Source organism: Phoenix dactylifera, unplaced genomic scaffold (assembly GCF_009389715.1).
Source record: "Phoenix dactylifera cultivar Barhee BC4 unplaced genomic scaffold, palm_55x_up_171113_PBpolish2nd_filt_p 000385F, whole genome shotgun sequence".
In the NCBI taxonomy this organism is placed as follows: domain Eukaryota; kingdom Viridiplantae; phylum Streptophyta; class Magnoliopsida; order Arecales; family Arecaceae; genus Phoenix; species Phoenix dactylifera.
In genome coordinates this window covers 76669-148757 of record NW_024067832.1, presented here as the reverse complement: position 1 = coordinate 148757, position 72089 = coordinate 76669, and the positions used below count along the sequence as shown (strand labels likewise).

The following is a 72089-nucleotide window of genomic DNA, read 5'->3' as shown; positions in this document are numbered from 1 at the left end:
TTTAGCGGGTGTTGTTTCGTTGTCGCCGTCAAGTATCCCGGAGGGCCGCGAAGGCACTATCCCCGATCTTCCGAGGTCGAGAGAGCTGGGCTTGCTGTCGAACTGGGGGTACTTTCCGAGGTTGAGGGAGTTTGGGACTCTACGGTCGACACACGGGGCATCCCGACCTTAGTCGAGGTATCGAGCACGAGGTCGAGGGAGCTTGAGCTCGCTGTCGACCTGGTGATGCTTCCCGAGGTTGAGGGAGTTTGGGACTCTACGGTCGACACACGGGGCATCCCGACCTTAGTCGAGGTATCGAGCACGAGGTCGAGGGAGCTTGGGCTTGTTGTCGACCTGGTGACGCTTCCTGAGGTCGAGGGAGTTTGGGACTCTACGGTCGACAAACGGGGCATTCCGACCTTAGTCGAGATATCGAGCACGAGGTCGAGAGAGCTTGGGCTCGCTGTTGATCTGGTGACGCTTCCCGAGGTCGAAAAAGTTTGGGACTCTACGGTCGACACACGGGGCATCCCGACCTTAGTCGAGGTTTCGAGCATGAGATCGAGGGAGCTTGGGCTCGCTGTCGACCTGGTGACGCTTTCCGAGGTCGAGGAAGTTTGGGACTCTACAGTCGACACACGGAGCATCCCGACCTTAGTCGAGGTATCGAGCACGAGGTCGAGGGAGCTTGGGCTCGCTGTCGACCTGGTGACGCTTCCCGAGGTCGAGGAAGTTTGGGACTCTACGGTCGACACATGGAGCATCCCGACCTTAGTCGAGGTTTTTGAGGGAGATCGAGGCCGAGCTCGTTGTTGATGTAGCATGGCGTTAATCCTTTAACTGGGGGATCCAAGCTTGGTCGGGCATCCGAGCTTGGCCGGGCATCCGAGCTTGGTCGGGCATCCGATCTTGGCCGGGCATCCGAGCTTGGTCGGGCATCCGAACTTAGTCGGGTTTTCTGAAGTTCACAAATGTTTTACCGTTAGGAAAGGCGTAGAATAATCAAAGGAGAACTATGAATAGATTAGCACAGAGAGGAGGAGGGCGAGAGTCGCGTTTCCAGGTGTCGAAGACCCCTAGGAGTTCTATTGGTAATACATCCGAAGGTTCTCGGAGTTCCAGCTCCGTGGAATGAGGGTCCCTTCAAGAGACTCCAACTTGTATGCTCCGGGCCGCTGGACTCGTGCGATCCGGTAAGGTCCCTCCCAGTTCGGGGCTAGCTTCCCCCGCTCGGTTGGCTGAGAGGCTTCAGCTCTTCTGAGGACGAGGTCCCCCACTTTGAAAAGCTTGGGCTTGACTTTGGAATTGTAGTATCGGGCCGTTTTCTGCTGGTATCTTGCCATGCGGACTCGGGCGACCTCTCTTGTTTCTTCAATGAGGTCCAGATTGTTCCTGAGCTGAGAAGAATTGGAGTCGGCGTCGTAATGCTCCACCCTCGGGGAGGGGAGGCCAATTTTCAAGAGGATAACAGCTTCCGTCCCATATGCCAGGTTGAAAGGGGTCTCGCCTGTGGGTAGTCGGAACGTAGTCTAGTAGGCCCAGAGAACATTGTACAAGTCCTCGACCCACTGTCCTTTGGACCGATCGAGCCTGGCCTTGAGCCCCTGCAAAATGGTGCGATTTGTTACCTCGGTTTCTCCATTTGTTTGGCCTTGAGCCTCCCTTCCTCTAGCGCCAACTGTTGCTGGAATATGGACCCGGGGGCGACCACTGGGCTAAGAAGGTGGGGCTCCGGCGAGAATCGGCGGGCTGCGGGTGGCGGCGGTCCGTCGGCGGGCGGCGTCCTCCGGAGGACCTGCAAGAAACCGGTGGCCGAGGTTTCCGGCGCCGGCCCTCCGATGCTTAAGTCAGAGGGGAGGAAATATAAGTAGAAGCAATCATCTGTCCAGAGTTTTCGCCTCCCCCCCTTTATGGTAGAGGGGTTCCCCTTTTATAGTGGGCTGCTAGGTTACCTGTGATATGACGGGACCAGGCTGCCGTATGGCTGGGCACGTCGCATGAATTAGCACACGATCATGTGAATTAATGCCTTGCCATAGAGGATGAGGCCGGGGTCAGGGAGTTGTCGCGGCTGACTAAACGCGGCCGAGCTGACTTACCGTGGAGGATTGGAGATCCGCAGACAGCGGAAGCCATGCGCATTAATTGTTGAGTAAGCCGGAGGTCTGCAGAGACCATGCGCATTAATTGTTGAGTAAGCTAGAGGTCTGCAGAGACCATGCGCATTAATTGTTGCGTAAGCCGCTCAAGGCGTGGTTCCGAACTGGGCCGTAGGAGGATGTGACAGTAGCGGGCAGTTAGTGAGGTCTGACTTCTAGGGATCGGATGCCTTCCGAGATCGGGCGCTTTCTAGGTCGGGCGTTCCGAGGTTGAGGGTCCAGGGTTGGGCGCCTGGTAGGGCGTCAGGTGGTCCGAGGTCGGGCGCTAGGTCGGTCGTCCGAGGTCGGGCGCTAGGCCGGTCGTCCGAGGTCGGATGTCCGAGCTCGGGCGACCAGGTTGGATGTCCAAGCTCGGGCGACCAGGTCGGTCGCCCGAGGTCATTCGTTCGGATTAGGGCGCTTCCGATCACGTGCTAGCGACGCGCCCACGTACTTTAGGGGACTTGTATTTTCCCCAACACTTCTCATTTTCATCAGAGAGCAATGTAATTGTTATTATTTATTTATTTCAGTAGCAGAGCAATGATGTGGATCCTACAATATGCCAATGATGCAAAAATGCCTTAAGCCTTCATCTTTATTGTTTTCCTGCTGTCATTTTAGGTATGCCAAAGAAATTTGGTGGCCTAGCATTTCCTCAAGTGTGCTAGAGAATTTATTTTCTAGCTGGGAAAAGTTTCAAGACAAGTATCTAATAGCTAGCAAGAGATAAACAGAAATGTTTTGACTTTCAAGAACTTTCGCCACCATTAGACTATCATTCAATGAAGATAGACTTGAAGATGATAATGTTCAAATCACCACTTTTCCTAAAAGCTTAAGCTTATAGAATGAGGTAGATTTATTTATATATTTTATATTTTCTTACACTCTCCCTCACATGTGGGTCGGACTTTCCTTTAATGGGCAAGCCCAACATGTGAAATTTTTAATAATGGGGTTAAAGAGTGCGGAGACAGGGTTCGAACTCAAGACCTCTGCTCTGATACCATGTTAGAGATGTTGGGAATTGTATCCTAAGAGTCAATCGTCAGTGCGCTGATGATTAAATTTTGTAAATAAATTAACAAATTAATAAAATATTATTTGGCATTGTTCATCATTTCATTGTACATCTTCAAATGAACTCTTATATGATGAAGTCCATAAGACTTGTTTTATGATAAAGGAGGATTTATCTTCAAGTCCTTAAAACTGTTCGCGATCAAATGATATGCTGTTACTAGGACGACAGCATTATTGAGATTAGGTCGTTGTGTGACATATACGTTGGTTGTCCTCTTAACCAAGAAGTGTGGAGACACTGATACACAGGTGAAGTGTAGGAGTACATTTCACTGAACGTGACCAATTTCGGAACGCTCTACTGTCAAGAGATGTTTCGAGTGGATATGGGTATAAGTTTGGCCCTCTGATCTGAGACCGCAACATGTGACTAGCAAGCAACTCACTGTACTACCTGAATTTTTAATTCAGTGATGGAAGGTCACTGGGTATAGTTAAGTACTTGCGTAGTCAATTGTGAGTCAAGATGGAATTGACCCCTTCCGGAAACAGGAGATAATGCCTTGTGTTCAATTTAGCAAAACCTTGGCCAGGGTAATCCTTGTGAGAAGTCACAGGATTTCTAAAGTTGAATCACATCATGGATGCACTTATTACAGAGTTGACAGAACTCTGAAGTCATCCTGGCATTTAGGAGTCATAGGGATAAATTATACGGTAACCATAGTCCAAGGGTTCTTGAATGTTGCTTTGCGATCATTCGTCCTATCCGGACGTCGGGTACCATTGTTAGATGGTCATTTCGATTAGTACAAAAAGTTGTTCTTGTGCTACCGGCTTAGGTTCGAACCTATGGGGTCACACGTATAGAAGTTTCTAGGTTGATCAAATGGCTAATTAATGATTAAAAATCATTCAGGGATAATTTGGTCAATTCGATTGACAAAATTATCCTAAGCAAAAGTTGCATTAAAATAATTCTTGAATTATTGGAGGGTTAATTAGTAATTGGATTACTAATAAATTCAATTTGATTGAATTATTGGACTTTAATTAAGCCAAATTGAATTAGATTCAATTTGGGCTAAATTAGGGTTTGACTTTAGTCAATTAAGAGTCATTATTATGAAGAATTAAGTGAAATTAATTGCAATTGGATTGCAATTGGGCTGAATTAATGAGCCAAATCAAATTGGATTCGACCTAAATTAATTTAGGTTCATGATTGGGTCAATTTGATTAAACCAAGGTTTGTACGGATTTTAAAGACCACATGTCGTCGTAGGATGAATATGACTTAAGTCATGTTCACACTATGCAGACTTTAAAGTCCACACGGCGTCATAGGATGCATGCTCCCAAATTAATTAATTCTTCTAATAAGATTAGGAATCCTAATGTGATTAAAAAATTAATCAATTGATTAAGTAGACACATGTCATGCATCTATGAGCACAAGGATTGGACACTTGGCATTAATCCAAGGGTGGGTTATAGTCCCATACTCCTAATAAGATTAGGAGAAGCCCTAAACCCAATCTATAAAAGGGTAGCAAGAGAGACATTATGAATCAATTCTTTCCTCTTCCTCTCCACGCCAAGGGTTTATGATTATGATTTTTTTTAAGAACTTAGAGTTCTGAAAAATTCAGAAAAGGGTCACTTCATTACTTCTCCTTTTCTCCTTCTTCATCTCATAAGATGAATCAAAGGTTGATTGATTTTAGGAAGAACAAAATCAGCCACAGCAGGGTTCCACGCAAGCTAGCACTTCCGTGGGATCAGATCAACCCGGAGCTTCGCGTGGATCATCCGTAGAGGCCAGACACGTGTGTGGCTACGAGGCTCGACTTTCAGATCTTCAAATCCAACCTCTTCATCATAAGGTATGAGATTTATTTTATCTTAGTTAGGTTTAGAACTTAACAAGGGTTGCTTATTTTCTAATTCTATGACTAATCATGCTTATAGTTATTTTTACATAAATAGTTTAAACATTTCTTTAATTTATTTTTGAGATATGATCTCCCTTGCATGCTTGGAATTAAAGAGTTTAATTCTATCTTTTCGCTGCATTTTTCTGAAAATTTTTTAAAATCACATGCATGCAAAAACCGGCTTTTTCTTTCAAGAGAAACTATGACATAGACAGAAAATTGAGGAGAAATGTTTTCTCTATATTTTATAAACAGAAGCGTACAACATATATATACACAACTCTAGGGAATAAGGATCGCTTGAATGGTGGCTGAGATATGGAATATACAGTAATGATAAATTTATATGGAGAGAGAATCAGGAGAGGTCAACGATTTGATGAGTTGTGAGATTTGTATAGCTGTAATATATTCCTTAAATGGTGGTTGAGATATGGGATATATAGTAATGGTAGATTTATCCATGGTGGCTAAGATATACCGAGCCGTAATGGGATATATTCCATAAATGGTGGATTTGTATAGCTGTAATACTCCCCCTCAAGTTGGAGCATGGAGGTCCGTAATGCCCAACTTGCATAGAATGTGGTGGAAAGAGTCACAACCCAAGGCCTTTGTAAAGATATCTGCGAGCCGTGAATCAGCAGACACATGGGCAGTGGAGATCAGCTTGGCACAAAGTTTTTCACGAACAAGGTGGCAATCAATTTCAATGTGTTTCGTTCGTTCGTGAAAAACAGGATTGGCAGCAATATGGAGGGCAGCTTGGTTGTCACAGTAAAGCCGCATGGGTTGTGGATGAGGAATGGCAAGATCATGGAACAATTGATTTAACCAAACAAGTTCACAAGTTGTGGTGGCCATGGCACGATATTCAGCTTCGGCAGAGGCGAGAGACAGTAACTTGTTTCTTCGTGCGCCATGAAATGGGACTAGAACCGAGTAGAATAAAATAGCCAGTAGTGGAGCGGCGAGTAATACGACAGCTGGCCCAATCAGAGTCGGTGTAGCCATAAATCTGAAGATCGAATCATGAAGGAAAAAATAAGCCTTTGCCTGGCGAAGACTTGATGTATCTGAGAATGCGAAGAGTGGCTTCATAATGAGGTTGGCGAGGTTGATGCATAAACTGACTCAAAAGGTTGATAGAGAAGACAATATCTGGTCTGGTAATAGTGAGGTAGATGAGACAGCCGATGAGACGGCGGTAAGAGCTTGGATCAACGAGAGGGTCACCATCATGATCAGTAAGCTTCAGATTCTGCCCCATAGGGAAGGTGGCTGGGCGAGCACCAAGGTGGCCACTATCGGCAAGAATATCCAAGGCATATTTTCGCTGGTTGAGGAAAATGCCGGTGGGAGAGCGAGCAATTTCAAGGCCAAGAAAATATTTGAGAATGCCAAGATCTTTGATTTTGAAATGTGTGGTAAGAAAGTCCTTAGTCTTGGTGATAGCCTGAAGGTCATTACCTGCTACAAGAATATCATCCACGTAGACAAGAATGACAGTAATAGAATGATGATCAGAAAGAGTAAAAAGAGAGTGATCAGCTTGCGATTGGTGGAAACCAGCAATAAGAAGGGCAGAAGAAAGCTTGGAGAACCAATTACGGGAAGCTTGCTTGAGACCATATAGAGATTTATGGAGTCGACAGACTCGAATCTCCCCCATACGACAATAACTCGGTGGCGGAGTCATGTAAATTTCCTCATCAAAATCTCCATGGAGGAATGTATTATGAACATCAAGTTGATGTAAGAACCAATTTTTGGCAGCGGCAACAGCAAGGACACAACGAACAGTGACCAACTTAGCAACGGGAGCAAAAGTATCATGATAGTCCAACCCTTCAACTTGAGTGTAACCCTTGGCAACAAGGCGAGCTTTATGGCGTTCAATAGAATCGTCCGCTTTACCCATTTGCAGCCAATGGGTTTCTTTCCATGAGGAAGAGATTGGAGGGACCAAGTGTGGTTGTTGTCTAATGCTTGAATCTCGGATGCCATGGCGTCATGCCAATGGGAGTAGCGAGCAGCTTCAGAATATGACCGGGGTTCATCCTGTGCAGACAAGGAGGAGAGAAAAACAAGGTGTTTGGCGGTAAAGCGAGAGTAAGAGAGAAAACAATGAAGAGAATGGGGATTACCTGCCGAGGACTGATTGGATGAGGAAGGCGTAATGGATCTATGGGGCAAGGTGGGGCATACATAATCACGAAGATAAGAAGGATGAGTGATGGAGCGTTTTGGGCGAGGAGGTGGTAGAGACAGGTTAAGAGGAGGATCAGAAAAAAGGGATGGGGAAGAGTTAGAAAGAGGGGACATTGGAGATAGGTGGTCAATAGGAGACATAGGGTTGGGAATGACTGTGGTGAAGGGATTGGGTTGAGTAGATTGAAATGGAAATTGGTTTTCAATGAATGTAACATCACGGGAAATGAAAACTTTCTTGGACTCTAGATCATAAACTTTATAAGCTTTGTGAGCATGAGGGTAACTAAGGAAAATACATCGTAAGGCTCTAGGTGAAAATTTTTCACGAGAAGAATGAAGTGTGTGTGCATAGCAAAGACATCCAAAAACACGCAAGTGATCATATTGAGGGGGGATATTAAAAAGCAACTCATGAGGGGATTTGTTCTCAAGATTGGGAGATGGAATGCGATTTATAAGATGAGCGGCAGTTAACATGCATTCACCCCAAAAAATGAGAGGGAGGTTGGCTTGAAAACGTAAAGCTCGAGCAACATTAAGAAGGTGTCGATGTTTACGTTCTGCAACGCCATTTTGTTGGGGGGTCTCAACACAAGTGCGTTCATGAAGAATGCCATGGTCATGGAATAAATTTTGCATAGAATGAGATAAAAACTCTTGACCATTGTCGGTGCGGATATGGTGAATGGTGGACTGAAATTGATTTTTTATAAGAGAAAAAAAATGTTTGAGACATGTGAATGCTTCAGATTTGAAACGCATAAGGTAGACCCATGTATGGCATGAAAAATCATCAACAATTGTTAGAAAATAATGAGCGCCGGTAAAAGATGGAGTGGGATATCCTCCCCAAATATCACAATATATTCTATTAAAAATGGTTGTGCTTTTATTGCGATTCAAAGAAAAGGGTATTCGAGTATGTTTAGCCCGAATACAAACATCACAATGTGAAGATATATTAGCAAAAGAAAGATTTTTACATAAACTAGAAGCAGGATGTCCAAGACACTGGTGCCATAAAGATGGAGCAATGGTGCGGAAAATGGTAGATGCTAAGTGTGAAGAAAAATTGCCAGAGGATTTTAGATAATAGATGCCATCACGAGCTTCACCCATTCCAATCAGCTTCCTCGTGCGCAGGTCCTGAAAAACACAAAAGGTAGGAAATAAAAGGGCTACACAATTAAGAGCTTTGGTGATTTTATTTATGGACAAAAGATTGAATTTAAAAGTAGGAACATAGAGGACATTAGATAAAGAGAGAGTGGAGGATAATCAAATGGTACCAAAGCTAGCAATGGGAACAGTCTCACCTGTGGGAAAAACAATAGGATTTTCATGTGTAATAGGATGACAAGTTTCAAATAAGGACTTATTAGGAGACATGTGGTCAAATGCACCACTGTCTAAGACCTAGTCTGATTTATGTGAAGAAGAAACCATATGACAACTAGACAAAGAAGCAATACCAGAAAAATTTGCTGTTGGGTTACAAGAAGGTGAGAGAAGGTCCATCAATTGCCTACATTGCTCTGCCGTGAGGCCTGGTATTGCACTTTCAGTTGTTGTGGATGGATTTTGTCCGCTGGTTGCATGATGGGCAGCATGTTGTGCGTTCTGTTTGCTACCATTAGAGCGTAAATTCTCTCTTGAGTGGTCCTAATTTGCAGGATACCCTATGATTTTGTAACATGAATCCTTCCAATGACCAGCTTTTCCACAATGATCACATTGTGGTCGTCCTCTTCCTCTACCTTTAGAATTAGATGGGCGTGAATTAAAATTCTGGCGACCTACAGACATAGCAACAGAATCTGTAGAGATTGAAGGTAAGTGTAATAGCCGCTATTACTCTTCCTGATGAAGGATGTGTTGGGAACCCGCCCATGCCGCAGAAAATTAAAAAAATTTCAGATGGCAGCGGAATTGGCATGCGCGGGATTAACGTTTATCTCATGAACGTTATTGAAAACCGTTCGTAGATAGATTAGGATTAAAAACTTTTAATAACATTAGGAAGATCAAATCTTCACCTTGTGTGGGTAGATGATCACTGCAAACTGAAGTTCGTAGTTTAGGATGAAGGCTTGCTTGAAGCCGCACACGTGTCCGGCCTCTACGGGTATCCACATGAAGCAGAGGACCAATCCAAATGCTCCAATCTCCCCGGGGTGCTAGCTCCCTTGTAGAGATATATTTTGATGGCTGATGTCCTCCCTTTGAATCAACCCTTGATTGTGCTTGGGAGGAGGAAGAAGAAGGATGAAGAGAGGAAGAGGAACAAAGCCCTTGTAGCCTTCTTTCTTTTCCCTGCTTTGGAAGAAGGAAGGGAGGAGGAGGAGGCCACCAAGGCCTTCTTCTTTTCTTCTCCTTGCTTGCGGCTGAACCAAGAGGAGGAAGAGAGGGGCCGTATGGCTGAGGAGGAGAGGGCTTCAATACCCTAGCTGCTGCCCCCTTCTTCTTCTTAAAAAGGATGTGGAGCTCCTAACATTTAGGAGCTCCATATTAGATTCCTTAAGAGGGGCGCCGGCCCCTCTTGGGTTGCCGACCAAGAAGCAAAAGGAGGAGGGGCGTGAGCCCCTCCCTCTTATGTTGCCCTAGTCCTCTTCTAAGGAGGATTAGGAGGCCCCTATTTGGTTTAGTCATAATCTCATTAGGCTTTAACCAAATCATGAACCATTTGGGTTCAATCTAGGTAAGTCCTAATCCAATTAGAACTCAAATCAATTATGACTCAATTGAACTCTTCAATCCTAATCCAATTAGGAGTCTTGTTAATTCATTAGATTAATAATTAATTAGAACTTAAAAAATTCTAATCCAATTAGGATTTATTCAATTTTAGTCCTAATCCAATTAGGACTCTAATTTGAATCCGAAGTCCTAATCCAATTAGGATTTCTAGGAATCCTATTCTAAGTACGAATCCAAATTGAATTCAAAATTCTAATTCAATTAGGATTGTAGGAATCCTACTCCAAGTAGGACTCCCAGTCCTACTCCAAGTAGGACTTCCAGTCCTAATCCAATTAGGACTCCAGGAATCCTACTCCAAGTAGGATTTGTGTTTAAGTCCAATTAATTAATTTCCATTCTTCCTTCTTCTATTGATTATCAATCGAATTGATTACTCGTGATTCATAATCACTTTTCAACCATCGGATCGGTCATTACCTCTAGTGTGTGTGACCGCATAGGTTCTATTCTGACTGGTAGTGAGATATATTGCGATCTCTATCACAATATCATTGAAAACTCTTTTCAATGGGTTGGAACGATTCTAACTCAACTCATCAGGGTTTATCGATCATCAAGATATTTTCTGTGAGTCTCACCATCCACCAGTGACACCTAGCAGCATGTAGTGGCTACCCAGCAGAATGGAATGATGAACCTCTAAGTGCAGTTATCGTATCATTCAGTCTTAGTATCGTGGATCCCTACAGTACGGAGGTCATGGACAACTCGTCAAACCCATCGTCTGTCATATGTCAAGATTTATTCGACTTAAGTTCGAGAGTAGAAAACTCTTTCTCCACTTTGCATACTACCCCGGCCAAGGTCTTACGAACTCAATCTTATAAATCACATAGGATCTCTCCTTATCTATCAAGATCGATAGATTCCATATAGGTGCATACCCTACTCCTACAGTGAACCTACTGTAGCCAATCTACTCTGCATGGACCCATATGTCTAGAGACCATGTATATGTGCAGTCAAACTACAATAACCTCACTATGAGTAGCCGAAGCACCGCAGGTCAACGGATCAGTCACACTACTGCAACATCAAGCAAGTTACTGACGAGTGGATAGACATCCAAGTGACTTCTTGTCTTGGTCACGCTCAGTACTCTTGTTCTTCAACAAGCACCTGCACTATTACTTCAGTGTCGCCACACTGTGGACTCAAGTCTCGTCCATCCATAAGAAAAGTAATATGTGCACTGATCTTATCGGATCGATCACCGTCCTCGTGATGATCCATCGATCAGGAGCATTTAGAAATTAATCACCAATGATATATGGCTCAAATTCTCAACTCTTGAGAATATGCATCATCATCTTATTAATTTCTTGAACGATTCATAGACACAATAACAATATGAATGAAAAAGATGCCTTTTATTTATTCAATAATAAATAGTCAAGTACAAAATTATGTCCTAGAATCAACAATGTGTCGGCCAGATTGGCTTCTAGGGCATACATCTAACAGGATGGAGTACACCTTGCCAACAGTGGGTAAGGGTTCCATGGCAAGAATATGGATGCGGATAGAAGTGTAAGACTCGTTGAGCCCCATCAAAAACTAGAACACCTTCTCGGTTTCTTGGATCGAATGGAGATCTTTCAGGCCACCACAAGAACAGATCGAATTCGTTTGAAGTGCTGCCAGTTCATCCCAGTATCCTTTAATGGTATTATAATAAGCCATAAGTGAGAGGTTACCTTGATTGAGAGTACAGATGTCACGTTTAAGCTTGAAAACCCGTGGGTTATTACTGTGAGAGAATCGTTCTTCCAAATCAAGCCAGACTCCTCTTGGATTGTTGCAGTAGATGATAGTGTTGATGAGAGATTTATCAATCGAGTTTAACAACCATGAAAGCACCATATCCTTGCAACGCTCCCAGACTTGAATTTCTGCAGTATTAGAAGTTGGTTTGGAAAGAGATCCATCGATAAAACCAAGTTTATTCTTGGCATTGAGGGCCATCCACATGGCGCGCTTCCACGTCGAATAATTGTCACCTGTGAGCGGCGTGGAAACAAGGATTGTGCATGGATGGTCAGATGAGTGTAAGAAGAAAGGTGAAGCAATATCACCGAAAGAATTGGGAAGAGAGGTTTCATATGATTGGAAGGAGGCTTCATGGTTGGATGTCGACATGAAGAGATGAAGGGCAAAAAATTGGATCGTTTAATGCTCTGATACCATGTTCAAATCAACACTTTTCCTAAAAGCTTAAGCTTATAGAATGAGGTAGATTTATTTATATATTTTATATTTTCTTACAGATAAGGTGCAATCTAAGTTACGATAAGAAAGATCTACATTAACACTACTCCTAAAATCGAGTCTTACTAGTCAAAACAAAGTACATGATAAAGTAAAACTAATACAAGGATAAGGAAATTAATTAATATGTTGAAAGTCAAAAAGTTCTTTCTCAACATTATAATTCGATATTTATAAGTGGCTCCTCGTAACATGTAAGATGGGTGCTACTACGTATCTTTGATACTTGTTCTTACTATTATATACTACATACCCCACTATTATCATAATAAGTATCACTACCCCACCTCTCACATTATGAATAGTAGAAAAAAGAGTGCCACTTTTAGTTTTGACAAATATCCTTGTCGTTGTATGCCTATAGCCTCCTATTGTCAAGCATGGTAGATAGAGTTGCTGCCTTTTTTTGTTTCGTTTCAAGCAAGCCAGAGAGCTCGGGATCCTTAGGAAGCTTGGTTGGTCGAGATAGAGAGCGACCCGCCAAGCATGACTAGACGAGGCCTAAATGCATATGCGGACATGCCATCGACATCGGGCTAGCTGAAAAGGTATAAGTCAACTGGAGCATAAAGAGCAACATAGGTCTAAATACCTTGTTATTCAATGATTTTCATCACTACTGCACCACCATTTGAAGAAAATTGAGTAATGTTAGACTATGGTGGAAAAAATGTAGCACTAGGCTCCAATAGGGTATAGCGCTGGGCTACGATAAAGATGCAGCATGATGGACTACAGTACAGATGTAGACTATGATAAAAAAACTAAGTTATAGCTATTTTTAGAATAAAGAACTAAGGTAAAGATAAAGATAAACTGATTAGGTTGACCGCTGAAAGATCCTCATTATAGAATAAAATTCTAATTTTATATTAGAATACATAAGTAACTACCTACTCTTAACAATTGTAATAATGTTTGCCTCCATATCTTTGTTATTCTAATAACTATTGTCAATGATCCTTCCACTAAGTAAGTATATGAGCACAATTATTCTACAATTGCTAGACCAATACTCATAGCTTATTGACCTTTAATTTATACTAATGTTGCTTGTGTTGGATGTCCCCTTTCATTCAGCCTAGAATGTAATCATTTGTTCTTGGAAATTTGAGACCGATATGATCACCATGGTCTTCTACTAGCCTATGGCCGTGACTTAATCTTTCGACCTACTAATCCACATCATGGCCAAATTCTATTTATTCAGTTTGGGTGTCCACCTTTAGCATGATTTTACAGTCAAATTCTATCCAGTATTAATAAAGAGTCACATGATTCTCATCCACTCTAATTCTACTAACTAAATTGATTTAGCACTTGCTCCTAGTCGCTAATTAGATTGTTGTGATGTGATGTAAATAAGTAGTGCTATTATTCTTCTTGCTCTTTGGGTTGTACACATATCCCTCCCACGTCATAAGTAATAGACAACCATCCTTACACATTCCGAGTGGTAATTTTGGAATACAGTGTAAAAAATTATAAATACTTTCTTTCAACAGAATTCAAAATTAAATTTATCAGATATAAACAAATACAATAATTAAATAGGATCACAGCCAATGAGAGGTGTATCCGTTCCGAGTGGATCGCACGTGCTCAACAGCGTTGGTGAGCCCAAGATTCACGTGTGTCATCAACGTGGTGCGCCACATGTCGGCCCCCTTACGCCTCAATCCCAAAAATACCCTCATACTCAATTAATTGATTGTCGACGATCACAACTAATTGGGCGTCAGAACGTAATTTCACTGTACGCCATCCCACCCGACCGATCCGGAGTGCAGGGTATAATGTGTCCTCTACACGACGCCAGACACGATCCGGTGGACCCCAGTCCTTCGGTACAGTGCGCCGCACGAAAACGACGGCGGAGGGGGCACCGATCTGGCCGCACGATAATAAAAAGGGGCCACTATCCATGGGAGTACCGTTTTCGTAATTTCATCGGTTCTCTAGGGGCATTCTGGTGCGCGGCGTTCAGAGCGCCCTTGCCGTACGGAAGACCGGCTGCGGCCGCGCTACGTGGCCCTTACGGCGTGCTACAGGGCCCGGGATCCTCGCCACATGTCGGCCTGCGGAAGGCATACGGGGACAGTGGGGGTTGAGCAAATTCGGGGCGTTCGCAACCGTTGGATGGGGGATTGGCGAGATGGATGGGTGAGATGAATGGGATAGGGGTCACGTGAAGGGAGGGCGGGGTTCTCGACGAATGGTCAAAATCTGGGGTGCGCGGGAGACGAGGATATCTTTAGACATCTTTGAACCGGGGCTGAAATAGGCAAGCAAAAGTTGGGTTACAGCCGAAAAGGGGGTGGTTCTATATACACCCCCCCTATTGCTCAGGACACCCCCCAAAAATTAAAAAAAAATTAAATACTCTCTACACCCCCCCATTTGCTAAGGACACCCCTAAAAAATTAAAAATTCCTAAATTACCCCCCACCCTCCCCACCCCCTCACCTAAATTGCTCTCTACACCCCCCAAACCCCCCCACCCCGCTCTTCCCCTCCAAAACACCCGCCGGCTTCTCCCTTCCGCCCAAAAAACCTCGCCTCAAAGCTTTAAACTTACTACCACCACCAAACACCCAGAACTAAAGAAACCCCGAAAGGAACAAAAGGAAAAAAAACCCGAACCCAATCCGAAACCCAAACAGGAACCGCAGCAAGATGAAACCTTTAAGCAACAAAACCCATCAAAAGCTCAGAAGAAACACTCACAGGAAGCGTGCTGAGTGATGTGAGCATTCTCCACTCGCGACGACGGCGAGACCAAGCAATTGCCCATGGCCGCCTCCGCCGAAAAAATCAGAGACCCATCCGAGAACTCTCCAATCTCCAAAGAGGAGCACTGAGAAGAAGAAACGGGTGGCGAAAAAAAAAATCCGATTTTGCCGCTTCTATAGCTTCTCTTCACTGATCAGAAAGCGACCCAGAGGAAGAAAGATGCGGATGGAGAGAGAGAGAGAGAGACTGCGTAGTGGGAAAGCAGGGAATTGGAGAAGAAGAGACGGCAGGTCTTCGGCCCTTCTGTTCGGCTGCACAGTGCCGGACAGAAGCCTTCTGTTCGGCACTGTGCAGCCGAACAGAAGGCTTCTGTTCGGTTGAGGGTTGCCGAACAGAAGGCTTCTGTTCGGCACTGTTCAGCCGAACAGAAGCCTTTTGTTCGGCGATCCAGTGCCGAACGGAGCACGAACCGTGAAAAAAAAAAAATTCGAAACAAGGTGGAACACGTACCTTTGCGGCCGATTCTTCGTCCCAAATCACTAGTTGCTTGTCCATGCTTCGAATGGGGCTTAAATCTCCTTCAAAGATCGCCTAAACGATGTAAATGGATCGAGGGGTTTAAGGGGGGTTTGAGGGGTGTTTTTTTTTTTCTTTTCAAAACGAAACGGAGGAGGAGGAAGGGGAGGTGTACTGAGAAAATTTCAAGGGCAATATGGTAATTACACTAAAGGTTAGTTTGGGTATTTTTTTTTTGGTTTTTGGGGGGTGTCCTTAGCAATAGGGGGGTATATAGAACCACCCCCGAAAAGGGTGTAAATTTACGTGGACAGGTGCAAGCTTGCCACTGAATTCTATTATAATCACGAAAATGCCACCATTTGTAATTAACAACGCAAATCACTTTAACCTTGGTGCTTTCAGAACTGAGCAACTCGTAAATTAACAAATGACGACCATTAAATCTCATTGTTCTTTGATATAAATGAGGGAAAAAAAAAAGAATGCTAGATTTGGGTTTGGGAATGATTTTTTTGAGCTAGTTTCATAAAACTTGGTTAGCAAGTATATAAGTAAGAAGGTCTTTCCTAAAATATAGGGTTAATAAACAAAAGCTGAAATATTTATTAAATTTTATTTTTATTATTTTTGATTCAAACATCTTTGGTCTATTCGGCAAGCGATGTTTTAGTTTGTAAAAAAGCGATAAAATCTGATAACATTGTCATCCTAGAGTCACTATCTATAATTTAATTTCTATTACAACAACTAACTTCAATATTTATAATATTATAAGGTTTATTTCAAAAGGAAATTATAACATAAGGTTTTTTATTTCCTTCTATGTACAACAATGCTGAATGTTGCAACTCTTACAAGCCACATTAAAGAAACATGGCCAACATTTTAGTAATTGTAATAAATCACTGGTTCATCATCTAAATGAAAAAAGAATAATATTCTGAAATAATGTTATTGGATATCTCACTAGACAGAATAGTTGGTTTTTGAATGTTGGTCTAAATTTTGGATAAGCATTTCATAAGACAACTATGGAGTATGAAAAGTTAAATAATCATTATCATGATGATGTTGGACGAGTTTTATGATTTCTTTTTTAGTATTTTGGCAACTTGGGGTTCCATAAATTGTTATTATGAGTCTCCTGATGTTTTCTTTAAATTTAAGCAATTAATTTTTGTGCTTCTCTATCTTCTTTGGCAAATATGATACAAGCCAAGCTGCTTTTCCTAAAAGAGACTCACTATTGGAAAAGATGTCAATCCTGACTCTTATACGTCGACGCTAGGCCCAGTCCATTGACCGTCCCACATATAAATATGGCTTGTGGGCTGATTCAGAGAGGTCAGGGCCCATTAGGGGCTGACCATGCCCTGTTGTATATGAGAGAAGGAGAAAAAGACTCTCGTTAGGAGTTTTCTTCTTTTTCTTCCAATTCCGACAGGATCGAAGCCATCTAAGTTCATCTATAACTCGAGGACATCATTTATTTAATCCTCCTCCTCTCTAAGGCCCTCCAAGATGGTGATCGCATCTCCTCTCTCTTACTTTGAAATCGCAACTGCTCCTCACTATGCTTGCCGGAAATTGAGGTCGTCGACGCCTTCAGAGCTGAGGTAACACTCCGATCTTTCTTCCCTTTTCTTTTTCTTCTTTGGATGACTAAGATTCATGGCCGTCCACTCGAAAAAAGGATCCCCTATTTTGCTCTATTTTTGCCAGATCACCACGATCACAGCCGCCAGTTGCATCCCTTCTTCCTCTATTTTGCCAAGAAGGAAGAAGAAGAAAGAAAAAAAGAATAGGAGAAAGAGAACCATCCCTCTCATTCTCTCTCATGTTTTCTCTCTCTTCTCTCTCTATCCCCCCTAAAAAGTCCTATAGATCCATGAACCGAGTCTCATAGACTTGATCTATAAACTTGAGTTGACCCCTACAAAGGGCCCTAAGGATGTCTTGGTGATTAGGTTGCCTATTAGAACAATCATCCCGGCCCTATTGAATGTCCCTGAAACTCCATTAATGAGCCATATTGATTAATCTTGCCCTGATCAAGTCCGATTCATTGAGTGAAACGTCTAGACCTGACTCACACGAAACCACCGTACGCTTGATCAAGTCTTCTCAAATTATTTATTTAAAGTTATTATTTAGAAATTAATTTTGCTATTAATATTCCAAATAAGCCTAACGGAGTCGCCCAATGAAGTTTGATAGTCTAAGATAAAAGAGGTAAGTAAGTCTTATACTTCTTACTAGTTTTTGAACTTGGAAGTAACCCTAACACTCCTTATTAATTTTTAAATATTTATTTATTTTTTCGTATTGTAAAAATATAAAAATAGGATTAAATATTGATGATATTATATTTTCTTAAAATCAAGGATCAAGCATACGATATTATGAAACTCATGATTTATTGTGAAATAATAGTTTCATGATTGTTTTACTATTAAGCACTATTTATAAACTATAAACTCCATATTTATGAAATTTATATTTTTGTTATGAAAAGAATATTTTCATGATTATTTTACTGTTAAATGCTTATTTATGGGATGAACTCTATAAAGCCATTTAATGATTTATTTATGTATGATTCAAAAAAATATGATCAAAAAATATAATTTAAGAAAAATTATTTTAAAAACTATGGCAAAAAGGCTCTTAGATAGTTATATATGGCTCCTAAAAGTGGAGTAAATCTACATCCAGCTGCATACGACCCTACCAATGATTAATAGTAGTTGATATACAACCCTATTAGCAGGTAATAGTAGTTGGCATATGATCCTGCCAACGGATAATAGTAGTTGTTATACGACCCTACCAATGGATAATAGTCATTGGTGTTTGTCGATTACGGTCCTGTCACGGGCATAAAGTGACCGTAGTACAAATATTTGTGAGTAATATTTTAAACTATACTATAGCTAAATGTGAGAAGATGATTTATGAATTTATCTGAAAAATAAATTTAAAACCATATTTATGAAATATGAATAATTTTTGCATGCATGATTGGCTTCATGGCTTATTTAAATATATTGTACTATAAAATGTTCTATCTTGCAATAATTATTATTTTCATCGATCCATAGAAAAACTTATGCTTGATCCAATAAGGTAGTAAAAAATTTATTTACCGAACTGTATCGCTCACATATTTTTATTTTTATTTTTTTCTCTCTAGACGAATAGGGTCAATAGAAATGAAGGATGGTCCAGATTTGGAGTTCACACTAGCAAGCTCAAAGATTTTGTCGAAGAATTTTGTATTTTAATTGACTATAAATTTATAGTTAATATTTTTCTGAATATTGAGGATTATGAGTTTAGTATTTATGTTTGGATTTAGATACTCTGAACCAGTATTAGTTTTATTTAATGGATGATAAAATTGGACTTTTAATTATTATATTTTGTTTTTGATGGATTTGGAAGTTATGATATAATGGTTGGCTCTGTGTTATCGTGGATTGTACCCCTCAGTAGTATGGCCGTATTTTATTCCGAATTTGGGATGTGATAGGAAGCATCGATAAGTTGTCTACTGCACCAAAATTTGCCAATGCATCTTTTTATAATCGAAAGATTACGACGCTTAAAAGTATTGGCGAGGAAGGACGCTTAAAAGCGTCATTGGAAACTAGTAAGAAGACAACGCTTATAAGCATCGTCGGATTCCATATATTCTTCAAATCCCTCACCTAACCCACCATCAACGCCATTTCCACTCTATTCTAGAGTGCCGCTAGCCGAGATCATCCTCCTCCCCTTTCCGCCGGGCTCCTTCTCCTTCTCTGCCTCTCCATCAGCCTCCTCCTCCTTTGCCAGCTTCTCCTCCTCCTCCTTCTCTACCGGCAGCCACCACCAATCCGTAGTGTTCTTCGAAAATCCGGCCGATTGCCCTCCTCCGTCGACAATGATGTCGTCGTCCCACTAATCTCAGCCGCCCCACTCTCCACTCTGGTGATTTTTCTTTTCCTTTCTTTGATGATATTTTTGCTTGATTCCCTAATTACCCCCCTTTGAGCATTTGTTTGATATTCCATTTCTTAAGTTTTGAGGTTATATGCTTAAAGGGTTTTTATTCCTGATCATATTCTGCTTCCAAATATAATCTCAGTGAAGTTTTACTTAGCTTACGAAATCAATGAGGAAAAGGTCGCCGATTGGAATCTTCCCTCCCATATGGTCACGTTGTTGCTTTTATACGTCATGAAAACATCCTCTTAAATGGAAGCACCTTTGTTCCATCAAGGCTTTCGAATTAAAATGGGAAGGTAGCATCAAAATAACATACATAGATAATTAGAAAAACAAACATCTGCAATATGGAGTTACATTAAATGGTATTGTATTGATACATCCCCCAATAACTATGATGTATCAAATGATCTCACAGGGAAAGTTCTGACATTGTAAACCACAAAAGGACTCAAATCTGTTAAAATATGCTTTCTTTTCTTAAAGATCTATGACTTGGGCACGACATAGGATCTGTAATTATAACATGCTAAAATATCATTATGATTTGTTTTCAACTTTTGGCTAACTAATTATCTTATGTTTGAGTTTACAAGAAAATCTTTTCTTGGGATCAAATAATCAATGTCAGTCTGGAGAAAAATGATCTGTTACATGGAGTATCAATGAGGCTGCTAAAGGGTTATGTGGATTAAAAGACATGAAAGTCATCACCTTTAAGATAAGATCAACCGAAGTTCTTCACGACATCTAGTAACTCTATATATCTAAGACGGGCAAGAAATGAATGGTGTGGAACTATGGTTATGGATGATGAGATGTCATCATTAGAGAGAAAAATGGGGTTAAATACACGAATGGTGCATGAATAGTGTCAGATGGACTTGGTTTGGTTGCGTCTAAAACTAATGGTTTCACACATGTTAGCATCCATCACTACAAAAGAAGGAATAACTCCCGGCGCTTTTTTTTGTCTCTACCGACGCTTATAAGCGTCGGCGAATTCCCAGCCCACGCTTCGCAAAGCGTGGGTCAGATGTCGGGCAGGTGGGCGTGGGTCGGGTTTAACCCGACGCGTCAAAAAAGCGTCGTTGGTCTATGCCGACGCTTTTAAGCGTCGTTCCTTTTATCAGACTCCGACGCTCATAAGCGTCGGCGAGAAGGATAGGTTAGTTTTAAGCGACAAATTTTAGCGACGCTTAAAAGCGTCAGGAAAAAAGTCAAAGCCGACGCTTATAAGCGTCGGCGTTAGCCAACATTTTTTAAAAAAAAAATATTTTCTTCACTGGGTGGACCTGGGGAATGGTGGGGAGACGAGTGAACTCCAGAAGGGGATACTGGAAGCAAGTACCCGGCAGGATTCTCTCATCCATGGCCTATGATCGATCGAAACCAAGAAATCACCCAAAAATAAGACGAAAACGAGGACTCCTCCTCCTCTTCTTCGTCTTCGCCTCCCCTGGCCTACGCACGGAGGGGCGAGAGACCCAAACACCAGAAAGAGGGCTTCGGGTTTTCTTTCCTCCAGTACGCCCCAGATCTCCTCCTTTTCCTCCTTTGCCTGGAGTCAAGTTTCTCAAAATAGACAGAAAAATAAATAAACAAGGAGAGGGGAGGAGATCTGAACACCTGGAGCCATGGCCCGCCCGTTCCCGGCCACCGCCTGTCCCCGGTGGCGTGACACCGGCGCTCCGGCCCCCCTGCATATCCGCTTACTCCTGTCACCCCTGCAACAAAAATAAAGAAGGGGAAAAAATTGTTAGAACCGACCTTAAAGTACAAATCCACATTGCGTTCTTTGATCCTATCAAGCAAGGCAAGCCAATCGACCTTCTTTGGCTGGAGGAGTTCCGCCCATTCAGCCAGTACTGGCGTGGGGTCATCCCTCTTTGCTTTCAAGGCAAGGAGCTTCTCCTCAACCTTCTTACATTTTCCCTCAACAGGCTGCGGCTCCTCAGGCACAATGTGCTTCTCAGCCTCCTCCACCCTCTCGGCCACCTCTGCCCACTTCGGATCGGACAAATCCAACCCGTAGATCTTGTACAGACTTAAATCATTTGAATTCGCATGAAAGTTATATTCATCTCCACTTCAAGGGAGAACGAACTCACCTTCACCATCTTGGCAGACCAATTAGTTGTGTTTCCTTTGGAAACAGAGGAGGACGCTTGGGCTATATGTGGGTCTACTGAAAGGACCTGAAAACAAATATGCTCACCTGGGCTTCGGAGGAGGGGGGGATTGGATATGTCGGCGCCGGAGGGAAGAGAAGGGGGAGGAGGCGGATCTACTCTTCTTCTTCTTCTTCGGAAGCGAGGTTGGTGGCGATGTTGGCGCCGGAGGGAGGAGGAGAGGAGAGTGGCTCAGATCCAAGAGAAGGGGGAGGGAAGAGAAGGATTAATGTCGGCGCCGGAGGGAGGAGGAGAGGAGAGTGGCTCAGATCCAAGAGAAGGGGGAGGGAAGAGAAGGATTGACGTCGGCGCCGAAGGGAAGAGGAGAGGAGATGATATAAGAGCTAGGGCATCGAGAGGGGTTTTGAGATTTAGAGATGGTTTTGGCCTCCTACGACGCTTATAAGCGTCGTCGTAGATCCCAATTTTCCACAACGCTTAAAAGCGTCGTCGATTGTAAAGCTATACCGACGCTTTTTAGAAGCGTCGGCACAATTTTGCGCGGAACCAACATTTCCCGACGCTTTTCCCTAGCGTCGGAAAAAAAGCGTCGGGAAATCTTACTTTTCCTGTAGTGCATGAATTTTAAATATCTGTTATATCAAATAGCATTAACATAAACAATCAAGAGAATTTATGATTAGGCAGAAAAATTCTTAAATATTTTGATGTCAGTAAAAAGTAACCATAATACCTTTTAAATTGTGAAGACTGTTATGAGACTTTCATGTAATTTTATTATCAAATCTTATACTACTCTTTATTACTCATGCACCATGTTAAAACTATCCATTTACATGTGCTTTCTATTGGACTGTTTTTTAAAGATGCATGAGTTCGACTTTCTATTCTAATAGAATGTATTCAATGATAAAAGACTTGTTTAAATTTTTTTACAAAATATAATATTAAATGTTTAATTTTGTTTATCTTTTTTAAGATAAGTTGCAATTCAATAAGTATTCTAATAGAATATACAAAAGTTGGATAAATAAGTCGAGATCCATTAAAGAATATTTGGATGGAGTTTAGAATTTTATTAAATTTGCTATTGAGAGAGCTAATATGAATGAAAAAAAATTTGTCTATGCCGAAAATATGTAAATTGTTCTTCTTGGGCTCCAAAAATTGTTGAAGAATATTTTGTGTAAAATGGTGTTCTAAAAGGTTGTACTAAGTGCGTATTTCATGGAGATCCATATTGTCATCTCCATGTAATCAACCCTCCTATATAAAACACACCTCTAGTTTTAGATTCAGTAATATACAAAAAAATCTTGCAATAGAAGAGAAAGACTTCCGGTTTCGTGAACGTGTCCATAACTTTATAATGATCTAATTTGGATGAATACACGGGAAGCCCAGAGACCTCATTTGGCATTGTGTTGTGGCATTGTCCACGGAGAAACCACCCCAAAGCCTATCTGGCCTCTCTATCAGCCAAGAAAAAAAGAGTAAGCTTCGGAAAGGGCGGGGCGCAAGAACAAGTCTACATCAAGCTTGATCAACCATTAATAAGCAATCCCAATGTAGGAGGGTTTGGTCAGGGAGATGCGGAAATCTCGTGAGCTAGACAAGACAGAAGTTCAAATGGCACGAGAGAGCAGAAAACGAAATCTATCCCAAGTGGGGAACGCAATGCGTTCTCCACTTTCGGATCTCGCAAAGAGAAAACGTCTTCTTTCCGATGAGTTTCTCTCTCATTCGCGGAGCGAAGAAAGCGGGCTTAAGCAGTTCTGAAAAGGTTCGCTCATGCTGGAGGGAGCATCCCACTTCAACGACCCAACTCGCAAACTACGTTCGGCTAGAGGGAATGACCCCCCAACGGACAAGCGCCTTTAACTTATATTGAAATAAAAGAAGGAGGTCCGAGCAATGGTCATTCTCAAAGGCCTCGACCTTAATTAACTCCCATTCTGCCAGCGCATTGTATCGAAGAACTAATTAGGGTTTGCCCTCTAACTTTGTCCCAATGGTGGGCGATCCCCATAACTTTGAAGATGAAAGACCAAGTCCTTAGGGTCAATGCTTTCATTGACTCCGGTTCTGATCTAAATTGTCTGTGGAAAGAAATTGTCCCTCCAAGATACTGGGACAAATGTTCAGAAAAAGCCTATGCAGTGAATGGAGCACCTTTACAGATCCCTCATATGGTCTGGAATGTCCATGTTTGCCAGAATCGTGTGGGAACTTTTTCAGTTAGATGTTCAAAACCTTCATGGTCGTTATAAAGAAAACCGACGTTCCGAAACGTCGACTCATCTTCGGAATCCAGGCAGGGAAAAGCAAGAAAAGAATACCAACTAACTCAACTAGTGATATCTAAATCTTAGCAAAAATAAATGGATGTATGTCTTCGTGTTCCACCCAGCCATGATGCATGACAGGAGAGATGCGTATGGTGCGCTCGTCAAAATAGGGAAAGGTCATTTTTTAATTACCCAATGCGATTGCACCATTTTCGAGATCCTGGGTCGCGAACAGTGATTCGATTGATGATGAAGAAAGAGAATTCTTGGTTCAGTTCTCCACCTTAACGACAGAAAAAAGGATTGATCAAATTCTATTGAGTCTGACTCATAGTGATCATTTATCAAAGAATGACTCTGGTTATCAAATGATTGAACAACCGACAGAAAAGAGCATCTCTAAATCTTACTGGGGACTGTGGCCTCACGGCAGTCAATATTATTCATCGGTGTCTGCTGTTGAATGGCATAACACTAAAAGAAGCATGGACAGGCAGAAAGCCTGTGATTTCACATCTGAGGACATTCGGCTGCAAAGCTTATGTCCGACGTTCCGAAGGAGAAGAGGACCGGATGACCGATATAAGGGACTTACTCAAAGATGCTCTTAGATGTGGTATTGAAAATTTAGGAGATCCCAGTGGAGGATAAGAAGTAGCTGAAATGGTTGATGAGCATATATTTACTAATTATATGCATATTGTGGAACCTAGACCTTTATTTAATGATGAGACAGCTCAGCATCAGAATTTGGTTAAAGATTATGATCAAGAACTATGTCCGAGTTGTAAAAATTTTTCAAAGATTTTATTTTTGTGCATTTATTCTATTTGAAATATTTGAATGGGTGGTCTAGTAAGTTTTTTCTGTGCTGCTTCAATTATTAGAGGATGCAATTTTGGAAGGTGTTACTTTGTCATCATCTTCTTATGAAGCCAAAAAATTAGCAAAATAATTGGATCTTGGATATAAAAAGATTCACAGTTATAAAAAATTCACAGTTATCCGAATGTCTGTATGTTATACTGTGGTGAAAATATTAATCAAGAGTTGTGCCATATGTGTGGATCTTCATGATGGAAAAAATATATAGAAGATAAGGATGACTTGTTGAATGAAGTGGATGCTACATGGACTAAAAAAAAAACTAGCCAAAGTTTTGTGTTGTTTTTCTCTCATACTTAGATTGGAAAAGATCTATATATTATCGCAGATAGCTTCATCGATGAGATAACATGACGAAGGTCATATAAAAGATGGAATGTTTAGCATTAAAAAAAGTCGAAGATAGGTATCCCAATTTTGCTTCTAGTGTTCATAGTGTTAAGCTACGTTTAGCTATTGATGGGTTCAATCCATTCCGAACGATGAGTTCCACATACAATACTTAGTTGGTTATTTTGATTTTTTGTAATTTTTCACCATGGATGTGTATAAAACAATTTTCACTTATTCTATCAATAGTCATTCAAGGTGATAAGGGTCCAGATAATAATATTGATATTTTTCTATAGCATTTAATAGAGGAATTGAAATAGTTATGGGAGCATATCAATGCATTTGATGCTTTCACTAGCCAAACAATCAAATTGTGGGCAGCTCTTATTTGGACTTTGAATGATTTTTCTGCATATGGTAATTTATCTAGTCAGAGAACTAAAGAATGTATTATATGTCCTTTTTGTGGCTATCAATGAGTTTCAACATTCTCAGGCTAGATCATCTTCTAATTAGTCCTAGTAGTCCCCGCAACCCTACAAGCCCCAGCAGCTTGATAGACATTAGCAGCAGTAGCTCCAGTCTTAGCACGAGTCTCCTAACGATTATCCAAGCGAGGAGGTTATTATAGATCACTTATAGGTCTATGGTAATTTAATTAAAATATTATATTTTTTTTACTATTACAATTTAAATAGTTTATTACATTTGATTTTATTTGATTTAATGCATATTTAATAGTTTTGAATACATTTTTTTATATGCTTTTTGTAGATGGACATGAGAGAGTGAGGACAAAATGGGAACCCACTCGAGCAAAGAATATGTGGCAGCTTGATGAGGGTGAGAGGAATGTCACCTGATGCAACTAGATTGGGCAGTCCATTAAGAGGGCTGGAAGCATATTAGCAGGTTTCCTACTATCGATAGTGTGGAAAGGTTAGCTATGTTCACTCAACTATACTATGTGGAATGATATACTTTCTTCTTATAAGATTGAACTTCTACAAGTTATACAAGTAAAGAATTGAATTTATATTGCATGTTAATTTGCTAGTTATCATAAGCATGTAATTTGATTTAATATTTCTAACATTCTTTACTTTGGTGTAGAGTAAGTTTGTGCTTCCTCCAAAGAGCCATGATTGGGTGCCGAAGTCCCTCAACTACAAGCGAAAAGAATTTAAGAAGAAATTGTAGAGGGACTACAAGAGAGAGGGTAAGATAAAGGAGGAGGTTGCTCGTAGTTGTCCTCTTGATGTATACCCTTATCAGTGGAGGAAGCTTATTTACTATTGATTTTTTGAAAGAGGACAAATTGTGCATACTCTCTCAGCATCTTATATTTTATTCATTATTAATATAGATTGAACATATATATAAGATATATTATATTGTTTACTTTATTTGGCAGACATATTCCGATATTGCTAGAGCTATATGAGCATCTCAATCGGTTCCTCATACATCAGGCTCTAAGAGTTATGCAAGGCATAGAGATGAATTCATATGTTTCTTTGAAACTCTTTGGCATATTTTAAACTCTTTATTAGATTCATTTGTTTTACATTGAAACAATTATGCTTCTTAATGAAACTTATATGTACCATGTATCATGTACCATATATCATGATACTTATGTCTTATTAAAACTCTTAGACTTTTTTACTTTATATTGAAACTTTAATCTTTATATTGAATTATGTATCATATAACGTGCATCATGAACTGTGTATCTTTCATCATATATCACGTATCATGGATAATGTATCATGTAACATATAATTTTTGTTGTAGATGAAAGAGCATGGAAGGGAGCCTGGTGAGGTGCAGTTCTACAGGATAACTCATACCCACCGAGATGGCATCTTTGTTCGGAAGAAGTCAAGAGAGATAGTCATATGTATTGATAATTGATTTGTACAATGATTTATAGTTTCATTTTTTTAAATATTAATATGTGACTTTTTTTTAAATATAGGAGAGGGCTACATCTCTTATTGCAAAGTATGTCAGAGATTCATCATTATCTTTAGAGACCAATCACGTCAAAGCTCAGATGTTCACCGAATTGATTGGACCGGAGTAGTTTGGTTGAGTGAGGGGTTATGGTTGAGTAAGCAGATATATCCAAAATACTAGACATAGTAGTAGCATTACAGACATTCATAGACTGGAGGCAGAGATAGAGGGGATGGGGCAGAGTCATCAGATAGAGATACAATATTTGAGAACTTAGCTTGACCAGATTACATTCTTGCTGCGGAGGTTTGTCCGTCCTCAGATAAATAACTACATCTATTTGTATATTTACATAATTATCATGTATATTTTTGTATGAGCTAATGATTTATAATAATTTGTGATTTTTATATTCTCAACTTCTAACGATTCTATCTTTTTCTTATAGGGTTTTGATACTTTCAACAGTCATATAGATGATGATGATGATGCTATGGACCATTGAAAGCCTTTAGATTTTTTATAAGAGTTTTATATGTGTTTATTTTTATTTTTTTGAAGCACAATGAATAGTAATGAACATTCAATCATGTTTGTTAATGTAAATACAATCATATTTGACAATATAAATATTTGCTATTTTTTTATATAATACATGTGTTATTATATGACTTTTATTATGTTTGTAGTTGTGTATATATGCGTGTACATATTTTTCTTTTTCTTAATAAATTTGAAAAAAATAGTTTGTCCTTACAACGCTATAAAGTATCGCCATATTTTAAGTTTAACGGCATTTTAAAGTGTCGTTAAAAGATACACAAACAATGCAAATAAGCATCGTCAGTTTGTAATTAGCAATGCAAATAAATATCGCCAGTTGATAATTAGCGATATAAATTAGCATCATTAATTAGCGACACGAATAAGCACATTTAATTAGTGACGCTTTTCTTCGGAAGCCACGTCTAGGTGCTTCCCTTGTCGATACTTAAAAGCACCGTTCGCGTCAACGCACGATGCAAACCAAAAGTGCTGTATAATTGTTTTTCTCCATCTGCATTGTTGACATTTTTTCAATGCTTTAGAAAGCGTCAGAGAGCTATCATGCAGCACTTTTTTTGTGTCGGCAGGTGACTTAAAGAGCACTGGCAATGCCAGATATTTCTATAGTGACTCTTGTTATTGCTTAGATGCATGAGACATTTGCTTCTATTTGGATCATTTATTTTTATATTATTAAGATAAGGTCAAATCAACTATTTTGCAATCATATGCATTCAATTGGAATTGTGTAGCATTTGATTGAGATATAATGTGACATTAAGCAATCAATATATTTTGGTATAATCATGTGTCATATTTCTAAATTGTACAACAAGTGGGCATATTTCTAATTGTGCAATCAATTTGATAGAATTTAGCTGATCATATATAGACAATATGTATGCATTTATGTATATATACATAATGTGTATAAGTATGTATACTAATAATCCAAGTACAGAAGTAAAAAACATAATTCTTATGCAAAACATTTCTTTGTTGCAAGTGTGCATTATCTTCTAGTTGCTTTCGATGCTTCCATTTTCGTATGATCTAAGAGCATCCTCTTGATAGTTGATAGCCATCAATTGAATTTTCTTGCAACTTTCAATTTCATCCCATAACCTTAAGCTCATTGAAGGGTGTATGTTTGTTATTCATGTTTCTTATTCACTTTAGTTACAATGCTATTCTCTCTATGCTAACAGTTAATAACTTGTACATTGGCATCCATAACCATGCCTTTTCAAGGTGATTTTGATAAAACTAATGCCTCACTGTTAGCAAACACAACCCTTAAAGTCTTTGCTCCTCATGTTGCCTTACTTTTGGTGATTTTATCATATCATCTTGTAGCAAATTAAAGTCTATGTTTTGTTCTCTCATTACTGTTGTTACCCTAGCAAGCTAGTAGTTAGGTTGGTAGTATGTACAATCCTTCTTTATCATTAGTCTCTTGTTAAGTTAGTGGTATGTCCAACCCTTCTTTATCAGTAGTCTCACATTTTCACCATTGTCTTTGTAGTCAATTTTCAAGTCAGCATCAAAGCTTTTGGTGGAAAACGATATTAACACTAACTGACACCATCTCTTGTCAGTCTTTTTTTCTTGTTATCAAATGTTTCTCCATTTGTCGGCATGTTGTTGCGTACTTTTGCCATTCTACTCTCTATTATTTCTTTCTTACCATATCTTACATAGTATACCAACATTATTTGTATGTTGTATAGCGTCCTCTTGCTATTACATGTCCTTTTTATGGTTTACCATCATTCTTTATCTCAATAGTGACCATACATGCATGTCTTGCATCAATATACATCTTTTGCTAGCTATAACATGTCCTTTTAGTAACAAGACATTTTTAACTTAATTACCCTATATACTTAATCGTAATTAATCGCATTTGACTAGCTTTCTAGTTGGTCAACTCATGTGTAAAAATACATACATATTCTCCATATAGCAAACCTATTACTTTTTTGTAATTTAGAGATCATGTTGGCTAGAAGTATTAAATTTGTCAATAGAGTTGCCTGGGATCAATTATGAGATTCAATTGAAATGTATTTGTGCAATTACTATTATGACTAGGTTTGATTATAATTTAATATTTAAGAAATTATTGATTGTTAAAGTTTTTATGAAGTTTTGTTTAATTATATATCTCTCTTTATGTGTATTGGAGAGAGAGTGAAATCTAATCTTAGTATTAGGGCGATATATAGAACATTTCCTCATGCAACTTATCTTCTTCTTCTGTAATTATTTTTAATGCTTACATATACTAATAGATAGTGATACATCTTTGTAGAGGTAGGGTAGAAAGAGCACCATAGGCAATGCATCTTTTCAGGTAGTTTTGCTTAAAGTATATGAGATATGAATTTATGTTTTTGATATAACGATCATGAGTCTCTAATTACTGAATATAGTATAACTCTTCATCATATATAGGCATCATGAAATGTTTCTTGTACATTTATGGTTTCTTTTGTAGATCCCTTAATCACTTTAGAAATCGTGAAAGAGGCAAAAATAACTAAAATTGGTTACTTCCAAATATGATTTCTCTTGCTCTTGGGAAACAGTTATGGTAGCCGAACATCATTTAATTAGAGAGCTATCCCTTGGATTGCTTCTATTGTTCACCATGCACTTCAATGGGAGATTGGAGATGGTAATAGAATTTACATTCTCACTAATGCTTGGATTGGTAATATGACATTAAATAGGCAATCCATCCCTCTAAATTCAGCCACTTATTTGGATGGTAAGATTGTCTCATTTCTAATGCATCAAGGCTTATGGAATGTTGATATATTTTAGAAAATGTTACAGGATGGTAGCCGAGATTACCTCTCCCTTGCCATTCTAGAATGTAGATGTAAGGATCACCTAACCTGGTACAAGACGGAATCAAATAGATTGGAGATACAGGATGTACAAGGAGTTAGTTTTGAACCTTCTCTACCACCAATGGTAATAATTAATTTTTCTCCTATTTGGAAGTTGTGTACAACCCTAAGAGTCAAATTGTTATGGTGGAAGGTTGCTTGGTAGAGATTACCATATAAAGTAAATTTATATTACAAAAATTTTCTTTAGTTCAATTCAACTTCTTGCATGTCCTTTGTATCTATCCAATAGCCCCACAAACCAGTATGTTTATCTCTACTTTAATCCCTGTCTCACTCTCCTCTGACACTTCTCATTCAATGCTGACCTTTATGTCTGCTGGGAATCCAATGTTTCCCCAAGCTGGGAGTTGGATGCTTTGAAAAAATAGGCATGACAAATTTTTTCAGCAAGTTATGTCTAATCCAAGTTTTGTTACTATCCAATCTGTCAAATTGGCATTTGAATTTGTAGAAGCCTCAACAGATACTACTTTCAATTCTTCATGGCATTGGGAGCCTTGTAGCTCTAGTAGCTCCCTTTCTTTATCCCCGTTACAGGTTTAATGGGTGCCCCCTTCTCATGATTTACAAAAAGTCAACTTTGATGGATTATTTAAAAAAAATATTGGTACTACTAGTTTTGTGATTAGGGATCACATTGGCTACCTCTTGTATGCTAGATCTAGAAAATTTTATGCCACTTTAGTTTCTATGACAAAATTGAGGGCTGCTTGGGAAGGTTTCATGGTCGCCATGGTCATTTTGAAGAGCAGAAATTCATACTTGTAGATGATTCTAGTATAGTTATTAAGTAGATACAGGAGAAAACTTGTACTAATTCTATTCCTTTTTGTTGGACATTCTGCACTCTTATACTGCCCTAGAATACTTCAATGTTGAACATGCTTTTAGGGAAGACAACTTTCCTGCTGATTGGTTGTTAGATGTATGCCCTAGAAGCCAATTTGGCTGACACATTGTTGATTCTAGGGACATAATTTTGTACTTGACTATTTATTATTGAATAAATAAAAGGCATCCTTTCATTCATATTGTTTATGTGTCTATGAATCGTCCAAGAAATTAATAAGATGATGATACATATTCTCAAGAGTTGAGAATTTGAGCCATGTATTATTGGTGATTAATTTCTAAATGCTCCTGATCAATGGATCATCACGAGGACGGTGATCGATCCGATCAGTGCACAGATCACTCTCCTTCTGGATGGACGAGACTTGAGTCCACAGTGTAGGGACACTGAAGTGATAGTGCAGGTGCTTGTTAGAGAACAAGGGTACTGAGCGTGACCAAGACAAGAAGTCACTTGGATGTCTATCCACTCGTCAGTGACTTGCTTGATGTTGCAGTAGTGTGACTGGTCCTTTGACCTGCGGTGCTTCGGCTACTCACAGTGAGGTTATTGTAGTTTGACTGCACACATACATGGTCTCTAGCCATATGGGTCCATGCAGTGTAGATTGGCTGCAGTAAGTTCACTGTAGGAGTAGGGTATGCACCTATAAGGAATCTATCGACCTTGATAGAAGAGGAGTGATCCTATGTGATTTGTTAGACTGAGTTCTAAGACCTTGGCCAGGGCAGTAATATAAAGTGGAAAAAGAGTTTTCCATTAGCGAACTCAAGTCGAATAAATCTTGACATATGACAGACGATGGGGTTTGACGAGTTGTCCATGACCTCCATCCTGTAGGGATCCACGATAGTAGGACTGTATCACACGTTAACTGCACCTAGAGGTTCATCTTTCTATTCTACTGGGTAGCCACTACATGCTGCTAGGTGTCACTGGTGGATGGTGGGACTCATAGGGATTATCTTGATGATCGATAAACCCTAATGAGTTGAGTTGGAAACGTTCCAACCCATTGAAAGGAGTTTTCAATGATATTGAGATAGAGATCACAATATATCTCACTACCAGTCAGAGTAGAACCTATGGGGTCACACACACTAGAAGTATTGACCGATCCGATGGTTGAAATCGTGATTAGGAATCACAAGTAATCAATTTGATTGATAAGAAGTTGAAGAAGGAAAGGAAATTAATTAATTGGACTTGAAACAAGAATCCTACTTTGGGTAGGATTCCTAGAGTCCTAATTGGATTAGGACTGGGAATCCTAGTTGGAGTAGGACTGGGATTCCTACTTGAAATAGGATTCCTACAATCCTAATGAGATTAGGAACTTTGAATTAAAATTGGATTCCTACTTGGAGTAGGATTCCTAGAAATCCTAATTGGATTAGGACTTCGAATTCAAATAAAGTCCTAATTGGATTAGGACTAAAATTAAACAAATCCTAATTGGATTAGGATTCCTTAAGTCTAAATTAATTATTAATCTAATGAATCAACATGACTCCTAATTGGATTAGGATTGAAGAGTTCAATTAAGTCATGATTCATTCAAGTCCTAATTGGATTAGGACTAGCGTAGATTGAACCCAAATTTGGCTAATCCTAATTAGATTAGGATTAAACCATGAGAGAGGCACCTAATCCTTTTTGGAAGAGGATTGGGTTAACCAAGTAAGAGGGGCATCAGCCCCTCTTCACTTAGTTGGTGCGACATGAAGAGAGAAAGGGGGCCGGCGCCCCCTCTTGGAAAGTAGTCAAGGGCTCCTAACTTGTAGGAGCCCTTCATCCTTATTAAAGGAGGACTAGGGCCGGCGCCCTAGATGGACCTTTCTCCTCTTCATCATGTGGCCACCCCCTCTCCATCTCTCCTTGGTTCAGCCGCCATCAGCAAAGGGAAAAGAAGAGGAGGCGTCTCCCTCCTCTTGGTCTTCTTCCTTGGCTCCAACACATGGAAAAAGAAGAAGGCTGCAGGGGCTTTTGATCTTCTTCCCATCTTCATCCTTCTTCTTCCTCCTCTCAAGCACAATCAAGGGTTGATTGAAAGAGAGGAGATCAGCCATCAAAAGCTATCTCTGCAAGGGAGCTAGCACCCCGGTGAGATAGAGAGCTTGGATCGGATCCTGCTTCGTGTGGATACCCGTAGAGGCCGGACGTTTGAACGGCTTCAAGCGAACCCTCTTCCAAAACCACGAATTCAGATTTGCGGTGATCATCTACCCGCGCAAGGTGAAGATTTGATCTTCCTAATAGTTTTAAAAGTTTTAATTCTTACCTAATTACGAAAGGTCTAGAAACAACGTTCATGCGATGAACGTCGAACCCGTGCATGCCGATTCCGCTGCCATCTGATTTTTGTTTTGAAATATCAGCGGCATGGGCGGGTTCCCAACAGTGGTATCAGAGCCTAGGCTTCGTAGATTAAGGTAAGAATTAAATATCTAAAGGCATATTAGATCTGAAAATTGAATGATCATGCATGCTGAAAAATTCTGCATGCAGATTTTTCAGGGGTGCTGTTTTTTGCATGCTGATTTTTATGTGATAAAAAGATGATTCTAAATGCATTGTTAATGGGATTACAAAGTTTAGAATCATGATTAGCATGATCAGCGACCTATGTCATGATACAATCAGTTAGTTTTCAGATCTGAAAATTATAATTGTTGCATACGGTGATGATCATAGGATTCAACCCCTTTTGGTATAAAATGTAATGACCTGCGATGTGATCTGCGATGTCATGTAATTTTTCAGATGCTTGCATGCATCTTATTTGATGTTTTGAGAGGCCTGCGTGCCTCCTAAAAGGAGATGAAATTTATTTTTATTTTTATTTTACATCTGGTTGTATTTCTGTGATGTGATGTACATCAACGATCAAGTTGAAGCAAAGGCATGAGATGAAAGGTGATCTAAGCGGTTGATGGCGATGGGATCAAGAGTTGATCAAGGATCGAATCAAGGTGGCTTAGAACCAATTCAAGAGTTGAAGACCACTTGATCGATTGATGTGCATGTGCTTGTAATACGACCTAATTAGAATCCATGATCATCACCTATTTAAAGTTTAACTTTATTTGATGCTGCGATTATAACTGCCTGTGATGTACCGTTTGCATGAGATGTGAATGCGAGTCGGGTAGATAGGTTTACATGTGATGTAGCAAACCCAATTGAGACCTAAATCAAAACCTCCTCAATCAAGTCGAGAGTGAACCGACATGAGCAAGTCATATTAGATTAATTGATCTAATTGGTGTCTAGGAAAGCATGAAAGGTGGTTACTTAATTAGGACCTTACTCTCTGAGTAAGGGGAGCCTCCCACCTGCTTACCTGGCCAATTGTTCGATTACCTCTTATGAAGGGCTCAAGTTGCAAACACTAAGACCTGATTAACCAATATTAAGTCAATAGGTCTTCCACTGTAGTAGAGCTGCTAAGGCCTTTCTGATGTTGATTTGTCTCGGCTGGACACAGTGGTCAAGTTGCATCGGGGGGCTGGACCTCTCTATAGACATGAGATGTTGTAGGGTAAAGGTGGGGTTGGGCACCAATAACTGTTAGGTGAGGACCCAATGACGACTTTATTCCTACGGTTATACGGTGGGTCTGACTTAACTAAGAAATGGGACCAATAACTGTTAGGTGAGGTCTTCATGGCTTAGAGACCAAGTTACACTGCAACATGCTTGAGAAGCATTATACAAGAGTTGTACACTCATCCATCTATGTGTCACCAATAACTGTTAGGTGAGGTGGCATGTAAATTGGTGGGACCGCAGTACCCACTAGAAACCCTAGTCGTGTAGGATTTCCGTTTTCCTACCAGGGGAGTGTGAGGGATTCGAGAAAATAGTGGGAGTTACATTTGTTCTAAAAGACCTTAGAACAGATTAGGATCAAGTACAAAAGTCTAACTAGAATCTTTACTCTCTGCAGATACAATGTCGGCTTCAAACCCTCTGACCCGTATTCTTGAGACCAACCGACTGACCGGAACCAATTACAAAGACTGGCTTAGAAATCTCAAAATAGTTTTGGACTGTGAGAAGATAGGCTACATACTCGATTCAGATATCCCCACACTACCAGCACGTCCTACTGATGTTCAGCGTGAGTTGCATAAAAAGTGGTTGGATGATGACATTAGAGTAAAATGCTATATGATGGCATCCATGTCTAATGAACTCCAATGCCAGCATGAAAATATAAAGACTGCTAGGGACATACTGGCACACCTGCAAGAGTTGTATGGTGAGCAGAGTCGCACAGCTCGTTTTGAAGTGTCCAAGAGGCTTTTCAAAGCGAAGATGCGCGAAGGGCAGTCTGTCCATGATCACGGTCTGACCATGATCAAGGACCTAGAGGAGCTTGAGAAGCTCGGTATGGACATGCACAAGGAATTGCAAGTGGATTTGATCCTACAGTCACTTCCTGATTCATTTGGTCAATTTATAGTAAACTACCACATGAATAAGATTGAATGCACTAAGACTGAACTAATCAACATGTTGGTAACTACTGAGGGAGCCTTGAAAGGTTCAAGGGGCAATGTCCTTACTGCTGAGTTGACTTCTGGTTCCAAGAGAAAGTCTACTTGGAAGAAAAAGAAGCCTGCTAAGAAGCAGAAGAAAGACAAGAAGCAAAAGAAGGAAGTTCAAAAGAAAAAGGCTAACGACAAAGGAAAATGTTTCCACTGCAATGTCGAAGGCCACTGGAAGAGAAACTGTCCTTCATACCTCGAGAGCCTGAAGAACAAGAAAGGTGACACACCTTCAGAAGGTATAGACTTGCTCATAATTGAAACTAATCTAACGGTTTCTTCTACTTCTAGTTGGGTTATAGATTCTGGTTCTAGTGCTCATTTGTGCACTACCATGCAGGGTCTAAAGGAAAGTAGAAGGCTGGCGGAAGGTGCGGTAACCCTTAGGGTTGGCAACGGGGCAAAAGTTGCTGCTGTGGCTGTGGACACCTACCATCTGCGACTACCGTCTGGATTTAGTTTAATACTTAGAGACTGCTATTATGTACCTGTTGCTAGCAGAAATTTGATTTCTGTTTCATGTCTAGCACAGGAAGGTCATGTTTTTACATTTGACAAAGACTGCTGTTCTATTTATTTGAGAAATAAAATAGTCGCACGTGGTTTCATGATTGACAGTCTCTATCATTTACATATGGATGTATCTGTGAATGTTACCGAGCAAGATATGAGTGCCAAAGGATCCAAAAGATCCAGAGATGAGATAAACCAAAGATATTTGTGGCACCTCAGACTTGGCCATATTGGAGAGGATAGGATGAACAAAATGGATAAAGATGGACTTCTCGGCTCATTGACTTCCGAGTCATATCCAGTTTGCGAGTCCTGTCTTCAAGGAAAAATGGCTAGACTGCCCTTTGTAGGACATGGGGAGAGGACCACTGAAATACTTACCCTAATACATACAGATGTATGTGGCCCATTCGATGTGCTAGCCAGGGGACGTTATTCTTACTTCATTACATTTACCGATGATTATTCACGGTATGGGTATGTGTATCTTATGAGACACAAGTCTGAATCCTTTGAAAAGTTCAAAGAGTTCAAGAATGAAGTAGAAAAACAAACTGGAAAACCTCTTAGGGCTCTTCGATCAGATCGAGGAGGAGAATACCTTAGTAGAGAATTCCGGGACTATCTCAAAGAAAATGGCATAGTCTCACAATGGACACCTCCGGGTACACCTCAACTCAACGGGGTGTCAGAGAGGAGGAATCGGACCCTATTGGATATGGTCAGGTCCATGATGAGCTTCACTGATTTACCTATGTTCCTTTGGGGAGATGCCTTACTCGCGGCGATTTATTTATTGAATAGAGTTCCCTCTAAATCCGTTCCTACCACACCGTATGAGATATGGCATGGTAAGAAACCAAGTCTGGGTCATCTCAAGATTTGGGGATGTCCGGCCCACGTCAAAAGACTACAGGCAGACAAGTTAGAGGCTAGGATCATAAGTGCTCGTTTTATATGATATCCTAAAGAGTCATTAGGATACAATTTTTACATCTCAGAGGATCACAATGTGTTTGTGACCCGTCATGCCATCTTCTTGGAAAAACAGTTTATCCTTGATAGAGGCAGTGGGAGGAAAATTGAGCTTGAAGAGAAAATCTCTGAAAAGCAACGAGTCATGGATCCTATAGAACCCATTCATAAAAAGCCAGTGCACGATGTCCCTCAACCACCTCGTAGATCTAGTAGGGTCTCCCATCCTCCCGATAGATACTTAGGTATACTAGAAGAGGATACCGAGAAAATGTTCCTAGTGGGAGATAGAGATCACATACAGGATCCCAAAACCTACAACGAGGCGATATCTGATATCGATTCCGAGAAATGGCTGGAAGCTATAAAGTCAGAGTTAGACTCCATGCATTCCAACCAAGTCTGGACCTTAGTAGATCCACCAGAAGGTATTGTACCTATTGGATGCAAATGGATCTACAAAAGGAAGATAAGTTCGGATGGACAGGTAGAGACCTATAAGGCAAGGCTTGTGGCGAAAGGGTATAGTCAGCGCGAAGGCATTGACTATCAGGAGACCTTTTCACCTGTAGCCATGCTAAAATCCATCCGAACATTGCTTGCTATTGCAGCATTTCATGATTATGAAATCTGGCAGATGGATGTAAAAACTGCTTTCCTGAATGGACATCTTGATGAAGATATCTATATGGAACAGCCTTTGGGTTTCACTTCCAGTGATGGAGATCACAAGGTCTGCAAGCTGCAAAGGTCCATCTATGGACTAAAGCAAGCCTCTCGGAGTTGGAACACTCGTTTCGATGATGCAATCAAAATGTTTGATTTCATCAAAAACGAAGAGGAACCATGTGTTTACAAAAAGGTTAGTGGGAGTGCTGTCGTTTTTCTCGTACTGTACGTAGATGACATTCTCCTGATTGGGAATGATATTCCCATGCTAACCTCGGTCAAGGTCTGGTTGTCAAAAGAATTCTCCATGAAAGACCTTGGGGAAGCATCCTATATTTTGGGAATAAAGGTCTATAGAGATAGATCTAAAAGGATGCTTGGCCTTTCACAGAAGATGTACATAGAGGAGGTGCTGAAGAGGTTCAGCATGGAAAACTCCAAGAGGGGTCTCTTACCCCTAAGACATGGAATTCATCTCTCCAAGAAGATTTGCCCCAACACATCTGAAGAGATTCAACACATGAGCAAGATTCTCTATGCATCGGCAATAGGAAGCCTCATGTATGCCATGCTGTGTGCACAACCTGATATAGCTCTTGCTGTGAGTGTCACAAGCAGATATCAGTCGGATCCAGGCAAGAAGCACTGGATAGCTGTGAAGAACAGTCTTAAGTACTTGAGAAGAACTAAGGACATGTTCTTGGTCTTTGGGAGAAGATCAGAGTTGAAGGTAGAAGGATGCACACATATTGATGATAGAAAGTCTACATCAGAATATGTGCAATTGTGATTCAGTAAATTGGAAGAGTTCCAAACAACCGATCATTATAGATTCTACCTTAGAAGCTGAATGTTAAGCCGTATCTAAGGGTGCAGTGGAAACCTTCTGATTAAAAGTTAATTGCAGAGTTAGGTGTAATGTCATTAGATGCCATAACACTTTACTGCAATAACATTGGCACCATAGCACTAGCTATGGAGCCATGGTCTCATCAGAAGTCCAAGCACATAGAGCGGCGCTTCCATTTCATACGCGACTATGATGTAGAGGTGCAGAGAGTAGACTCCGCGGATAACGTGGCAGACCCGTTCACTAAGCAGCTGAGTCAGCAAAAGACTGAAGCCCACCTTGAGAAGATGGGCCTAAGATATATGACCAATTGGCTTTAGTGCAAGTGGGAGATTGTTAGATGTATGCCCTAGAAGCCAATTTGGCTGACACATTGTTGATTCTAGGGACATAATTTTGTACTTGACTATTTATTATTGAATAAATAAAAGGCATCCTTTCATTCATATTGTTTATGTGTCTATGAATCGTCCAAGAAATTAATAAAATGATGATACATATTCTCAAGAGTTGAGAATTTGAGCCATGTATCATTGATGATTAATTTCTAAATGCTCCTGATCAATGGATCATCACGAGGACGGTGATCGATCCGATCAGTGCACAGATCACTCTCCTTCTGGATGGACGAGACTTGAGTCCACAGTGTAGGGACACTGAAGTGATAGTGCAGGTGCTTGTTAGAGAACAAGGGTACTGAGCGTGACCAAGACAAGAAGTCACTTGGATGTCTATCCACTCGTCAGTGACTTGCTTGATGTTGCAGTAGTGTGACTGGTCCTTTGACCTGCGGTGCTTCGGCTACTCACAGTGAGGTTATTGTAGTTTGACTGCACACATACATGGTCTCTAGCCATATGGGTCCATGCAGTGTAGATTGGCTGCAGTAAGTTCACTGTAGGAGTAGGGTATGCACCTATAAGGAATCTATCGACCTTGATAGAAGAGGAGTGATCCTATGTGATTTGTTAGACTGAGTTCTAAGACCTTGGCCAGGGCAGTAATATAAAGTGGAAAAAGAGTTTTCCATTAGCGAACTCAAGTCGAATAAATCTTGACATATGACAGACGATGGGGTTTGACGAGTTGTCCATGACCTCCGTCCTGTAGGGATCCACGATAGTAGGACTGTATCACACGTTAACTGCACCTAGAGGTTCATCTTTCTATTCTACTGGGTAGCCACTACATGCTGCTAGGTGTCACTGGTGGATGGTGGGACTCATAGGGATTATCTTGATGATCGATAAACCCTAATGAGTTGAGTTGGAATCGTTCCAACCCATTGAAAGGAGTTTTCAATGATATTGAGATAGAGATCACAATATATCTCACTACCAGTCAGAGTAGAACCTATGGGGTCACACACACTAGAAGTATTGACCGATCCGATGGTTGAAATCGTGATTAGGAATCACAAGTAATCAATTTGATTGATAAGAAGTTGAAGAAGGAAAGGAAATTAATTAATTGGACTTGAAACAAGAATCCTACTTTGGGTAGGATTCCTAGAGTCCTAATTGGATTAGGACTGGGAATCCTAGTTGGAGTAGGACTGGGATTCCTACTTGGAATAGGATTCCTACAATCCTAATGAGATTAGGAACTTTGAATTAAAATTGGATTCCTACTTGGAGTAGGATTCCTAGAAATCCTAATTGGATTAGGACTTCGAATTCAAATAAAGTCCTAATTGGATTAGGACTAAAATTAAACAAATCCTAATTGGATTAGGATTCCTTAAGTCTAAATTAATTATTAATCTAATGAATCAACATGACTCCTAATTGGATTAGGATTGAAGAGTTCAATTAAGTCATGATTCATTCAAGTCCTAATTGGATTAGGACTAGCGTAGATTGAACCCAAATTTGGCTAATCCTAATTAGATTAGGATTAAACCATGAGAGAGGCACCTAATCCTTTTTGGAAGAGGATTGGGTTAACCAAGTAAGAGGGGCATCAGCCCCTCTTCACTTAGTTGGTGCGACATGAAGAGAGAAAGGGGGCCGGCGCCCCCTCTTGGAAAGTAGTCAAGGGCTCCTAACTTGTAGGAGCCCTTCATCCTTATTAAAGGAGGACTAGGGCCGGCGCCCTAGATGGACCTTTCTCCTCTTCATCACGTGGCCACCCCCTCTCCATCTCTCCTTGGTTCAGCCGCCATCAGCAAAGGGAAAAGAAGAGGAGGCGTCTCCCTCCTCTTGGTCTTCTTCCTTGGCTCCAACACATGGAAAAAGAAGAAGGCTGCAGGGGCTTTTGATCTTCTTCCCATCTTCATCCTTCTTCTTTCTCCTCTCAAGCACAATCAAGGGTTGATTGAAAGAGAGGAGATCTGCCATCAAAAGCTATCTCTGCAAGGGAGCTAGCACCCCGGTGAGATAGAGAGCTTGGATCGGATCCTGCTTCGTGTGGATACCCGTAGAGGCCGGACGTTTGAACGGCTTCAAGCGAACCCTCTTCCAAAACCATGAATTCAGATTTGCGGTGATCATCTACCCGCGCAAGGTGAAGATTTGATCTTCCTAATAGTTTTAAAAGTTTTAATTCTTACCTAATTACGAAAGGTCTAGAAACAACGTTCATGCGATGAACGTCGAACCCGTGCATGCCGATTCCGCTGCCATCTGATTTTTGTTTTGAAATATCAGCGGCATGGGCGGGTTCCCAACATTGGTTAGCTGATACAGGTGTGATATCGACCATTTGAATGGAGATATCATGTCTCCTGATTTGGTGCTTCTGCAACAAATGGATGCAATGGGCTTTAGTTATTTTCGGTGTTCATGATTTGTACCTTGTTTTTCATTTCTTCTTTTTCTTTTTTCTTCCTTTGTAGAACAATAAAAAAAATATGCTATGTGATATTTTACTTGGTTTTCCTATTTTGCCTAATATAATAGTTTTTCTAGACAAACATCAAATTAACTAATCCATGACAAACCTCAGTTTCTTTTATGCATTCATTGTCCATACAAGGAAGCATGCATTTGAGCAAAGCCTATAAAAATAGGTATCTTTAAAGATATAGCTAAGGCGCATCAATCATTTTGGAATTAATGTCTCCTAGATGGTTAAGGAAAGGGTAAAGAAATATTAGTTCATTTACATGTAAATTTAAGACATTTAATTCTTTTTTTGTCTAATCTAGTTGATTAGGATCAATTATGAGATTCAATTAAAATATTCTTGTGCAACTTATGCTATGTCTAGGTTTGATTATAATTTAATATTTGAGAAATAACTGTGACGTTTTATTTATCTATATATCTCTTCTCTATGTGTGTGAGAGAGAGAGAGAGAGTGAGATCTAATCTTAGTGCTAGAGAGATATACAGAATATTTTCTTTATGCAACTTTATCTTCTTTTTCTTTAATTATTTTTAATGTCTTCGTATTCAAATAGATGGTGACCTATTTTTGAGAAAGTGGGGGCTGCCAAATAAGGGGCATCTCTTCTCGAGCACCTCAAAACTTCTCTAGCTTAAAGTAGGTGAGATATGAATTTACATCTTTGATATAGCCATTAATATTCTTTAACTTAATACAACATAAACACTTCATCATATATAGGCATCATAAAATGTTTCTTGTACATTTATGGTTTCTTTTGTATATCCCTTAATCACTTCAGAAATTATGGAGGAGAAAAAATAACTAAAACTATAGTACTGACCCATAAAACCATTTACTCACTATTATGTGATTTTTTTACTTGGTTTTTCTGCTTCGCCTAATATAGTAGTTTTTGGACAGCATCAAATTAACTATTCTATGACAAACCTCGGTTTGTTTTGCATTCATTGTCCATACAAGGATGCATTCAAGCAAAGCCTATAGAAGCAGGTATCCTTAATGATAAAGTTATGGCCCATCATTTTGGAATTAATGTGCTACCTAATGCACCTATATGGTTAAGAAAAATATAAAGAAGTATTAATTCATTTGTTTGTAAATTTACGACCATGATGTTTTCTTTGTCTAGACTTACAATATAGGTCACTAGTTTGATAGGGCTTGTATTAAAATATTAAAAATCAAAAATTATTGAAGAAAAAAATATAATATAAGAATATTAATAGTTTTTAATTAAAAACTATTAACACTTTTTATTATATCATAAGTAAAAATAATTATAAATTATCTATTCCTACAGAGCTTGTAAGAAAAATTATATATGAATATACTAACATACAAAAGTTAATTTTTAAATATTTTTAAAAATAAAATTTTGAAAATATTATAAAAAAATAAAATACAATAAATTTATCTTTGATTTTTATTATTTTTAAAAAATAATGATTAAAATATGAAATATTACAATTAATGTACATCAAATAATTATTTAATGATATGAATATATGTTAATAAGTTAAATAAACTATTCTTATTTTATAATAATAGTTATAGCTTGGTGGCTAAGTGCTTGCCAATCAAACAAGGTTTATTTTAAATTTTTTTTACTAGATATTATACTTTATTACCGGCAAATATAATTACCAAATAAAAGAGTTTTAGTAGCATTTGTTTTAAAGTATGAAAAATTAATTGCCGACACTATCTTAAGATAGTATATAAAAAAATACCACAAAAATACCGATAAAGATATTTGCAGCATTCTTTTTTGTTTATAGTGGCACTTAGAAAGACCGCTCATAACTATTTTTTTTTATAGTGCGAACATGGTAGAAATGGAACATAATTATTTCCTACTCACGCTTGATTTGCAAGAGGATTCAATGAAATTTGAAAGCTTGTATATTATCATAGAGCCTAAGAGTGGAAATGCTCATAAAATGTTGATTCTAAGAATAGCTAGAGAGTTTTGGAAAAAAGAGAATAGCAAGAGATGTTAAGGTGATGCACGTACTAGTACATAGCACAATTTTGGAACTTTGAGAAAAAAACATACCATTGATTTTATTATTTGCAACTTTAATACATTTTTTTTTTTTTTTACCCCAGGTGAGCATTTTTTTGGCCATAGAACAGAAATGCTTCTAACCTATGTCATGATAGTGTGCTAAATCCTTCCTACATTATTTGCTCTAGTATGCAATAAATATTTCAAGAATTTTGAAGATTAATTATATCAATGTGTGAAACACATTCTAATTTAGTTATTGCGAATTTTTAACCTCCATCACTTGCACAAGTGTAAATTTTCATCCAACTTCATTGCATGGGAACAACTGAAGCCAGACAGAATTATGTGTTTACTAAAGCTTGTAGTCTACATACGTGTTTAATTTTTCCAATATTTGAATGACGAATTCATAGCTCGGTGACCGTGATTGGCCGAATCGGTACTTCCCCCGCTGAGGGCGATAGACAGTACTAAATTCGTGATTTTACTGGAACATGGGGGTTATTCATTACACAAGCGACAACACGATTCCTCTGCCACGTGTCCTTCCGCTGTCGATTTGTCACTTGCCTGATCCTCGAATGGACCCACTGCCAAAAAAACACTGTTATATAAATGAACCGTTGGGTACTTTCTTCCGCCTTATTTAATCGCCCTCCCCTCTCCTTCCCTCTTGTCCGATATATCGAAAAGAGATCGCTGAGCGTTCCTCCCCCGATTCATGATCGATGATGGCCTCGGCCGTGGTAAACAACGTTGGAGTGTCGCCGGAGGGCTTCCTCGACTTCCCGCCGGCGTCCTACTCCGCCTACGGCTGGCTCAGCCCTCGGATCTCGCTCAGCCGCGACCGCGCTGACGGCGACCAGCCCGCCCCTGCCTCCGCCGCCGCCCTGGCGGCGCCTTCCTGTAACCCGTTGGAAGAGCTGGAGACCGCCGGCAATGACCTGGTCGACTTCGAGTTCCGGCTGGACGATCCCGTCGCCATGCTCCCCGCTGACGAGCTCTTCTCTGACGGGAAGCTGGTCCCCCTGCAGCCGTCGCCGGCGGCGTCGAAGCTGCCTGATGAGTCCTCCTCCGAGATCCGGTCGCCCGAGCAGCTGAAGTCGCGGCGGAGGGCGGAGAACGCCGCTGGATTGGACCCCTACGTCTTCTCTCCCAAGGCGCCACGGTGTTCCAGCCGGTGGAGGGAGCTACTCGGCCTCAAGAAGGCACAAACCCCGAAGCCCGATTCCCGGAAGCCCGTCGTCGCCGCTTCCAATAACCCGAACCCCAAATCTCTGAAGCATTTGCTCCATCGGAACCCAAGATCGCGGCCGGCGGACTCGTCCTTGAGCCTCCCGCTGCTCCACGACTTGGACACCGAGTCGGTGTCCATCTCCTCCCGGCTGTCCGTTTCCTCCTCCGGTCCCGACCACGAGGACCTCCCCAGGATCTCCCTCGACTCCGAGAAACCGGCGGCCCAGATCCCGATCTCGCTGAGCCGGAACCCGCCGCGGGTCCGGGTGGCCCGGGCGAGATCCGCTGCCGCCACCGCGGCAGGCGAATCCCACCCACCGGCGAGGATCGGCCGGAGCACGGTCCGGCGTGCGGCAGACCCGGGGGCGCCGCCGCCTCCGCCGCGGGGGTTGTCGGTGGACAGCCCGCGGATAAACCCGGCGGGGAAGATCGTGTTCCAGGGCTTGGAAAGGAGCTCGAGCAGCCCAGGAAGCTTCCACGGCGGTCCGAGTGTCCGGCCCAGGGGCATGGAGCGGTCTTACTCGGCCATCGTCCGGGTCACCCCGGTCCTCAACGTGCCTGTCTGCTCTCTCCGCGGCTCGGCCAAGTCGGTATCGGTTTTCGCGTTCGGCCAGCTCTTTTCGGCCCAGAAGAAGGACCGGGACGGTTCGTCGACCGGTTCGCATTCATCAGGCCGGAGCGGGAATGCCGGTGGGGCTAAGATCAAGGGCGACAAATCTTCGAGAGATTAGGTAAACTCAGCCTCCAAAAATTCGGAAAAATCGCCAAGAAAATGACAGAAAAACGCTCTTTTCCCCCTAAAAGCTGCTTATTTTTGTTTTTCTTTTTCTACGTTTTTTCCTCCAAAATCTTTTGGAGTTGGGGTTTATTTTGTTTAGATCCGCCTGTAAATATCTACTGCATTATTCTTTTCTTTTTGGTCTATTAGGTTTGGATCCGGCTTTCGTTTTTTCGGTTTTAATCTCCGCCACCGCGCAAGCTAACTTTTAGGAGGTATCATTCTTATTATTACTACATCACTAATGACAATTTTAGCAGCCGCATCATTGTCAGATTAATTTTAAACGTTAGTACCAGTAGGTAACTCTAATATGCTTATTACTGTTAACATTTTATTACTGGTATTATTAGTATCAGTAATGTGTTGTGGAATGAATCTACGGATATGAGGGAAGCTGAAGCCCCTCCGAACAATTTTTACTCAATCGCTTACTTTGTCTGATCCATCACACCAAATTAGGGGCGGCGCTGGTGAGCAAAAAGCCCCCAGTCCTTTCTTGATGTGATGTGATCTGACGGCCCGGATCCTTCCGGTCCGTCTGCATCCTATCTCTCCAGCCCGGTAACCTGCGGAGGCCTCGGAGCCTGCCGTCTTTGTAGGAGGCAAAAGACCACTGTTACCGATATATTAATACTTGCTCTCTGTAGTTTTGTATTCTAAATACTTCGGCTGCTGGCGAGGGGGGGGGGGGGGGGGGGTTCTATATACACCCCCCCTATTGCTAAAGGCACCCCCCAAAAACCAAAAAAAAAATACCCAAACTAACCTTTAGTGTAATTACCATATTGCCCTTGAAATTTTCTCAGTACACTCCCCCTTCCTCCTCCTCCGTTTCGTTTTGAAAAGAAAAAAAAAAAAACACCCCTCAAACCCCCCTTAAACCCCTCGATCCATTTACATCGTTTAGGCGATCTTTGAAGGAGATTTAAGCCCCATTCGAAGCATGGACAAGCAACTAGTGATTTGGGACGAAGAATCGGCCGCAAAGGTACGTGTTCCACCTTGTTTCGAAATTTTTTTTTTTCACGGTTCGTGCTCCGTTCGGCACTGGATCGCCGAACAAAAGGCTTCTGTTCGGCTGAACAGTGCCGAACAGAAGCCTTCTGTTCGGCAACCCTCAACCGAATAGAAGCCTTCTGTTCGGCTGCACAGTGCCGAACATAAGGCTTCTGTCCGGCACTGTGCAGCCGAACAGAAGGGTTCTGTCCGGCTCTGTGCAGCCGAACAGAAGCCTTCTGTTCGGCACTGTGCAGCCGAACAGAAGGCTTCTGGTGCCAAATCGCGTGCCGTGCTGAATTTTGTGCCGAACAGATCCTCTGATTCATTAATTCTTGGTGATAAATTATTTTATATGTAGGGCTATGCTACAACCGAATCGAGTATAATTGGATCAGAATTTGTACTGGATTACACAAGCGAATTTACAACTTACGAGGTATTATAATGTATTGTGCAATTTTGTATTGATTAGCGAGCTATTTTTACAACTGTGTACTTACATAAATTGTTTAATGTATAGATCTTCAAGAGTAGAGAGGACTTGTGTAATTGGTGTCGTGAAGCTGGGAGGCGAAATGGTTTTGTTGTTGTAATCAAATCATCCGATGCAGGTACCATTTCTAAGAAACCCAGAATTACGTTAGGTTGTGAGAGGGGTGGGACGTACCGAACCAAAAAAGAAAAGCGAATAAAGACTGCCTGTGGGACAAAGAAGTGTGGATGCCCTTTTGCATTAAGAGGAAAGAAATTGGATACTGCGGATGATTGGATATTACTGGTCGTATGTGGAGTGCACAATCATCCCGCTGCAGAGAATCTGGAGGGGCACTCATATGCAGGGAGATTATCTGAGCAGGAGACGGAATTGTTAGTGGATATGTCGAAGAGTTTGGTTCGTCCAAAGGACATATTATCCACATTGAAGGAAAGAGATGCCCTCAATGTTACGACTATCAAGACTATCTACAATGTACGTCAACGGTTTAAGGTTGTAGAGAAAGCCGGGAGGTCTGAAATGCAACATCTATTAGGTAAATTATCAGAGGCTAAATATATTGAGTGGCATAGGAATTGTACTAATACGGATGTTGTGCATGACTTATTTTGGGCACACCCTGGCAGCATTGATTTGTTCCGTGCATTTCCCCGTGTGTTGATAATAGATTGCACGTACAAGACGAATAGGTATCGTCTTCCGCTCTTAGAGATTGTGGGGGTGACATCTACTGACATGACATTTTCAATTGCTTTTGTATACTTAAATTCTGAGCGGGAAGAAAGCTATACTTGGGCATTAGAGAGATTGCGCAGTGTCATAGCTGATGATGTTTTGCCTGAGTTGATTGTTACAGATAGAGACTTGGCTTTGATGAATGCAATTCATAGAGTATTTCCTACTGCTAGACATTTATTATGTAGATGGCATATTAGTAGGAATGTTTTGGCCAAGTGCAAAAAAATTTTCGAATTGAAGGGGAAATGGGATAAATTTATTATGAGTTGGAATGTACTAGTGCTGTCCTCCACGGAAGACGAGTATAATGATCGCTGGAGTGCACTGCAGAGAGAGTTCGGTACCTATCCAGATGCACTACAGTATGTGTCAGATACTTGGCTGAGCAAATACAAGGAAAGATTTGTTGCGGCGTGGACGGATACATGCAGGCACTACGGAAATGTGACGACAAATAGGTATCACAAATAAAGACTCATTTAATTTTAATTTGCCTCAATTGTTATATCTAACTTTCATTTGTTTACTAGGGTCGAGAGTGCACATGCAAAGCTCAAAAAGCAGCTTGGATCAAGCCAAGGAAGTTTCGAGTCATCTTGGACTAGAATACATGGATTGATTGAGTTGCAGCACAGCTCCGTTAAAGCCTCATTGGAGAAGAGTTTATTGGTAGTGCAGCACAACTTCAAGCCAGCTGAATTCAAAGAGTTGGGAATAAAAATAATCCTTAGTCTAGCAACAGAAAAAAAAAAAAAATTTGGATTCGGCCCCATGGGGACCAAGATACATTGGGTCGGCCCCATGGGGCCGAACCAATGTATTTTGGTCGGCCCTATGGGGCCGACCCAATTGCAGCGGGTCGGCCCCATGGGGCCGAACCGAAGGCACTGGTTCAAAGAACCAGTGCCGAACGATTTGGGGAGGCGGGGGGGGGGGGGGGGGGGGGGGGGGGGCTACCTCGAGGTGGTCGTGGAGGCGCCGGCGAGGTGCTCGTTGCTCGGGAGATGGCCGGGGAGGTGGTTCCGGGAGAAGCCGGCGAGGTGGTCGGAGATCGGGAGAATGCCGGCGACGAGAGGGAGAAGGGGGAACGGGGGGGTTTTGGGCGTTGGCGAGGTGCTTTGGGCGGAACAGTTCAAAGGGAGACGGAGGGGGTTTGGCCGCCGGCGAGGTGCTTGAGGCGAAGTTTTTTGGGCGGAAGGGAGAAGCCGGCGGGTGTTTTGGAGGGGAAGAGCGGGGTGGGGGGGTTTGGGGGGTGTAGAGAGCAATTTAGGTGAGGGGGTGGGGAGGGTGGGGGGTAATTTAGGAATTTTTAATTTTTTAGGGGTGTCCTTAGCAAATGGGGGGGGGTGTAGAGAGTATTTAATTTTTTTTTAATTTTTGGGGGGTGTCCTGAGCAATAGGGGGGGTGTATATAGAACCACCCCTGGCGAGGGGGGCACAAGACACGGCAAATTCCGTAGCTGTCCTTTTTTTTTTTTAGTTGTGGGAAAACCATGTGCGGCTTAGCAGTACACTAATATATAAGGTGATTGCTTATATTAAGTGAACTCTGTCACATGCCGGGCCACATGACCGTTGTCTCTTTGTGTTGTGGACTTGGGATCCTGGTAGGTGGTATTAGCCGGTGGGCAGTCACAAGCAGGACAACCGCATCCTAATCCATATGAATGAAGATAGAATAGGTCTGCTAGGCTGATATCTAGTTGGCCTTTAGGAAGGTGTACTGAGCTACCACAATATGGCATTACCTAATCTCTTTACTGCTATTATTTTGTTACATAATAATATCTTGAATGAATATTAGTTAATGGGGCGACAACATCCCTTTCATTGATGAGATCACTGCTCCTTCCTCAGGTGCATCTGCATGATTACTTAATTACGAGCCAGCTTCCCATTGTTGATGTTTGTGGAATCAGAAACAGATTTGACAAAGACCTTGCCAAGAAGTCTGGGACAATGCATGGTTCATTTGGGTTTTCTGTATACAATTATGAAATATACATGTAAAATATTATTTATAAAAATTTATATTGTAGTCTTTAAAGTCAAAAATTAGGAGTTACTGCAGAAAAAGACATTGAATACTGGTCCAGGCATGGATGAAAAAGGAAGAGGGCTGATAATAGTTTGAGAGCCAATTGCATTAGGCATGTCAATTACGAAAGGATTCTAAATCTGCATATTTGTGAATATCAACATGTTCCTTGTTTCATCACAAGAGGTAGCTCTGATTTGAATTCTTGATAAATCAAGTTTTCTCGAGTCGACCGTAAGTATTTGACGATATGTCTATGATTAAAGAAGAAAATAAAAAGATTGTGTTTTATAGCTGACCAAAACTTAGATGGTTTGAAGATTTCAGAGCAAAATTTTGTGAACTTTGGCTTTTGTCAAAAATTATTGATTAAAAATGATTTCATGGTTTAATCTTGGAATGTTTTAGCAATCATATCCATAGAATTCAAACACCAGATGAGCATTTTCTTAACTGTGTAAATTAAATTTATATATTTATGTCCGATACTTGAATTAAATATGAAAACTCTGGGAGTGCATGAACTGTAAATCAAAACTAAATCTATGAGAATGAAAATAGCAAGAGGAAAATGTTAACAATTGCCTTGGGGCACTAATTAAGGTGACTGCTACCATTTATCACTAATGGCCTGCCATATCGTTATTGGTCAATAATCAACAATTCATGCTTGTATTAGTCTGAACAAAGTTGGTTCATGGATTAACATGGTAAGAAAATGATTTGCCTAAGATTTGATTCGGTTTAGGATCCGCCTGCGGAGGATTACTTTCTTGCATGTAGTTGATTCAAATTGCTGCTTCCCATGAGCTACATTGGGCAACCTTAGAAGAGCCACCTAGAGAATGTGCTATGATGGGCCTTGGGATGCTTGTGACCTAGGTGATGTTCGAGCCTTAATCTCCCGTATTCCTATTTGCAAGCTGCGGCAAACTTATCAGGACATGGTGTGGTTCCCGGCGGCCAGTAACCATTTACCATCCAATTGGATTATGACCCTTCATAAAGAAGGGCAGCTTTCTCTGTAAGAAGTGACAGGTTCTGCAGAAGGGCTGGCGAAACGACAACCAGGGTTGTCTTGTCCTGATGACAAATATACCCTTGTCTTTTAGCCCATGAATCCAAATATTGGGAGGGCATTTTTGGCACTGAAAGGGTTTCAGGGAGGGTGCCACTCTGAGGGGAGAGGTTGGCCTATCTGGTCCTCTGAGTTCTTAATGCCATGTTGACTCCCTCTGACCCCATTCAGCTCATTCTTGTCATCTGTGGCATGATATGTGGTCCTCATTTTAGCTGGTTTCAATCTGATATGTGGTCCTCATTTTAGCTGGTTTCAATCTGATATGTGGTCCTCATTTTAGCTGGTTTCAAGCTGGCTAGGTTTGGCCTTTTAAGTCAAACTACTGGATCCATTTATAAGAGCAAACTACGCTAGGTTTGGGTTGTATCTTTCGCCGAAAAGAATAATTGATCTTTTTTTACAATATTAACCATTTGATCGCATTTCCACAGATCTCAAAACACTTCAAGTTCCACCATTGATCCATTTGCATGGATCTTGAAGTGGCTATTGCACGATATGATGGTGGATTCATGTGGAGGAAGGTGAACCCTTCTTTCGCAAGCCAAAGATACAATCCCTTCTCATGCAAACTATAGACCATTATAACTAAGCACACTTGTGATTGGAACCTACGGCAAATTGTGAAGTTGTTTGCATGCATGACCTATAACTGGACAGGCCATAATGAAGGTATAGTGGTATTGATTCTTGTGTTAGAAGAAAAAGGAGATTAAAGATGACCTTGAGATTATTGCCTTCGATGATGATCGGTGTTGTAGAAGTGCCTTGTATTGAGCTACCACAAGTCTCTTGTATGTACAAGCATGTGGGCCTTTGCTAGGGAGGTTGAAGCAGCAAAACTTCACTAAGAGTTTGTCTGACTTGTTCACAGTTTTGGGTCCATTTCTCTGAGACCTATTACTATTGAGCACAATTCTAATTGGAACTTACTGAAAAAATTGTGCAGTTGTTTGGGTATATGAGTTACTGGTCAGGCCCATAATGAATGGCAGTGGTGCATGTGTCAGATGAACAGGGGACTAAGGCCAACCTAATGACATGTCTCTCCTAATGCAAGGGTGTGGGCCTTTACCTAATTAAGTAGCTGCTGAAAGTCTCTCCCGGCCTGCCTATTTAGCTGCTCGGAGCAGCAAATTCCCTGTTAAAGCATTCTTCTTTAAGTTATCTACAAAACCCTATTGTTAAAGTTAGTAAAATTGACTATAATTTCGATTGTAAATCGGCATCAAGTGTTTTCCTCTCTCTGTCAACCTTCCAATCTTAAACTAACGCTTTTATCCTAAATCTCGCACCTTGCTCCTTAAAATGGAGCATCTGGCTAAATTGATGAAATAGTTGTAAGGACATTGTAAGGACAATAGAGATAGAACAGGTGTCTACGAAAAAGAAAATGGCTGTAATATTATGCAAGGACAAAAGCCTTTGCTTGTTCTTTTGTACCTTGCACTTTATCTGTAGCTTGTTTGCCCTAGGGCATGCTGGTGCACTATGGCATTGGTTATGGTGTTTGTTGGGAAGCAAACCAAGCCTCTGATCGACCCGGACAAAAAGCTGCATTCAAGTTTCATTTTAAGGAAGGATGACATACCATGGTACTTTTTGTTTCACCGAGCCCTGCTTTGGGATGTCAATGGGTCAGGTTGGGCCCAGCCTAGAGTTCAGCCTGGTGTTTTGGGCTCGGTTCCGCGCCCACTCTGGTCCGAAGCAGGCCCGAGCCTGCCCCTGCCATAAGCATTTTGTCAGGCCTTAACACAGGCCGTTTTTCTTCCATTTTTCCCTGAATGCTTATCTCGCTCTTTGAGTAGACTAGCTTGCAAACTAGTGAGCCTGCGTTTGGCTATGTCACATTCAAGAAAATGGCATTGACATTTTGAACTAGCGTTGGCTTCTTGGCTAGGCTTGCCAAAAAAAACTCCTCCCTAGGCCTGTTTCATATCACCTTATTTCAGTAAAAGTTTCCTTCTAAAGTTACAAAGTAATTAATTCGTAACATTTGTATGATCAACACAACTAACTTTTGGCATGTGGAGTCTGGTCAAAAGCTTCCAAAAGACATGTAATTGAGAGAACTAGAAATCACCTATTCAAACAAAAAATTCAGAAAAAAGAGTTAAGGACAAATTTTAAGTTTTGAACACAATTTCTAGGGCTATAACTTCTAGATAATAATATTTTACAACTAGACGGCGATTCATGATTCCTCTTGGTTTCAAATATGAATTTTCTTTTGCAGCAATCAGGATATAATCTAGGGCATGTTTGGTTGAAAAAAGTTAGACTGTAGAATAAGAATGGAAATGAATGACTCATTGCAGCCATTTGATTTAGAGAGGCAGAGGGAGTTCCATTTTCATTCCGATCCGGAGGGAATGACAATGTCTCAATCATCCAAAATCCAATATCTACTTACCCTAGTATTCAAATTTCATTTCGATTCCGATTCTGATTTCATTTCCAATCACAAACCAAACACATCATGGGGTATGGCCATTCTGATTCCTATTCCAATCCATTCTCATTCCGATTCTAATTCTAATTTGGGTCACGAACCAAACATGTGCTTAATATGCTAAAGTAGGTAATGCTCATGATTCATCCTTGCTATTAAGCAATATGAATCAAAAACTTGGATCCAGGCTTGGCCCATATGTACCTATTAATAATCTTCCCTTCCTATCAAACCTAGATGTTTTGAAGTTAGGTTTTTATCCTGCACTTTTACTCTCGCTGAGGATGAAGGAAAAAAAAAGAAACTCTGCATTTTCGCAATTGTTGGAGCTCTGGCCTAGTTTGCAGCGGACCCATATGCGGTTACTGACTTGGACAATTGATAAGCTGAAGTTGCATTTAGGGCCCATTTGCTATTGCTCTTGTTTTCTATTTTTGTTATCAAATACTTAAGAAGAAAAATGAAGTTGACCAAACAAGATGCAAATTTTTTATTTTTTTGAGATTATTTGTAAAATTTTTTGAGGTTTTGAAAGTAAAGATTTATTCCTTTCAGAAAAATATGAATAGAAACAAGGAATAGTACAATCTTTGTACAAACGCTATCTTCAACTCGAATCTCTATCTTGTACCAAAAAAAAACCTTGAATCTCCATATTTACCAAAAAAAACAACAATGATGCCAAGGTGAACCTTAATTTTCCTTAAAAATACTTGATTCATTTATGTCAAAATCTAACATCCAAGTCCAACTCATAATATGTACCCAATATAACACAACCTGTCTAACTCTACACCATCACTCGCATAAATGTGGGTTAACTACTTTTTAGAGAAGGCCCAGAAGAAAAGGTAGAATGGAGGGTTGGAGTTCTTGTTATGACTTCCGATCCCCCTAATAGTTTGATTTTAAACTTCTGGAATTTTTTGGCTTGTTTTGCTGTCCATCTCGAATGCTTCGCTATTACCCTATCTTGTTATTAAGGGTTCGGGTAATATCTTTCATATGAAAGTAATTTTCTTTCATGATGTTAACCACTGGATCATATCCTGCATAGATCTCAAAGCACTCTAAATTGCTTCATTCATCTGCTTACATAGATCTTGAAGTGACCATTGCAGGATCCAAGGTGGATTTGCGCAAAGGAAGGTGAATCCTTCTTTCATGCAAAAATACAACCCCTGTTCTGTTCTTTAACATATGACGAGGAAACTATTGGGTCCATGCTTAGCCATGTCACGTTCAAGATAATGGTTACAAAAGATTCAACTTCCCTAGGCATCTTTCAGTAGAAGCTGCCCTTGAAAATTACAAGCACGTCAATTTTAAAGTAATCAACACAACTAATTTTTGAGTAAAGTTGACACGAAACAGAATTGGATAGGGCTAAAGCTAAACTTTCTACTTGGAAGCGTAACTGGTTATTTTTGCTGGCTGTGTTAGCCGTGTTAACTCTGCTCGGAACTCTATTTCTAATTATTAGTTGTTACGCTCATAGGTGTCTGATGGTATTTTGGATGAGGTGGCAAAAAGTTAATTCTAGGATCATTTGGATAAGGGCAAATTCTTGTCCTGGTTTTCAGTATCCTGGGTGGGACATGATCGCCTGGCCCAAAATTATTGATGGTTTGGCTATCAAAAACAAAAGCAGGGTTAAGGTTGCTAAAATGAGCGAAAATATCATGGAGCTACTGCAAGATTATAACACTATTTACTAGAAGAATATATATATTTAACTACAAAAAATATTTGTTGCTAAAAATAAGTTGAAGGCAAAGGCAAGGTTATATTAAAGATGATTTCGGAAAAAGAACTCATTCTAAACGAAGTGTTGTATGTGCCTGATATTAGAAAGAACTTCGTGTCTGGTCATTGTTGAGCAAAAATGACTTTAAGTTGGTTTTTGAGTCTGACAAATTTGTACTCATTAAGGGTAGAATTTATTTAGGAATATAGTACATGAGCGAAGGGCTCTTTAAGATGAATGTAATAATAAGAATTTATCTTCTGCTTATATTGTTGAGTACTTAAATATGTGACATGGCAGATTAGGACATGTTAACTTTGATACCATGCGTAGGTTGGTAAGTTTAGACTTATTGCCTAAATTTGATATTGATACTAGTCATAAATGTGAGACTTGCATCGAATCAAAATTAACAAAATCCTCTTTTCATTCAATTGAAAGAAGTACTGAACCTGTTGAATTGATACATACTGACATATGTGATTTGAAAAATATTCAAACTAGAGGAGAGAAAAAGTATTTTATTACTTTTATTGATGATTGCACAAGGTACTACTATGTGTATTGCTGATAAGTAAAGATGAGGCATTAGATATGTTTGTCCAATACAAGGATGAAGTTGAAAATCAACTTAGCAAAAGGATTAAGGCAATTAGAAGTGATAGAGGTGGTGAATATAATGCATTACTTAATAAGTTTTGTCAAGAACATGACATTATTCACTAAACTACTGCGCCTTATTCACCTCAGCAAAATAGTATTGCTGAAAAAAAGAATAGAACTCTAAAAGAGATGATGAATGCTATGTTGATAAGTTCAGGATTGCCTCAGAACTTGTGGGGGAAGCTTTGCTTTCTGCAAATTACTTACTCAACAAGTTACCCTATAAGAAAACAAACAGAACCCCTTATGAAGTATAGAAAGGTAGAAGACCTTCCTACAAATATTTAAAAGTGTGGGGGTGTTTGGCTAAGGTATTGGTTTCTACTCCCAAAAAGAGCAAAATAGGATCTAAAACTGTTGATTGCATATTTATTGGATATGCAAATAATAGTAGTGCATGTAGATTTCTTGTGCATAAATCTAATATTTCTGAAATACATGCCAATACAATTATTGAATCTAGAAATGCATCATTTTTTTAGAATGTTTTTCCATGCAAAAATATAAGTGATACAAATTATCATAAAAGAACTTATGATGAAATTAGATGCAGTAAGAGGGCAAAGACTGCAAAGTCATTAATTTGATATCGATTTTCTAACGTATTTATTAGAAAATGAGCCTCAAAGCTTCAAGGAAGTGATGTCCACTCCTGAAGCACCTTTTTGGAAAGAAGTTATTAACAGTGAAATTAAATCCATTATGCAAAATTACACCTAAGAATTGGTAGATCTTCCACCTAGAAGTAAACCTTTGGGTTGTAAATGGATTTTCAAGAGAAAAATGAAAGCTGATGGATCAATTGATAAATACCGGGCTAGACTTGTAGAAAAGGGTTACAAGCAAAAAGAAGGCATTGATTATATTGATACCTAGTCGCCTGTCATGGGGATAACATCCATTCGTATGCTAATTGCTATTGCAGCATTGCATAACCTTGAAATACATCAAATAGATGTTAAAACAACTTTTCTAAATGGTGATTTAAATGATGAGATTTATATAGAACAACCTGCAGGGACCACTGTTCCAGGACAAGAGAAGAAAGTGAGCAAACTTATTAAATCTTTGTATGATTAAAACAAGTACCGAAGCAATGGTATGAGAAATTTGACAAACACAAGATCACAAATGGATTTAAAATCAATGAATGTGATAAATGTGTTTATGTCAAAAATGATGGCCATGCCTATGTCATTGTAAACTCTATGTGGATGATATGATCATTCTAGATAGTAATAATATAATCGTTAAAACTACCAAGAGAATGCTATCCAGTAAGTTTGACATGAAGGATTTAGGTGTTGCTAGGAATTAAGATTTCTAAAATATCTGATGGACTTGTATTAACTACATTGAGAAAATACTTGAAAAGTTCAACAAAGAAGATAATAATGTAGCTAGAGCACTTGTTGACATAAACCTTCATTTAACCAAAAATACTGCAAAGTGCATTTTTCAAGTGGAATACTCTCGTACAAGTGGTAGACTAATGTATGTCATGAACTGCACTAGACCCGATATACCATACTCTGTTAGCAAATTGAGTAGATATACGAGTAATTCTGGAGTTGATCATTGGAAGGCAATCGTTAGAGTGCTTAGATATTTGAAATACACTCTAAAATTTGGTTTGCACTTGCAAGATATTCTATTGTACTTGAGGGATACAGTGATGCAAACTGGATATATGATACCAAAGATACAAAATCCACAAGTAGTTATGTATTTACACTTAGTTGTGGTGCTGCATCTTGAAAATCCTCTAAGCAAACGTGTATTGTAAGATCCACAATTGAATCTGAATTTATTGCTTTAGATAAAGCAGAAGAAGAAGCAGAGTGGCTTTGTCATTTTCTAGAGGATATTCCAATATGGCCAAAATATGTGCCAGCAATATGTATACATTGCGATAGCCAATTGACAATAGGAAGGGCACGAAGTAATATATATAATAGTAAGTCTTGAAATATCCATTGAAGACATAATACCATAAGGCAATTGCTCTCAAATGGAATTATATCCGTAGACTATATAAAGTCTAAAGAGAATCTCGCAGATCCGCTTACTAAAAGTTTAACTGGAGAGCAAGTTAATTGTAGATCGAGAAGAATGGGATTAAAACCTATAATTAAAGAGTCATTATAATGGCAACCCAACCCAGCTGACTGAAGATCCCAAGATCTAGGTTCAAAAGGACAACTGAATTATGTGTGGCTTAACGTGAGCACTAGGGAGACAAAATCTCCAACCCGTTCCTAAGATTAACTAGTGTTGCCAGCAGCGTTCATAAGGGTAAGCTTTGCTTTTAATGAACTCTTATATCTTGAAAATCCAAGTGGGATAAAGCAGCATATTCCTAATAAGAGTCACCTATATGAGTGTGAAGGGGCCGTTTCTATGAGAATTTTTATAAAGCTAAATTCTCTAGAGCACTCATGAAAATCAGGAGTTGTTCAGGGCCAAAATGAACACAATCATGAGAACCAATTGGGTTAGAAAAGAGACTGTGTGAAGTCTATTCGATCTGATTTACTTAATCAACTGAATAGTTCAAAACATCATGTTTACTATTTAGCTGGTAAATTCGATAGTCTTTTACTAGAGAAGGTTTAAGGCCAATAGTTACCTATCTCGATGCAGAATCTTTTCGCAATGTACTCTTTTAAGTGTCTGCATTGTCATTTACATATATTCAGCCAATTTTCTATTCATGTTGGGGGATTGTTAGACAATAAGAGGTGAATAAGAAAAATAAGCTCCAAAGTGACCCATTTAAAAGGTTGCTTCTTAGAAATGGTGTGTCTCTTCAAAAGAGTTGCATCAAAAGATATGCATCTATTCATTTGTATGGATGCATCTTTTCATTTAAAAGATATGACTATTTGTAAGGATGTATCTATTCATTTGAATAGAAAAGACATCTTTCTTCACTTGGTATCTGTTCTAGAAAGTCACCATAAACTCTATAAATAGAGCCTTCCTCCAACCATTTTAAACACTGAATTTTTTAACTCATCTAGTTCTCTCATTTTAGAGTTCTTAGAGAGCATTAGTGAGTTTATTCAAAGATAGTACAAAAATTCAATTTTTGGTTCGCTGTACAAACAAATTAGTGTGCTTCTTTTGTTTGTAAAGATCATTGTACCCTAGGAGGCAGACGCTCAAGAGATCTAAAATACCAATATGGAGGGTGAAATTTGTCATAAGAACATAATGTTAAACACTAGCCTTGATCTTATATAGTTAAATCTTCATTTGAGGTCAGAATTATATATTCATCGATTTATTATTCAATTTATTTTACATATTCATAATACAGACAAACAACAGATTCTTGGTTTGGAGCACTTATATCCCCCCAAACATTAGCTTAAAAATGTGGCCAAGTTGGGCTCTTAGATCTTGTTCCTTCTTGAAGTGTGAGAGCTATCTTTGTCCATTCCTACCATTACAAGCAAAGTCTTTAAGTGAAGCTCCACTTGGAAGTTCATATATAAATCTCTATCCATGTGCATGTGGCTAATTCTAGAGCAAATATTGAATAATTCATTATTAAATAATATAATTAACAGAACTTTGAATTATTGTTGTTCATTATATATCAATTGTCAAAGAATAACTGAGAACCACCTTACCTGCATCAAATACTCTCCAGCAGGGAGGGGCCCCAGTGGGGGTTGCTACGTGGGTGAGGTTCTCCTCACTCCCCTCTTTCCTTTTTTTTAGCAAAAAAAAAAAGAATAATTAGGAGAACCTTTTACTATGCCATCCTTTGACCATGGGCTTCATCTTGGTGAAAGGGTCAAACCATAACCATAATAACTGAGGTCAAACCAATATTTTGTTGAACTAGCCTAGTTTTGCCTTTTTGTACTCTAAAATCCCGGGTCAAACCTAGCATCTTGGTGAAAGGGTCAAACCTCTAGCTAGATCCCATGAGGGTCAAACACTTGCCAAGCCCACGGGGATTCTGGGTGCAAACTTGACCTCTTTTCTCACATTCTCTTTGATTCTTCCCCTCTCTGCTTCCCTTTCTTCTTCAATCCATCACTCGTACGTAGAAGAAAAAAGGAGGAGAAGATGGCCCAGATAAATAAAGGTCAAGCATCGACGCATGAAGAAGACAAACTTATACATCAGTTAGCCACCCAAGACCTCCCACAAGATGCCTCAAAGGTTCTTCTATAATCCTCCTCTCTCTCTCTCTCTCTCTCACGCAAATACACACCATTCTGATTTTTATGTTTGGAATCTTTAATTTTTCAAACAAGATTTTATTAACACTGCTAATCCTATGATAACGAGTCCGTATTATTCCCTCGTTCAGCCATACACTGTATTTATGTGAAAATAAAAAAAATGATTATCATAATAACTATTATTTGTTATTTTAACAGAATATAATCAATGATAACAAGGATAGTGGTGTTATCTGCTCAAATTACCGTTTACCGATTTTTTTTTCACTACCCATCTCAAATATTGAAAATGAAAAAAATATTTATTTAAATAAACAGATATCTGTTTAAATAACATTCATTATAGTGAAATAACAGTCGGATAGGAGGCTAACTAAACCCTTATGGCACCTGGTATAATATTATGAACATTGTTTCCATGCGGTATGCTTCGTATTATACTTTGCTTAATATTAGAATGTAGGATAAAATGGTCCTACAAGGTCTCCGGCTGCTTTCACCAGAAGCCTTTATTCATCCTTCCATGGCTGTATTGAGCCAGACTCAAGTTTAGAACTCTATCCAACAGTTCACAGATTTTACTAAGAAGGCATAAGGGAAGAAATATATAATTATTAATTATCCATAACGCTACACTGAACGTTAATTGCATGGTATTATCTCTCACCTCTTTGATGAGAGGATGGGGGATTTCATTTTAAGTAGCATTAGCTCTCATTTCGGCTTCACAAGACTTGATTTGCCCAGGAGTTTTAGGTTCCGGCCTGCGTGGACTGAGTTGGGGTTAGGGACAAGGTGGCATTAGGCATCCCTCATTTTAAAAAAAGCGAAAGTTCTGAGCTCGGTGAGATGGTTGGGGTTGGGAACAGATGGCACTAGACCTCCTCCTCTCTCTAAAAAAAAGTCATCAAAAAACTGTATATATGTTCGGCTATGTTGTTATTATTGCTGTATTACAAATGTAAAAGAATTTGATTGATAGGTGTGATTGATGAGGATGAATTGTTTCCAACAGTAGAAATACTGATGCTATTAAAGATGTATACGTAAGGAGTGGCTGTTTCATTTTAGCTACATGTGTCAAAATTAAACCTTTTATGAATAGTTATTTATTTATCTATTTTAAGAGAAGATGGAAAAAATGAATTCATCCTATTTTCATTAAGAAATGAAGAGAATATGCTGTCTTTAGAGGGCACAAAGAAAGGAAAGAGAATAAGGAAGGCAAAGAAAGTGAGAGCCATTCACAAGTCTGTTCAAGCCCTATTCTTTTCATATTTGATCATATGCATTGACTATCAAAAATCAAATTGGAAATATATATTGAAGTTATTGATAGAAACTTCGATTATATATGAAAAGTAATTTGAGAATGGAAGGTATGAACAATATATTTAAAAACTTGGAATTGAAAAATTAGATAAATCTCAAAACAAACAACTTTTAATACATCAGATCTATTTTATTAGACTATTTGTATTTTACATGCTTGATGAACAAGCCTAAGCATGCATCTCCATGACCACCATTCTTGTTTTCTCTTCTTTTTACATGCATGCGCCCATTTATATTTGTGTACATGTGTGTGCATGCATGAACATGTATGTACATGTGTTTTCCTTCTTAATACCCAAAAGAGTTAGTCATAATGGAAAAGAAGAGAAACTTCGATTATATATGAAAAGTAATTTGAGAATGGAAGGTATGAACAATATATTTAAAAACTTGGAATTGAAAAATTAGATAAATCTCAAAACAAACAACTTTTAATACATCAGATCTATTTTATTAGACTATTTGTATTTTACATGCTTGATGAACAAGCCTAAGCATGCATCTCCATGACCACCATTCTTGTTTTCTCTTCTTTTTACATGCATGCGTCCATTTATATTTGTGTACATGTGTGTGCATGCATGAACATGTATGTACATGTGTTTTCCTTCTTAATACCCAAAAGAGTTAGTCATAATGGAAAAGAAGAGAAAATCATGTATGCAGTGCTATGAATTAATGTTGGAAAAAAATTTAGGAATAAAGAGACTTATGATGATGATGAGAAAAGAGCAGGAAATTAATAGAGGTAGAAGGATTCCTGATTCAAAGAGCCTGATAGAACATTTATTAGGAGCTCTTCTAACATCAATTGCTCGCTCTCTTGATTCGGAACCTCTATGGTTGATGGGTCAAATTGCACCTTTACTCAAAGAGGCTATAAGGTATGAGTAGACATATGCCATCAAAATGGTACCATCATGCAACAATCCTAATCTTACCCCTCAGTCCTCGTGTTGGCACTGACATATCCATCATGCTACAACCCTAATCTTACCCCTCATATTTGAATTTGAGCAAATATCAGAGTAACCGATAGTGATCACCAAGATACCAGTTTTGAGTCCAAACCCGGATCTTACAGCAGGACATGTAAATCATTGCTATTAGATAAACTTTGGATGCATTGTGTTATAACATCAGCTCGATTCTTATGGTCAATAAAAGTGTGCTATTTGATCCAAATAGGTGATTAAGGACATTATTCCTACCAGATTTAGATCCTTGCTAGCAGAAACCATGTAGCTTAGAACTTTTAATCCACGATTCAACATGATTATCCTTTGAGCCCACATCTTTCTCAAAGCAAAAATGGAAACCATCCATAACCCACAAACACAAAGGATTCATTTGGTTCGGGAAGAAGAGGAGGAAAGTATGGTTAATGAAGAAATATCTCATGTTTGGTTGGAGTTTTTAAAAGAGAGAGATGAAAAATGTAGCTTTTCTTTTCTATGGGAATAAGATTCCATACTTCATCGGAAAGAAAAATACATGTGGGACACTGAAAAGTCTAATTCCCATTGGCTGAAAATTGATTTTTTTTTTAAAAAAAATTCATTAAGTTTTTAGATAGAACGGGGTAAGAACTTTTTGTTTATTAAGGGTATAATAGGTATTTTATAAAATTTTCTCAGAAATGTAGATGCTCAACTAAATATAAACCACTCTATAATATGCTAGTTTCCTGTAGTTAACTAAACATGCAAAAATTACTTTTCTAGATATCATATACCTAGGTATCAGTTTCTCAAAAAAATATTTCAGTGAAGCAAAATTCTTTTCGTGAACCAAACGAGCCTAAAATGGCTCTTGAATACACTAAAGTGGTAGCCTTCTAGTTTAACTTTGATTGTTGCAGCCTAAAATAAAGTAGCCATGATAAATCATCTTTTTCTTTTTCGTTTTTTATATTGTAATATTCATAAGAGCACTATTAATGTTATATGAATAAATCACATCATGGAAAAATTATTCATGTCAAACACTTGAGAAGCATCTTGTAAGATTTTAATGTGAAACCTTTGCTAAAGGGATAGGAAAGATTGGTGCCACCACTGGGTGCCAACCCAGTTTGCAATAGGATAAATTATTTAGACCTTTTCTTGTTAAAAATAAACCAAGCATATTTCTTCCACAACCAACCTTAAGAATGTTATATGACAAACAATTTTGTCCTGGCCGGGCTAAATCTGATTAAGTTCAGTTTTCGAAGAAAAATCTAATCATTATCCTTTTCTTTCCTTCATCAAAGTAATTATGCATTTCTTTAAGCATGAAAATTAAGAATGTTCTATTTATTGGTCATAACTATTATATTCATCAAAACATTTATTTATGGCTGTAGCTAATTGGTCGTGTTACTCACGATAAACTTTGTGACACTGTACATGAGAAAGTACTAAACATTGATGGTGATAGAGAGGAAGATCTCTTCACTATTCCTGCAGCAGATTATGAGATCCGACAACCACGCAAGTGAAGACTTTAACTGCTGAGTGAAGTCTTCTGGCAAGTTTTCTTGAGTGATGTAAGCGAGAGTAGTGGATCCCATGTCCTACTTTCACTACGATCTGTAAGCCTGTAAATAAATTATGCAGAAGCTTTTGTTTGATCCAAAGTAACCTCTGATTGTGACATGTAACGATTTTTATGAAATCTAATTTAAAATGTACATCATTTGTTCAATACTTTTTAGATGAAAGATATTGCGATGGATCTTATTACAATTTCAAAGATCATGACCATGTAATTGTTCGGAGAGAAAAAAAAGGAATCGAGCTTCGAATGGATGTGGTCCATGTGTTGGTGGTCTCTGTTGAATGGAGTAATGATACATGCACTTGAGGTGCATGTAGCCTCCTAGCAGCCTCCTACATTTAATCAATAGCAATATGATTGGAATTTTTCTCCATGTAAGGGTTGCATAAATTTGACACGATTTCATTCAAGTTTTATATAAAAGGCCCAAATTGAAACTGAGTCTACAGATTTAAGCCCAAAGCCCAACTCGAAACTAGCCCAAGCCCATGTCCAACCCTACTTTTGTAGCATCATCCTAGAGTGGATTAAAACTCCTTTAATGCACAAGTTTATTTTCAATATGAAGATGTTACTAATACATCTCACAAACTAATCTTGCTTAGGAAAATATGAATAATTATTTAAAAATGATGGAAAATATAATTTTATTTCAAAATCATCTCAACCAAAGTATCTTATCACGGAAGGAGAGAAAAAATAGGACCATTTTGTACGAGAAAGCTCTATAAAATAAATAATGAATGGATGAGTCCAAATAGTATATCATTCATTGAATCCTAGAAAACTTTTCTAGAACCAATTGAGTAAATATAACATAGACCAAAAGATAAGAAATGTAGAACCTAGAAAAGAGAAAATAATATTTGTTAACACATAAAAGTCTAACCATTGATATATCTCATTTTAAGTGTATGGAAGTCATCAAATCTAGTTAAACATATTCAATCATATGCATAGGGGAATGTGCACAGGGGCCTTCGCCTGATCTATATGAGATGTCCAACCACAATACATCTAAACATGACCAAACTTGCAAAGTATGCCTTGATTGCACCATGAGCATGTTAATTGTGTCTCTTGTGTGACAAAAGAATTTTTAATTTTTCTTTACATTTCAACATGACCAAAACTATGAACAATGTCTTGATCGAGAATAATCAAGCCTAATAGTATTCCTTGCATCATAAAAAGTTTCCATTTTTTTTTAGATAATTTATAGATATCTCATTGACATATCTATCCTAGTGATTGGTACAAGTGGATGGGTCTAGCGCTTTTGAACAGCGTTTCATGATGCTTTTGAACTGACATGCAACCTCATTTAATTGAGAAAGAGAACTATAATTGTGATAGGAGCTTAAAAAAAAAAAATAGTCCTCTTATTCAATTGTAGCAAGTTTATGGGAATTGAGTGCTTCAATCCAAATAGCTTAAAGTCTTATTAGTCCACAAAAGTTTGAAAAACCTGAATGGATCCATATAACATGAAGCAATCTGTTGCATATTGATGGAGAGTGTGTATCTCTTGGTTTATCTCACTTATAGTGATGGAGAGTGTGTTTCTCTTACAACATGAATTTCTTAGTCTTCCAATTAGTGTAAGCCTTAATATATCTAAAACTTGACATATAGATATTCTCTTGGGTTCCTTTCACCGTACTTTTTACTTAAATATGAATCTCAAATCTACTATCTATGCACTCAACCGATAGTGTGCTTGGCGTGTCCTGATTTCTCCATATATGATGCACCAAGCCCCAATTGATCCATGGCCTCAGTGAGCTCACATTGCTTGTTTGATGAGAGGATTTGATGCACTGGACCCCATCTATTAGGCTAAAGATTTATTAATCAAGCTGAAATGCAAAATGGAAAAGGCACAATTAGAGCTCCTAAAGCGTTCAAAATAGAAGCCTGAACTAGTACTGGAACAATTTAGGCTTTCAAATTTGCAGGCACATTTGTGTGTGTAAGGGCCAACCTTCAAGAGAAAACAAGATAGTTCTTAAATTTAAGATTTCGAATCAAAGTCAAATTTTATGACTAAGAAATGATACTGAAACTCCTAATTTGTCAGATTATGAAAGGATAAAGTGGGTCTAGTGTACAAGTTAAACCCAACAAATTTTCCAATCAAACCAGGTAGATCAATTGATCTAGCTCCTATACAGCCCAACAAATTCTCCATACTGGTACCACGCCGTAGTGCTTATTTCTTCAATTCAAATATACACCTATGTTTGATGTGGAAGTTGAAGAAATTAAAAGCTCTAGGTATATCCATTCAAAGAGGCTAGTGACAACAAAATTAAAATTTTTACTCTAGAATATTTAGAATCTTTCAATGTTTCTCGATTACAATAAAATTAAGATAAAGTTCTTAAGTTGGAAAAATATTATAGGCTCTATATAGACATGACGAACAAGTTAGAAAGCAAAATATTTTTGTAACTGTTAGCAACTTGATACTCTGTTCCCAAGGGGGTTTCTCTATGATCCACTTGGTGAAAGGGGCCTCAAGGAGGTGTTGAGGCCATTGTTTGCCCTTGAAACCCTCTAAGGGCCCAAATCTGCTGGCCCATTTTCTCGATTCTTCAATCAAGGTCGGCATCCTGTGAGGATGGGGGCTCAATACGACGAGGAGGCGATAGAGTCGGAGTGGAATCTTCATCGAAAAGAGGGCTTGGAGCATTCTGCTTTTCTTTCTGATCAAGACTGCTCTGCTGGGTGTGTCGACTCTAGGGGGACCACTCTGAGTCCTGGCCTTGAGAGCGGTAGCTGGCCAGACACATTTCGTGCGCTAGCAACTGAGAATGGTGGTCAGGTTGGCTGCATTCCGATCAGACTGGGTCCGATCGCGCCACTTCTGATGCAGGCCTTTAATCATCGTGGTTAGCACCTACACCTGTTGAGTGAGTAGGTTGAACTATTCATTGTCCATAGGTGTAACAAGTTGTTCCGACAAAGCAGGTTGCAGACTCTGTAACAACCTTGGGACGTCGGAGCGCGGTGTTGCGAAGCACACAATGTGACACAGGCTCTTCGCATCTTCTTGTCGGTTGTCTCTTCCTTCGATTGATATTAATATAGCTAGGGGGTGACCCTTCCTCTAGCACTAGTCTGTTGCTACAAAATCTGAACCAAAGTGGAAGTGCAACTCAGATGATTTTGGGGTTGGCTGGAGGCGACTCAAGTGGGCTGGCCGAGGTGTGGGGGATGGATCTCATCTGAAGATGGCCTGCAAGAAATTCACTTGCCAGAGAGTTTTCGACGGTGGACCTTCCAATGCGTAAGTCAGAATAACGAGACAATAGTGTAAAAGAAAAAGATTTCAGTAGAGTATAGTCTATGTGAGTGATATATCATGTACTAAAGGTCTTCTGGGCTGTCCCTTTATATAGGGAGCCTATTTGATCCTTACTTAACCTAACTTAGCATGCAATAATGACTAAGTAACGTCCTGTAGTATGGACGAGTGTGGGTGCTAGTTCGCGGGCGGTAGGCAGCTTTGGTGGGGGGCAGGCCGTAGTGCTACCATGACTGCGGGCTGCCAAAGCTGTTAGTTGTTAGGACTGTCAGTCCTTGTAAGCACACGTTGATTGTTCTTCTCGTTGATGGCTCCATATCGGTCGGGACTGAAGTCGATCATCTCGATTGATTGGCTGCTCGGATGGGGCCGAAGTTATTCTCCTCGGTTCATGTCCGAGGTCAAAGGGGTTGGTTTGGCCTAAGGTTGAGGTGTCCAATAATTCTCCCAATAATACCTATTAATATCAGTTATCACTATAAAATCTTACAAACAGAGGAATTGTATTCTGACTCAAAGCATCAACAAACTCTTCTCCTTATTTACTTATACATGATTCTATTAATGAAGACATTTATTTTGCTTGGCAAATAAATTTAGGTGATATGCTCCTTCCTTTAAAGCTTCAGCACAAATATGCTCTCTTTGGTTTTCATGTCTGGTTGATATGCTGAAACTCTAGAGATTTAAATAAAATTTTGGAGTGGCCAGAACTGCAAAGAATGTAACATCCAACGTTGCCACTACCAGCAATCCAACAGTAAAACGAGTTAAGATGTTTGCAGCCATCACCAAGCTCTCTCTTTTTGGAGGCTTGAGTGTCAGCATCATCCAGCTGAGGCTGGACATGAAGGCTGAGAAGATAAATAACATGCAGCTCCTGAGATGGAAGCTGTAGTCCTGATCTCCCCGATATATCGAATACGCAGTCATCAACACCGTGAAAATGAAGCTCGTGACGGGGATTGCGAAGGTCTGGGTCTGGTCATTATCACCTCTCTCTTCGCCACCTGTTTCTTCATTACCCCGGCGTTCATCGAAGAATTCCTTGCCAAACCAGAGCACAGCCACCACAAAATCCGGAAAGAAAGCTAGCACGACGAACCCCTCCACAAATCCAGCAGCGACCTCAAACCCTGTCAGTGTTTGCAAGCCAAACAGAACGTACCCAAGGGCTCCGATGACGCTGATCAGGCGTTCTCGGGCTCTCGGCTGACTAAATGAAGGTGGAACCGTGGTAAGCAGCATGGATAGAAGCCCAAAGATGATGGTGAAGAAGATAAAGGATTCGGAGACCGTAACACCGAGACGGCCAGTTTTTTCAGCAAACTTTTTGAAGTAGAAGAAAATTGTACCTATCATTCCCGTGAAAGTGAGAAAAGTTACCGAAGCCGATAAGTCAAAGAATTGCTTCAACTCCGTTTCATTATTTTCGTGACCGGTAGATCGTTGGTCCTGCGCAGTTTGAATTTCTTTGCAGAAGAGAACACCGAGGATTGCGATGATTGGAAGTAGAAAGACGGCAAGAAACGCATAGCTTTTGTCCAAGAGAACTAAGAGACCAACTGAGGTCAGCATTAAGAGAACGTTGGAAACGTAGATGAGGGTTGTGGCAGCCATATACTGGAATTCGCTGATGCGTCGGAATGTCAGCAAGCAGGAGGTAAGCAGCATCAAGATGAGATCAGTGAGGAAAGTGGTGAAGACGAGGCTGCCGCAGACGATCACAGAGAGGTTTTCGGCGTGTTGAGTTATATCTTTACGTGCAGTATAGTATGCCACCACTATTGAAAAGATGTTGGTCATCACACACTGGGAGTAGCCTGATACTCGCTTCAATTTGGCTCCAGGCCGCGGTTCTCTTTCCAAGTCGCCACGAGGCGGCTGATTTGGAGTTGGCTCTGGTCCATGGGCCTCCGGCCGGATTTGTATCCTATGGTCCAAAGTTCGTGTGCCCCTGTAAGTTAGGTTGCTTCCGTGGGTGGCAATTCTACTACCTTGTGCCTGGACGAAAAAAGAAAAGCCAGTTAGATATTGCACGTAAAAGAAAGCTTGTTAGATACTCGTTAGAGTTAGGGTTATATGGGCATGCAACACCGATTTGTAAGGGTGAGAAAGGGTCGGGATGAGGCAAGTGCCAAACCTACACATGTCAAAACCTGATTCATTTTGATCCCACCCATGTGACATGCTTAAGAGAATAGATCAGGTTAGATCAAGTCATCTTTGCAGTGACTTGTTAACCTGATATATGATAAGGATAAACAAATCACGAACGGATCAGTTTAATTTAACCTACTTATTAAAGTCTAATTGTCTTAGAATTATAAAACTAAACCTAATCGATTTAAAAGCAAGTGTAGCCGCTTAATATGTATAGCCCTTGTTGTCATTGGTTGGTTTCTTGTCAGGTTACCAGGTCAAGTCATGGTTGCCACCCTTATTTGCTTGTCCTTATGTTAGTTTGAGCTTGGTTTGGTAAAAGTGACCTAAAACAAAGCAAGGACAAGCTTGGCCCGGCAATTCACATATCTGAAATAAGCATGTACATGCTTCCATACTATACCATATACTTACACAAGTATTTCTGCAAGAATAAATAATTTGATAGAATTTAAGTTTCTAGCACGGATCACAATACTCAATAGGGATGACTTCGGCCACTACGAATAGGACTAGACAAGATCCAAGAGCAAGATTTGTCATATCTAAGAGTCGAATTGCATGCCAAATTTTCAGAAACGATAACTGCGACATATGATGCACAATTTAGATGATCATTTTTTTAAAAAAAATAGGTAACTTTTCGAGCTCTACAGCCTGGTGTCACCCTCTAAGAAGAGCCGTATCTTTAGCAATTAGGCCCAAATTTTATTATTTGGATCCTGAAACGGACTGGCCAAATCGAAAGTTTTTCTTTTGGAAAAGATTTTGACCAGATATATCTCTAAATCTAAGAAGAATCAGATAAAGTGATAGAATGCGAAGTTGATGCAGGAGTCAAGATCTACCTTTTGTAGAATTTTATCTTTTCAAATTTATTTCTACTAATCATGTCTATTTTAGAATAGTAAATCCTGTTAGAAGTAGGAGAGGATTTGACACGAATTGTACGAGGGTAGACCTCACCATTATAAATAGAGGCCATATACCACTCTTTTATGTTTATCAATAAAAGAAAAGAAGATGTAAACCCTACTGTCGCAATTTTTTCACTTTGTTCCAACTTTTTTTTAAGAGATTTGAGCTGAACGGGTTGAGAGATTTCTTCATTCTTCCTGATCGAATCAAGTTGGTAGCAGAGCTTTAGTGCTCTACATCTGTAGGGGGTCTTAATTTATGGTTCAAATATACAATCAATACAAGCAGACAAGAGAAGGGATATCCATGCTAAAAGTTTGGACGAAGGCGAGTATGGCTACTAGTTTTACATTGATGGATGATGAAAAGATGTCTCAGACAACTAGTGAAAATGATTTCCCAACTCACCAAAATCAAGTTCCAACTGGCAATTCCTTCAACATAAGTACTAGCAACTTCTGTTCTGAAGATATCTTCTACATCTAAAGACAAAGATCCATTATCTAGTGAGAAGAATGAGCAACTTGCGGGTACTCTAAATCTTCCTCTTCAGCTTTTTAAAGTCTAAGCTATCAAGATCCCTATATACAATGGAGTTGTCAATGTAGAGAAACTGGATTACTAGCTAGACTAGTTCGAGACCTATTCTACTATCTATGGATACATTAGCATCTAGAAGATAACTTTTGCTTACCTCAAGATTTCCATCCATACCCTTACTTGGTGAAATCCATACATGAGGAACAATGACGTCTCTAGCCTGATGTGGAGCAAATTCGAGGGCCTAAGTATCAAAAAGGAGATAAAGCTCTTCAAAGTTGAAGACATTAGCCAAAGTAGAATAAAGATTATGACGAACGAAGAGAAGAACCATCCAATGAAAGGTGAGAAGGGTGATAAGTTCAAGAAAGATGGAAAAAATCCAGACCATAAAGGGGAGTAAAGTATGAAGTATATCAACACAACTTTGAAAAATTATTGTGACTACTGTAATATCAAAGGACATACTAAGGAGAAGTATTGGAAGCTTCATCTCGAGTTGTAGCCAAAATGGAAGAAGTTAAAGGATAAGGATTCTATTGAGAAAGAAAACACGATCCTCAATATGACAGAGGTTGAGGAACTGTTTGAGTTTGAGCAAGCTGATGTTAGGATGAGCTTAATGGTGAGAAAACCTGAGACCACAATAGAGGCTGTCCTAGAGGCATGAGAGGAACTCTTCCACTTGAAGATCTATGAAAAGCAGAGCATTATCCAAGCTATTGTAAATCTTGGAAGTTAGAAAAGCCTTACATCTAAAAGGTTGATTCAGAACCTAGAATTATAGACCAAGCCTCATCCACATCACTATTATCTTGGGTAGATTCAGAAAGACATTGAGTGGAGGATCATTAAGCAATGTATCTTCAAATTTATGATCATTGAGAGCTACATTGATGCGATAACTTGCCAAGTTATTCCTATAAAAGTTTGCCAAT

At 39.7% G+C, this 72089-nt stretch overlaps 1 protein-coding gene and 2 long non-coding RNA genes across 3 annotated transcripts; all 3 read left to right on the top strand.

Annotated features, from left to right (window-relative positions):
* The first annotated feature begins 44554 nt into the window (after positions 1–44554).
* On the top strand, positions 44555–46262 carry LOC103699661. Its single transcript, XM_039118610.1, has one exon. It carries the CDS (start codon positions 44640–44642, stop codon positions 45876–45878), a length of 1239 nt encoding a protein of 412 aa, XP_038974538.1. The 5' UTR covers positions 44555–44639; the 3' UTR covers positions 45879–46262.
* Positions 46263–47496: 1234 nt separating this feature from the next.
* On the top strand, positions 47497–50376 carry LOC120105860. The gene is made up of 2 exons (XR_005508129.1): positions 47497–47538; positions 50019–50376. It is a non-coding gene; the product is annotated as an uncharacterized LOC120105860 (long non-coding RNA).
* Positions 50377–60114: 9738 nt separating this feature from the next.
* Positions 60115–64353, top strand: LOC120105859. The gene is made up of 2 exons (XR_005508128.1): positions 60115–60321; positions 64027–64353. It is a non-coding gene; the product is annotated as an uncharacterized LOC120105859 (long non-coding RNA).
* Positions 64354–72089: the final 7736 nt, after the last annotated feature.

What these genes read in the sequence shown, in the direction of transcription:
- LOC103699661 (XM_039118610.1), top strand. Translation starts at nt 44,640, where the DNA reads ATGATGGCCTCGGCCGTGGTAAACAACGTTGGAGTGTCGCCGGAGGGC.